Below are 72089 nucleotides of genomic sequence, written 5' to 3'. Positions count from 1 at the left end.
CTAAAATTTTTCACATTAAAAAAAAAAATTCCTCCGCGAAGTGCCGATGATTCCGAGGTCTTTTACATAATTTTTTTTACAAAAAATTATTTCCACATCATTTTGTCAAAAAAAAATCCTTAGCGATTCTGGATGAATTGGGGACTTCATGGTTATTTTCTATAAAAAGCTAAACTCTAGGTGTATAGAATTCTATCACAGTTTTTTTAAGATATTCCACATCATCAAATAAATGGTATCTATATGGTACTCTGGTCTTTGAAAGAGTTCTGAGGTCTTCTTCTTCCTAACGAAATCTGAACCTTTTTCAATAGGAAAAACTATTTCCAGAATGGCGGAATTCTATAAAACAAAATAATTTCAGAATGAACTGGAGTCTCCATAATTGTTCTCTATAAAAAAAAAATATCTCTAAGCTTTTTTACAAAAATGTCTTTCAATTCTTGAAAAAATATCGCTCGGATACTTTTTTTCTAGAAAATTAGTTTCCTGGAGTTTTTACAAATCTCAAGGCTTGAGGAATTTGTTGTTAGAAAGAAATCAATCCTCAGGATATATGAAAATTGCCCTGATTAGGGTATTGAGGACTTCGACATTTTTTATTTTTAGATAAAGGCCTCATTGGGAAACCGAAGTTATTGTTTTCTATGAAAGAAAGAAGCTTCTTGGGTAGTTGGAAAAAATTACCCTCTATTTTTTTTTCTATAGAAAAAATCCCCTCTGTGAGGAAATGATGTGTCTGTGGAGAACTGAGTCTTCGATATTTTTACTATAGAGGGTGAACTGAGGTCTTTAGAAAATGTATCCAGTGGCAAAAAGTTCATTCAGCTAGGCTCTTTGGTCTTTAAAAATTTGTCCTGAGTGGTCTTCGAGATTTGCTTTTAGTGAGGTACTAAGGTCTTCTTTATTCATTTCTATAGAAAAAATTACGTCAGTTAAGAGCTGAGGTATTCGCACTTGTATTCTATAGGAAAAACATTACCTCAGTTCGGAGCTGAACTCTTCTAGAGTTTTTTTTTATAAGAAAAGCTGTCAGTGGGGAGATGAGGTCTTCGGAAATTTTTAGGTCCTGAGACCTTTGGAAATTTGCTCAAAGCAAAAAATTACCTTAGTGAGATGCTAAGTTCTTCAAAATATGTTTCAATAGAAAAAAAAATGCTCGCAGTGGGGTACAGCGTTCTCTCGATTTTTTATTAAAAAAAATGTCCTCAGCGAGGTATTGAGATCATGGAAATGTTTTCATAAGAAAAAATTGGCTCAATAGGGAACTGAGGTCTTCGAAATTATTTTTCTTTAGGAAAAATACACTTATTGGAAAAAAATTCTATATTAAAATTAGAGTAAGGTAGATTGAGACCCATCGAGTTTTTTTTTTGGGAAAAACTCCCTTATATTTATAAAGGCTTCTATTTCATTAAAAAATGATTCCAATGGAGGTGGTGATTTTTTCTATAGAGCTACATTTTTTCTAGAAAAAAATGACCGGATCTTTGAAAATGTTACCTTATATTTAAATCAGCTTAGAAAATTTTTCTTAAAAAAAAAGACCTCCATGCTGAAGTGAAACCTTCGATTTCTCTACGAAAATCTGCGCAAGTTAATTAGATTTCTGCGAAAGTTTTCTTTAGAAAAAAATGTCTTGCAGAGAAACTGAAGACTGCCAGTTTTTTTATTGCTAAAAACTGTACCTTGAGGAGAATCATGGGTCTTTCAGATATTTTCCCCTCCCATTTTGATATTTAAAGAAATTTAGAAGTTTTCTTAGGTCCAATAGATTTTTTACTTCATTTCCCTCTCATTCATTTGTCTGTTTTATTTTATTATTATTCTTATTCTTCTGTTGTTCATAGTCCTCTACCGTATCCTCTTAAGTCCTTGTATAAATATTGGCAATTTCGAAATAGTAATTTTATTACCTACTTTTAGGCTCACAACAACTACAAATTAATTGGTCCCCCTTTTTAGAAAGCGGAAATAAAAACATAACAAAATTTAATTGCCTACAAAGAAGAAGAAGACCAAGAAATGGTAGTTGTCGTTGTTGTTCTTCTAAAAATTCCAAAATAGAATTTTCTAATTTTTTTCTGACCTTTTTTGCGTTTCACTCCTTCTTTAGAGTTTTTCTTTCACTCTCGGTTTGCTTCCGCCTGGTCCGAATGGCGAACAGTTCCAGCCACACAATTTGATAATCTTATTTTCAGCAATTCATTCGTTGTGCGGTTCGGTGCGGTGCGGTGTAATGTGGTGTGGTTGTGTAAAACTGCAATTAGAGGAAATCCAAAATGGAATAGAAGAATGGAGGAAATTGAACTTCCTGCAGCGGCAGCAGCAATACAACTAACTGTAAATGCATTTTTATTTGATGGAGAGAAGAGGGAGGACTAAGGGGCTGGAGGGGGAAGGAACGAAGGCAGCATGGGCATCAGCGACATGCAATGGCATTTCAACCAAATGAAAAATTGTGCAACGGATGCAGATTTGAAAAAAATAGAAAATACAAAGCAACAACCAAAAATACAACAGTCAAAGCGAACACACACATACAGCGACACAGATAGACAATTGTACATGCAAACACCTACAAACAGAATTTCTAGTTTATTTTTTTCCTTTGGATTATTTTCATTTTTATTCTATAGAAGAAAAATACAGGGCAAATGCACACTTTCACACACACACACACACACATAAAGCTGCACTCATAGATGCCAAAGAAAAATGTTATTGGGTCAATTTGTAAGGGAAAATGTTTCAAATATCTATGAACACGCAACCAGACACACACACACATACACACCCACACACTAAGATAGACAACACACATACATTGCCACCCATAATACAGCTGTCGAGCCAGAAAAATGCTCATTTACGCCTCTATACAGGGACATGCACACACACACATACACATACCAGAATAAAGACAGCCACACGCGACATGCACACACACACTCACACACAAATTCGCATTTGGATTGACTCACTCTCCAATAGCTCGCAAGATGAAGTAGAAAAAATCATAAAAAGGAAAAATAACCAAGGCAATTTTTTTTCTTCGAATTGCAGTTCCGTTAAATTGCAAATGAGGGAGGAAAGGGGAAGGGAAAGAAGGAGGATGAGCGGGAGTAGGAGTAGACTGATGCAAAACTAACCTCAACCACAGCGGCTAGTAATATAATCAAAGAACACACAATACGAAGGTGGCTGCGGAAAGTCACGGACAAATGAATAATTTTATTTAATTTCAAAAAGTCTCCACTATTGGAGACTTTCAAAAAAATTACCAATTTATGAAAAAAACTGTATAGGCAATATGTTTTGTAATATGATTAAGATGAAAAAATATATAATGCTATTAAATCTCCACTTCTGGAGAGTTTTTAAAATTCAAAAAAAAATCTCCACTTTTGGAGACTTGAATAAAAATAACAAATTTGTGGGAAAATTTAGCCGTAGTATGTGTGTAAAATTTTTTTTTTTAGTAAAATAATGCGATTTTTATAAGTCTCCACTTTTTGGAGAGTTTCAAGATTTTCGTAAAATTAACAAAAAATATATATTAATGGGAAAATGTAGAGGCATATCATATGACATTTGTATTAAATCTCCATTTTTAGAGAGTTTTTAGATTTCATAAAATTCAAAAAAGTCTCCACTTTTGGAGACTTGAATAAAAATCAGAAATCTTTGGGGACATTTAGCCGTAGTATGTGTGTAATATATTTTTTTACTAAAAGAAGGCGATTTTATAAGTCTCCACTTTTTGGAGAGATTTAAGGATTTCTTAAAATTAAAAAAATATATATATAAATGGAAATGGGAAAATTTAGATGTATATTATATTTTTATTAAATCTTCACATTTGGAGAGTTGTTAGATTTCCTAATATTTAGAAATAAGTCTCCCCTTTTGGAGACTTCAATAAAAATCACAAATTTTGGGGGAAAATCTAGCCATAATATGTTTGTATTATTTTGTTTACTAAAAAAACGATTTTTATAAAAGTCTACAAAAGTCTCCACTTTTGTAGACTTTTATAAAAAATATAAATTTGTGCAAACAAAATGCACAGGCAATATGTTTTGTAATATTGCTTACGATAAAAAATATATTTGTATTAAATCTCCACTTTTGGAGAGTTTTTTGATTTCCTAAAATTAAAAAAAAATCTCCATTTTTTGGAGACTTAAATAAAAATCACAAATTTTGGGAACATTTAGCCATAGTATGTGTGTAATATTTCTTTTTCCAAAAGAAAACGATTTTTGTAAGTCTCCACTTTTTGGAGAGATTAAAGATTTTCTTAAAATTAACAACCAAAATAAATAAAAATTGGAATGGAAAAATTTAGAGGCATATTATATTATATTTGTATTAAATCTTCCCTTCTGGTGAGTTTTTAGATTTCCTAAAATTTAAAAAAGTCTCCACTTTTTGGAGACTCGAATAAAAAATTACAAATTTGTGGGGAAAATTTAGCCCTAATATGTTTGTTATATTTTTTTACTAAAAGAAAACGATTATTATAATTTTGAAAAGTCTCCACTATTGGAGACTTTTATAAAAATTTGTAATTTATGAATAAAAATTAAAGGTAATATGTTTTGCACCATGACACCTATACAAAAAAATATATTTGTAATAAATCTACTTTTGGAGAATTTTAATATTTCTAAAAATTCAAAAAAGTCTCCCTTTTGGAGACTTGAATAAAAATCACAAATTTGTGGAAAAATTTAGCAGTAATATGTTTGTAATATTTTTTTTTACTAAAAGATACGACTTTTAAAAGTCTCCACTTTTTGGAGAGTTCAAGGAATTTCTTAAAATTAACCAAAAATAAATAAAAAATGTAAAGGGAATGTGTTTTGTAATATTGCTTACAATACAAAGAAATATATTTGTAATAAATCTCCACTTTGGGGAGTTTTAAATTTCCTAAAATTAAAAAAAAAATCTCCTATTTTTGGAGACTTGGATAAAAGTCACAAATTTCGTAGAGAAATTTAGCCGTAATATGTTTTTAATATATTTTATACTAAAAGAAAACGATTTTTATAATTTTAAAAAGTCTCCACTTTTTGGGGACTTGAATAAAAATTACAAATTTGTGTGAAAATTTAGCCAGAAATATGTTTGTAATATTTTTTTTTATTAAAAGAAAGCGATTTTTATAAGCCTCCACTTTTTGTATTTATATTTGGAAGTCTCCACTTTTGGAGATTTATGAAAATTTTACTATTTTTGGCCAAAAAGTTCCTAAAAATAGTTGTTTTTTAATTTTTTTCCTTAAAAACTAGTTCGTTAATAAAAAAATACTATTTTAGAAAGTCTCCACTTTTGTAGATTTTGGAAAATTTTATTATTCTTGACAAAAAAATCAAATATTTTTTTTTTAAATTCACTCAATACTAAATATTTGTATTTATAAAATTTGTTTTTATTTGATATACAATTATTGGAAGTCTCCACTTTTGGAGACTTTTCAAAACAATCAGTTTTTGACCAAAAAAATCTTAAAAATACTTTTTCTAATCAAATTATTTACATTTTACATTGAGCTGAATACCTGCCTAGAAAAAAATAGGTCCTCCTAGGTCCCTGGTTTTGAAAGGTCCCAAATTAACAACTCCTGTGATTATTTGATCAAAATTTGAACTCCAGACCAATTTCGAATTCTAACCTGCAAGAAACACCCTTTTTAAAATCAATATCAAATTAAGTATAAATGGGTTCCATCGAACGTATACATGCTGACGTTACTTATACGGTCTCCGTAACAAAATTATTTACGCAACGTATACATCGTGTCGTTACTTATACGCCTTCACTACAAAAATCGTTTTATTTACGCATTCCTTTTCCAAGAATAGCACTTATTCGACATCCACATTGCAAATATTTCCCTTCTCACTGGCATTAATATTTAACCTCTGTTAGCCTAACCGATCACATCGGAATTTAGTCCCGTTTGACTGTTTAACGCCTTCAAATTGACGCCTACATTCGCGTTTCCTGCAAAACCCAAAAGGTCACATAGCCTTTGGCCATTATGCAAATATTCGATATGGGCCACCACAAGTGTGCATTCCCACAGTGGCACATTGAAGCCTCGTTATTGGAATGTCGGAATGCCTGCCTGCCTGCATGGCAGTCAACAACAGCAGCAGCAGGAAAACGTGAAAAATTATAACCTTAACATGAGCTACACGATTACAACAAGAGCAGCAACAAAAACACAAGAACAGTAACAACAACTATCAAACACCAGTAACAAGAAATGAAGATGGAAAAGAAAGGCAAAATGGTTGACACACTTCCACACAACGACAATGGGAAAAATCATGTGAAATAGCTGTGAGGAGGAGGAAACAAACGGAATAAAAACATAACCCCAAAGAAGCTGCTACGAACCTCTACAATGCCTCTTCATAGTATTGTGCAAGGTTGTTGTGTAAAAACACCAACTCAAACACACGATATGAAGATCCAAGGAGAAGGCCTTGCAGGTTTTACTCCTCCTCCTCCTCTGTCCTGACAACGAAGTCTGTTCAAGTGCTGAGTATTCATTTCCTTTTCAATTTTAAGCGTTTTTTCGAAAACCCCGATGTTGTTATGGCAACAGCATTCAAACGCCGACATCGACAACAACAACAACAGCAACTGCCACAATCATAACCACTACAACATGATGTGTTTGAAAAGCACAAGAACCTCCCACGGCAAAACTATTCCTTCCTTACACTCGCTCTCTCTCTCTCTCCCGCACTCAATTTCTTCCTGCAAGGTTTGTAAATTTAATTTGAATGCACAGACAGACAGACACAAACATAAATATATATAAAAATATCTCTTAATTTTAATAAATAGAAATGTTTACCTTCTTCATCGTTTTTTGCCCTGCAAAATTTTCCATTAAAATGTAGTTTGAATTTTGTAATTAAAAGTTCGGCAAGGAGTTCGTATTCGAAAGAATGGAAGGAAGTTACAAAAAAGGGACCTTCAATGATTTCCGTACAAGAAATGAAAACAAAAACCGAAGACACCTTGAATGCATTGAAAGAACTTCACACTCCAGGCTGTGTGAAAACCCTTTCCACATATGATTTTGGGAGAATAATTGAAATGCGCTGCCGGGAGCGTATACATGCTGACGTTACTTATACGCCCGAAGGTACAACATTTATTTCTTTGATTTTAAGAGCATTTGGAGTTTCTACCGCAAAATAAAAACAATATAAACATTTTTGGAAGTTTTCTTTTATGAATAACAACAAAAGTCAATAATAATAATTTTTGTTGTAATACAAAAGCACATTTAAAGTTTTTAAACCATGGAAAAATCTTTGCAAAATTGAGAAAATGGATAAAGTTTTAATAACGTACTTAGAGGTTTAAATAAATTATTTTCAAAGAGGAGGATTTTTGAAAAGAACATTTTATTCAAGCAGCCATAAGAAGAGATTTGTTTATGGACATTTTTAAGCTCAAAACAATTGAGGGTTTTTATATAAAAACTTTTACCACTGTTGGTTTTCCAGGCTCAACTTGAATCGGAATTTCTATTTGGAATATTGTTCCAATAAGACATCATTCTCTAGGAATAAGAAGACCTCCAGCTCTCCTATAGAAGGAAGAATACCTGCAGCTCTTCCACAGGAAGAAGAATACTTGCAGCTCTTCCTCAGGAAGAAGAATTCCTATAGTTCTCCTCTAGTAAGAAGAAGACCTCCAGCTCTCCTATAGGAAGAAAAATGCTTCCAGCATTCCTATAGGAAGAAAATTGCATGCAGCTCTCCTAGAGGAAGAAGAATACCTGCAGCTCTTCTACAGGAAGAAGAATACCTGCAGCTCTTCCACAGGAAGAAGAATACCTACAGTTCTTCCACAGCTTTCCTATAGGAAGAAAAATACCTCCAGCATTCCTATAGGAAGAAAATTGCATGCAGCTCTCCCATAAGAAGAATAATACCTCTGCAACTCTTCCACAGTTCTGCTCTAGGAAGAACATTTTTCAGCAACATAGACTTTTATAGAATATTATGTATTATTATTTATTTATATGATTCTCCGGGAAAAAATAATTTAGTTACATTTAGGGATATACTTTCATAAGGTCTCAATCTCCTAAAGAATGGAGAATCATATACATGACGCTGGATTAGCAAATTTTAAAATTCATTTAAATTCTATTATAAATGGGGTTTCATGGAGCGTATACATGTTGTCGTTACTTATACGCCCTAGTAACAGAATTATTTAGGGGACGTATACACGCTGTCGTTACTTATACGCCTTAGCGTATATTGTTTTTTACGTATTTCTTTGACCAGGCTCAGACAAGCACTGATATTTTAATGATATATTTTTTCAAACAGTCATAAGTGTATATTTCTAAACGTAAAAGATAACAAATTTCTTAGCAACACCTGATGATCTGGAAAAAATATATTCTTTAAACATTTTATTATCTGATGGTGTTAAAAAATTTACGCTTGTTATTCTTTTGAAAAACAAATATTCGTATATTATTTTAAAAAAATCGCTTAACAATGTATTTTCTTTTTATCCTTCTTAAGCATAATCATCATCCCGTATGAATATAATAGTGTATTTGTGGACTCTTGCCTTTTGAAACACTCATATTTTTATTATTTCTTATCTATGGAAAGCCGCTGAATATATGAATTTTTATTCTAAGAAGCCAAATGTGTCGACAACAAAGAAGTAGTTGCCTTTTTATTCTGAAATGAGATATTTTATTATAGTTTTATTGTTCGAAGGATTTCTTTAAGTCTGATGGCAGCTTAATTCGAAATACAGTTGCCTCCGTATGAAATATCAGGTCTTGGCTTAACATAAGAACGAATTTTCTAGGATGACATTATAATTTTACGATATTTGGACCATGGGGCGTATACATAGTATCAATATGTATACGCACCCCTGAACCGTGACTAGAAGTTTGTATTTTCTAAATGAAATTGGACATCTGAGAGTCAATTTTTTTTAATATTTTTCCAATACCAGCAAACCAAGTAAATTCTGCCTTTTTATTTTGATATAGAATATTTTAATATATCGCTCTTTTGCTGCAAGACAGGCATAACTCATAAAACGTGATTTTCTTGTTAATGATGCACGATTGTTCGCTATAATATACCTCATGTGTGAAAATTCTTATATGTATCTCTCACACATTCTAATTGAGAAGCTGTAGAAGTTCTTCTGTCCCAGTAAATTGAAAACTTAAAACCTGTTTTGCAGCAAATGAGCGTTATATTAATTGCTTAATATTACATTGAGTCTGAAGGCAACATAAATCGAAATCCAGCCGTCACCATATAAAATATCAGGTTAGTGCTCAAAATAAATACGAAATTTCTAGGAAAATAGAAGCATTTACATTATTGGCCATTGGGGCGTATACATTGTGTCAGTATGTATAGGCACCGCTGGTCATATTCTTGAGTGATTTTTTAAAACCTCTTTTCAACAGAGACCAGCATTTTTATTTAAGAAAACCTGATCCGATGTTCATAGATGTTTTTAATAATACTTTTATGGAAGAAATACTAGTCCATGAGGCGTATACATAATGTCAATATATATACGCACCCCTCAACCGTATATTAAAAGCTAAAGTTAATAATAAAAAAATAATAATTTAATTAATTATTTGGGGTGATTAGAAATTTGTATTTTCTAAAAAAAATGTTTTCCAATGCCAATTTGAGAGTGGATTTTGGAAAAATATTATTCCAACATCATCAAACTAATGAAATTCTGCCTTTTTATTTTGGAAATGATATCTATTTTAATTTATGTTCATTGTTAAAAAAATTCTGTGAGTCTGAAGACAGCTTAAATCGAAATTTAGTCGTCACCATACAAAATAATAAGTTATTGGGCAAAATAACTACGAAATTTCTAGAGAAATAGAAGTATTTAAATTATTGGCCACTGGCGCGTATACATTGTGTCAGTATGTATACGCACCCATTAACCATACGAATACGGATTTTTTAAACAGAGATCAGAATTTTTGTTTAAAAAAAGTGGATGGATGATTTTAATAATATTTTTATTGAAGAAATAATAATGAGATGATCAAGGTTTATTAATAAGGTTTATTGATAGGTTAATTAATAAGGTTTTTACCCTCTTCTGGTTGGTAATTCGCGATTAAAAAGTTGACAGACTAAGGCCTCCTGGTAGATCATATTTAAAGATCATGGAGTGAATTTTTATAGAATTTTTTTACAAAGACATAAGCCAGGATTTTGAAAAGAACAACATTTCCAAGAGTTTTATAAAAAAAATATATTTTTTTCTAACACCATCGGAGCTTGAATTTTCATTGGAATATATATTTTTCAAGAAAATCAGAACAAAGGCATGTCCTCGTTAAAATTTTTTACGCAGATTAGGAAGCGTAGATTCTTTAACAATATTCGTTGCGAAGAACTTTCCAACGTGGACTTTAAAAATAACAATGCTGCGGATCTCTGCATAAATTAGGGTTTTTAATTAATCATCCTTTAGTTCAGGGTGCGTATAATGTAAAAATCTCTCTTAAACTCCTGATTTTTTTGGCATTTTAAAAACGAATGTTTAAATATCGTCTCTGTGGTATTTCTTTTAAAAATTTTAAATTTATAAACCCAAAAATTTATATTTTTATTTGTAAGCCACCATGGCTTGGTTTTTAGAACATCAGAGCTTTTTAAAAATGTTTTTACTTCGTAAGATTAGGAAAAGAGGATTTTTTAAGTATGTCTTTTGAAAAAGATCATTAGAGCGCGAATTTTTACAAGTGGCAATGCTGCAGAACTCTGCATAAATTAGGTTTTTTAATTAATCATCCTATGGTTCAGGGTGGGTATACGTATTGACACTATAAAGTAGCACTACTGCGGAACTCTGCATAACTTAGGCTTTTTAAATCATCAATCTTTAGTTCAGGGTGCGTATATGTATTGACACTATGTATACGCTCCATTGGCCAATAATGAACAAAACTTTCTTAAAATCCTGATTTTTTGGTCTTTTTTATTTAAATATATAAATATCGTCTCTGTGGTCTTTCTTTTATAAATTTATTATTTATAAACCCAAAAATTAATATTTTTATTTTTAAGCCATGTGTTGGTTTTTAGAACAGCTGAGTTTTTTAAAAATATTTTTTCGTATGATTAGGAAAAGAGGATTTTTTAAGAATGTCTTTTGAAAAAGATCATTAGAGCTTGAACTTTTAAGGATCTCCGCATAAATTACGTTATTTAAATCATAATTCTGTAGTTCATGGTGCGTATACGTCTTGACACTATGTATACGCTCCATTGGCCAATAATGTAAAAAAATCTCTTAAACCTCCTAATTTTTTGGCCTTTGAAAAAAGTATTTTTTTTCTGGTATTTCTTTTATAAATTTATTATTTAAAAAATCCAAAATTTATTTTTTGTATGTTTTAAATTATTTTTTTATATTTTCTTTAACACCTCCAACGCTAGAACATTTTTCAATTTCATATATGTAAGCGGAAACGGAAATGACAACACCTGCTGATGATAGCGTCCGTGTAGTCCACTTAACAAGATAAACATACAACCACCCACCCAAATGAATGAATGGATGACTGTCTGTCTGTCTGTGTGAATGTGTACTTTTAACCAATGGATATGGCAATTACAATTTTACACTTACACTAAAACAATAAAACACATTAAATGAACAAATACACACGCACACACGGACACATGGACATTTATATTTGAAATCATGATATAAATTGTTTGGTTGACTGGCTGGCTGGATGGCATGACGGTAGAACAACCATTAACAGGGGACCTATATAAGTATATAATTTTATTTTATTCTACTTTTTTTGTTATTTGTGTTGTATTCTCCTCTCTCCCTCTCTCCGGAGAGGGCGATGTGTGCGATGTCATGTTTTAAATCCTTGAAATCCTTTTAAATATACTCTCTAGACTTATATTGGTGTTGAGTGTGTGTGTGTGTGTGTGCGAATCGTTAGTCAGACAATAAAGCTCAGTTTATGGTCTCTTTTCCCCCAACCCTCTTTCGCTTCACTCTCCATCACTCTCTGCTGCGTAGTTTAGCAGCAATCGGCCATAATCGCCGCATGGTCATACAACATTGTTGTGCAGAGACATGGTGCTGGTCATCAGACTAAATGGATTAAGACAAAAATGTGTGAACAGCATAATTTACACACACGCACATTAAAGCCGACATACAAACGCACACTTACACATTTCATTATATAGTTATAGGTTGCAAAAAAGAGTGAACGGAATATTATACTTAAATAGAGACACACTGAGGCTTTAATGATCTGAAAAGGGTAATTGAATGGAAATCTCTGGAAATTGAACTTTCTATTAGTTCGGGATACGAAGTGGTCTTAATAGCAAAACCCAAGGCTGTTCACAGCATCATATCTCACACACACCGCAACAGAGCTTAGTCAGCTTACACACCACTGCCAAGAAATATACCAAACATTTTTACAAGCCCACTGATAACAGGACACTCGCACACACACTCACACCCAGGTATTCCCATTACAGTACCAGTGTGATTTTTTACAACTACTCCCCGTTTTGGGACACCCGCACATATGCGGCTAACAATGGTGATGATGAAGATTTCAACCAGGTCCGGTCCGTTCCGGTCGCTGTCTCATGCGTGGCGGCTAACTAAGTAACATGTCCAAAATTCGTTTTTATTTTTATTTTTTTACGATCTCTCCCTCTCTCCAAAATGACACACTGCTCTCCATGGGATATTATTTAACTACATGGTCATCTTTGGCGATAAATCTTGTACGCCTGTATGTGTGTGTACCATGGCGTTGTCCTTGGCCAAAACATCAGCCAGCCGACCAACATTGTCACTTAATCTTGCAATATTGTTAGCAAGGATATCTTGAGCTTGGGCGTTATAGAACAAAAGGCAAAGAACATTTTTATTTTACAACAACAACAACAATATTTTTATCTGGTAGCACATACTTTGGCTAGGAATATTTTATTGATTCTTCATTCATTCATTGCATAAAAATATATGGCTAAGCTTATGTATTTCTCAGTTGCCCGTTACCATATCCTTTGATATTCCTTATTCTTCTTCTTCAGCATAATAATCATAATCTTCATCATATATGAATATAAAAAAAGAGTATTTGCTCAAGTCTTGCCTTTTGAAATATTCATATTTTTTATTATTTCGTTCTTATCTATGGAAAGCCGCTGAATATATGAATTTTCTATACTATGAAACCAAATGTGCCTAGACCAGAGAAATAGTTTATTTTTTTAGGAAGGATACAAAGCCATAGTTTCATTGTTTCCATTTCCAATAGATTTCTTTGAGTCTGAAAAAAGCTTAAAACGAAACTCAATCGTCACATTATAAGAGATAATGTTTAAATCAACAAAAAGAATACATTTTCAATAAAAACCCCATACTGGACCATGGGGCGTATATATAGTGTCAGCACGTATACGCACCCATGAATCGCGAATAAAAAATCTATTTTTAAGACCATATGAGTGTGGTTTTTTTAAAAAAATATTTTTTCAAGTCATAAACAAGGCGAGGATTTAAAAAAAATATTTTTTCAAGTCATACACAAGGCGTGTATCCAACTGTGCCTAGACCAAAGAAATAGCTTCTTTTTTAGGAGGGATATAAAGCCATTGTTATGTTGTTGAAAAGATTTCTTTGAGCCTGAAGAGAGCTTAAATCGAAATTTTGTCCTGACATTACAAAAGATAATGTTTAAATCAACAAACAGAATACATTTGCAGTAAAAAACCCATACTGGACCATGGGGCGTATACATAGTGTCAGCACGTATACGCACCCATGAATCGCGAATAAAAATCTATTTTTAAGACCATATGAACGTGGATTTATCAAAAAATATTTTTTGAAGTCATACACAAGGCGAGGATTTAAAAAAAATATTTTTTCAAGTCATATACAAGACGTAAATCCAACTGTGCCTAGACCAAAGAAATAGTTTATTTTTTAGGAGGGATACAAAGCCATAGTCATAGTGTTGAAAATATTTCTTTTAGTCTGAAGAAAGTTTAGATCGAAATTTAGTCGTCACATTACAAGAAAACATTTTTAACTCAACAAAAAGAATGAATTTGTAGTGAAATTGACATATTGTTGAATATTGGACCGTGTGGCGTATACATAGTGCCCTGAATCGTCAACCAAACATATTATTTCATGTAGACAACAAGGCGTGGATTTTCTGAATCATACACAAGGCGTGGATTTATACCAGTAAGGAAAGTAGTAAATTCGGACGGGACCGACTATATGATACCCTTAACCACTTTTGGATATATTCAACAGATGAATCCTAACAGACGTCGCATTTTTTGAAGGACCAGTAAAATGAAATTGGATTCATAAACATGTCATTCTATACTATATTTTTCATTTGGTCAGATAAAGAGTTGTTTCTTACAATGGGATAAAAATTATGTAAATCAATTTAAAGCAAATGTCCGTCGGACACATGTATTATTGTGAACAAAGTACAGGTCGCATTTATGATCCGATTTGGATGAAATTTGGCATAAATCACTTATTTGGACCAAGGACGAACTCTACTGAAATTGGAAAAAATCGGTTCAGATTTAGATATAGCTTCCATATATATTTTCTTCCGATTTAATATAAATGGTGCACCAAAGTCCCTATATATCTCTCGATTTGCACGAAATTTGGCACAGCGCAATAAATTAGGTCTAGAATGATGTGTGTTAAGTTTCCTGAAAATCGGTTCAGATTTAGATATAGCTCCCATATATATTTTCGTCCGATTTAATGTACATGGTGCATCAAAGTCTTTATATATCTTTCGATTTGCACGAAATTTGGCACAGTGCAATTAATAAGGCCTAGAATTATGTTTGCTAAGTTTCCTGAAAATCGGTTCAGATTTAGATATAGCTCCCATATATATTTTCGTCCGATTTAATGTAAATGGTCCACCAAAGTCCCTATATATCTTTCGATTTGCTCGAAATTCGGCACAGTGCAATTAATAAGGCCTAGAATGATGTATGTTAAGTTTTCTGAAAATCGGTTCTGATTTAGATATAGCTCTCATATATATTTTCGTCCGATTTAAGGTAAAAGGTGTACCAAAGTCCCTTAATATCTTTCGGTTTGCACGAAATTCGGCTCAGCGTAATGAATTAGGTTTAGACTGAAGTCTGTTAAGTTCCCTGACCAAATTGCGAATTTAGTATCGGTTGCAGAATGACATGTTTATGAATCCAATTTCATTTTACTGGCCCTTTAAAATTGCGACGTTTGTTAGGATTCATCTGTTGAATATACCCAAAGTGGTGAAGGGTATCATGATAGCTGTGCCAAATTTCATCCAATTTACTAAATTCCTTACTGGTTTATACTTCTAAAAGGCGAAGATTACAAAAAAATATTTTTTTCAAGTCATATACAAGGCGTGGATTCATACAAAAAATATAGTTTTCCAGTGTATTTTTTGCATCACATATTTTCATATCTATCAAACCTATCCTATTTTGTTTAATTATTTGTACAAAACATTGAATTGACATTCTCTGGTTTCTTTATTATTTCTTTAAAATTGAAATGTGATCATAAATTTAATTGACTTGCCACAAATGAAAAGTAATTTTTAATATTCTCGACATATTTTTTTAAATTTCATATCCTTTCTTACAACACACATACCAATGGAAACATAAATTCCAAAATCTTTATTTACAAACTGTAGTCTTCCCTTCCACCCTCCTTCTATCCCACTCTTTACTCAAATATTATTAATAAAATATTCCGACAATATTCATTTGTTCTTTAAAAAAATACTTCTGAATAAATAACCACATATCAGAAAATTGAAAAGCAGAACATAATAAAAATTCTTACTTTCCAGAAGTCAGAAGAGTTGAGAAACTGAATAGAGAAAAGAGAATCCTTGCTATTTTTGGTTAGACAATCTAAACAACACACAAACACATTCACACACACACATATGGATCAGATATGATGTTGTTTTTATTTCCCAAAAAAGGATAACCAAATCAACAACTAAATATCACAACTAAGCAAATTTTTGAGAATGGAGAGTAGAAGTCAAAGGTAAACGGCATCATAAATAATAAATGAATGACAGGCAGGACAGGTTGGGAACACATGGTAGGTTAGGGTAAGCCATGCCAAAAAACCAGAGATAATAAGTCAGCAGGAACACAAAACATTAAAAATCATCAGGATAGAAACCAAAAAGGATGTTCTCCACAAAAAACCAAACTCCCGCAGAGAAAGGGGTTACCTGCAGAGCCACGAAGCACCCAACAAAATGACATTTTATTTTGACACATGTATAGTTCGTTAGTTAACCAACAAATGATAGCAACAGCAGCACCAGCAGGAGTTCAACACGACCATAAATATGTTTATGGCAAACGTATGTGTGTCATGAGGTTGTCTGTATGTGTGTGTGTGTTCGAAAATTAAAGATAAACTTTTTGAAATAGTCCAGTGTTTGTTTTCAAATAAAAAAAAATGGAACGAAGGAACATACATGAGAACCAAATATTTGTTATGTGTAAGGGAATGAAAAATGTTTAAAAAATAATAAAAGCATATTTTTAGGATTTCCCATGATTTTTAAGGAATGATTTTTTTGCAGACTTCAAGGAGTGGATTAGTAAAAATATTTTTAAAGCATACATCAAGGCATGGATTTATTAAATTATTTTTCAAAGCATATATCAGGGGTGGATTTTTTAAAATTATTTTTAAAGCATACTTCAAGGCATGGATTTATTAAATTATTTTTCAAAGCATCAGGGGTGGATTTTTTAAAAATATTTTTAAAGCATGTCTCAAGGCGTGGATTTATTAAATTATTTTTTCAAAGCATACATCAGGAGTGGATTTTTTAAAAATATTTTTAAAGCATACTTCAAGGCGTGGATTTATTAAATTATTTTTCAAAGCCGTGGATTTATATTTCAAAGCCTGCATAAAGGCCTGGATGTATTAAAAATTATTTTTTATTAAAATATTTTTAAAGCATAGATCATGGCGCGGATTTATTAAAAATATTTATAAGGCATACATCATGGCTAAAAAATTTTATTTTTTGCATAACAAATTAAGTATATAAAATCGAGCATGTATTTAATTTATATTCGAGATAACTTACAACACATAAGCTATGTCACTGATAATTGTTCATGGTGCCGTATACGTGTTGTCGTTACTTATACGCTCATATTAAAAAAATGTTTATTTCTATTATAAAATGTTCTGTATTATAAACCAGTAAGGAAAGTAGTAAAGTCGGACGGGGCCGACTATATGATACCCTTCACCACTTTGGGTATATTCAACCGATGAATCCTAACAGACGTCGCATTTTTAAAGGACCAGTAAATTGAAATTGGACCCATAAATATGTCATTCTGCAACCGATACAACATTTTTTCATTTGGACAGATAAAGGGTAGCTTCTTACAATGGGGCAAAATTATGTAAATCAATTTCAAGCAAATCTAAACCGATTTCATTGAAACTTGTCACAGGCTAAGTTATACTAATATCAGTATGTTTTGTGCATATCGACCACATTTTGAGTTCTTGGTGCATCATGTACTTAAAATCGGGAGAAAATATATATAAAGGAGCTCTAACCATATCTGAACCGATTTCAAAACTTTCCACACTTCAGTACGTCGTGCAAAATGTTGTGTAAATCGGCCTACCTTTGGGTCTTTGGTGAACCATTTACTTAAAATCGGACGAAGCTATATCCAAATCTGAACCGATTTTCACGAAACTCAACACACATAATTCTAGACCTAATTCATTACGCTATACCAAATTTCGTGCAAATCGAAACCATTGGTGCACCATTTACCTTAAATCGGGCGAAAATATATATGGGAGCTATATCTAAATCTGGCCCGATTTTGAGGAAACATAACAGACATCATTTTAGACCTAATTCTTTACGCTATACCAAATTTCGTGCAAATCGAAAGATATATAGGAACTTTGGTGAACCATTTACATTAAATCGGACGAAAATCTATATGGGAGCTATATCTAAATCTGGACCGATTTTCAGGAAACTTAACACACATCATTCCAGACCTTATTTAGTACACTATACCAAATTTCGTGCAAATCGAATGATATATAGGGACTTTCGTAAACCATTTACATTAAATCGGGCGAAAATATATATGGGAGCTATATCTAAATCTGAACCGATTTTCTGGAAACTTGACACACATAATTCTACACCTAATTCATTACGCTGTGCCAAATTTCGTGCAATTCGAAAGATATATAGGGACTGTGGTGCCCCGTTTACCTTAAATCGGGCGAAAATATATATGGGAGCTATATCTAAATCTGAACCGATTTTTCCGAAACTTGACATACATCATTCTAGACTTAATTCATTACGCTGTGCCAAATTTCGTGCAATTCGAAAGATATATAGGGACTTTGGTACACCATTTACATTAAATCGGACGAAAATATATATGGGCGCTATATCTAAATCAGGACCGATTTTGAGGAAACATAACAGACATCATTTTAGACCTTATACATTACGCTGTGCCAAATTTCGTGCCAATCGAATGATATATAGGGACTTTGGTGCACCATTTACCTTAAATCGGACGAAACTATATATGGGAGCTATATATAAATCTGAACCGATTTTCAGGAAACTTAACACACATCATTCCAAACCTTATTTAGTATACTATACCAAATTTCGTGCAAATCGACACTTATATAGAGAATTTGGTACACCATTTACAATAAATCAGACGAAAATATATATGGGAGCTATATCTAAATCTGGACCGATTTTCAGGAAACTCGGCAGACATCATTCTAGACCTTATTTAGTACACTATACCAAATTTCGTGCAAATCGAAAGATATATAGGGACTTTGGTATATCATTTACCTTAAATCGGACCAAAATATATATGGGAGCTATATCTAAATCTGAACCGATTTTCTCCAATTTCAATAGGGTTCGTCCTAGGGCCAAATAAGTGACATGTGCCAAATTTCATACAAATCGGATCATAAATGCGACCTTTATTTTGTTCACTAAACTACTTGGAGGAGGACGGACAGACAGATGGACATGCATAAATCGACTCAGAAGGTGATTCTATGCATATCCTCAAAAGGAACCATGTGTCTATATCGTTTCCTTTTGCCTGTTACACACATAGGCACAAAGACATAATACCCTGTACCACAGTGTGGTGAAGGGTATAAAAAGCCATGCCTGAAAATATATTTTTAAAATATTTGTAATAAATCATATATATTAGTATATAAAAAATAATTCAATAATACTGAGTATCTCCTTAATTTATGTTCGAGATAACTTACAACACATAACCTATGTCACTGATAATTGTCCATAGGGCCGTATACGTGTTGTCGTTACTTATACGCCCATTATAAAAAATGTTTATTTCTATTATAAAATGTTCTGTATTATAAAAAATACTAGCTTCTTCTTCTATTACTACAAAAAATTAAAATTCTATATCGCTATATATAAAAAATTACAGGAAATGTAATTTATTTAAAACGTCTGTTAAAGAAATAAACGGAAATGTCTAAAACATCATAAAACATAAACGTTTTGCTGTATAAAAAATATAGAAAAAATTCTTGCTCATCCATAAATAAATTTTCCAACACATTCAAACACACTTGTGAACCCTCACACACACCCACCCAGGTGTAAATGTGTGTTAAATATATGCATTTGTTCTCGTTATTTTTATTTTCTTGTTATTGTTGGTGCTGCTCATAAATGTCTACAATCTGGTTAAACTTCCGGTTTCCTTAATTCCTTCTCTGCCGTTTACTTTTTGTGTGCTCGCACTCTCTCAGTCTCCTCACTTTATGGTCGAGGATTAGTTGCAAGGTTCCATGGGTTATTTTTTATATAAAAAAAATGTAAAGGAAGAGAAAAATGTTTGTAACTGTATCCTGCACACCATATGCAATCAGGTGTTGGAGTATGTGAATGTGTTTAGATGTTATCACCACCATCTTCACCAGACCATAGCAATGTTAACACAATCCCACCACTGCTACCTGCAGGGTAAAAACAAACACTTTCCTGTAGGGCTAACCGCAACACAAACATTTCATTTCTGAGACCAAAAAAGTGGAAGAAGAAAAAAATAAATCTGAAATAAAGATGAAGTTACTTGAGAAACTCAGTTGGAATGTGGCCCACTTAAACATCACATTTGTTAGACACTTATGGTAAACCACAAAAAAAAATCTTAAGCTGGTCTATTAAGGAGGAAGGATATTTATTTCAGATAAATAAATTGCTGCTTCCTTCAGACTTCATTTATGGTATTTATATTTAAAAAAAATATTTATTAAATTACCATAGAAAAATTCTCAACAAGAAATTCACACATCTCTTTCCCCTTCCTCCTCTGCCTTATATCTGCATGCATTTCCCCACCTCAACATCCCATTTGCATGTATGTGTATGGTTGTGTCGCAATAGCTATGAACTTACCTCGAACATCTACTTGTCGTTAAATAACTCCTAAACACGTAAACCAGGTGATGCCGTTTTCTAACAACAACAACAAAAACAGCACCGGAAAAAGTTAAATACTTTACAACAACAACAAAAATAAAAAATAAATATTTCTTTCATTATCCAGTCTTTCGTAAAGTTCAACAAAGCCGGTGAAAGATTGTTACAAATACGTAGGTAGATGTATGTGTGTACTCGTATGTATGTATTTACATATTACACGTGTAGACATTACCCGCAATGAATATGTAAGTGAGCATGTGTGTGTGTATGTATGTGTAGTTGTGTGTGCCATGCAATTCTTGGTATTCAAACATTATTGTAACGTGACTTAAGTCAAACATGTAGCACACAAAAAAATGTTGCAACTTCAGCGAACAATAGAGACACCTAAGGGATATATATATTTATACACACACAGACACATACGTACACACATGTATGTGTGTGGTGGCATACAGATGTAACAAAATGCATAAAAAGTGATTTAATTGAATACACTGAAAGAAATAAGGGGCACAAACCAGTGATTTCAATAATTTACCAAAAGTGCTGCATACTTTTAGGCACATCAAATGGATGGTTAAAAAATATATTTTTCATATGGAAACTGTGAGTAGATTTTTTAAACAATATTTTTTCAGAAGACAAACTGTGTGTAGATTTTTAAAAAAATATATTTTTTTCAGAAGGAAAACAGTGACTAAATGTGTAAAAAAATATTTATCAGAAGATAAATTTCCCGTTTTTATTATGCTCGTATAAGTAACGACAACACGTATACGGCACCATAGATAAATATCAGTGGCATAGTTTGGGCGTAGATTTATTACAAATATAGTTTCTAGACTCAGAAAGTGGATTTATTAAAAATATTTTTAGAACAGCCATAAAGGCGTGGTTTTATTACAAAACATTTTTTAGAGCAGCCATCAAGGCGTGGATTTATTAATTATACCCGTCACCACACTGTGGTACATGATATTATGTCTTTGTGCATATGTTTGTAACAGGCAAAAATAATCGAGATAGACCCATGCTTCCTTTTGAGAATATGCATAAAATCACTTTTTGAGTCGATTTATGCATGTCCGTCTGTCCATGTTAAATTTTAAACAATGTAAAGATCGCATTTATTATTCGAATTGGATGAAATTTGGCAAAGCTTATTATATGGCTCAAGGACGAACTCTATTGAAATTGGGAAAAATCGGTTCAGATTTAGATATAGCCCCCATATATATTTTCGTGCGATTTTAGGTAAATAGTGCACCAAAGTCCCTATATATCATTCGATTTGCAAGAAATTTGGCATAGCCTACTGAATTCGTGCAAATTGGTACAGATTTAGATATAGCCCCCATATATTTTCGTCCGATTTAAGGTAAATGGTGTTCCAAAGTCCCTCTATATCTTTCGATTTGCACGAAAATATCTTGCGATTTGCACGAAATTTGGCATAGCGTACTGAATTAAGACTAGAATGATATGTGCTAAGTTTCGTGAAAATCGGTTCAGATTTAGAACTAGTTCCCATATATAGTTTTACCCGATTTAAGGTAAATAGTGCACCAAAGTCCCTCTATATCTTTCGATTTGCACAAAATTTGGCACAACGTAATGAATAAGGTCTAGAATGATGTGTGCAAAGTTTCGTGAAAATCGCTCCAGATTTAGAAATAGCTCCCATATATATTATCGTCCGATTTAAGGCAAATGGTGCACCGAAGTCCCTAAATATCTTGCTATTTGCATGTAGTTTGTCATAGCGTACTGAATTGTGTTTAGGATGATGTGTGGTATGTTTAGGATCGGTTCAGATTTCTATATAGCTTTCACACATCCTAATGTTTGTCCGATTAACATGAAATCTTAAACAATGTATCAATTTGAGACTTGAATGAAGTTATTGGGTTTTGTTGAAACTGGTGCAGATGTAGTCATAGCTTTCATATGTATTTCGAACGGGTGTCTGATTGAAATTAAATTTCCATAAATTTATCCTACTGTACGCAGACGACTCTAAATCTGCCCTAATGAACTGAAATTTATCAGAGGTTGCAGAAAGTCATGAGTGTGTCCCTTTGAGGGAACATTGACATGCAAATGTAAGGATACATATGAGAAATATACCCAAAGTGGTGAAGGGTATTATATTTATCCCGAAAGTACTGTTTTCCTTACTGGTTTTTTGTATATATATTTGGCCTTTAAGGCGTGGATTTATTCAAAAATATATTTTTATATATATTTGGGCGTGGATTTATTAAAATATATATTTTAGAACAGCCATCAAGGCGTGGATTTATTAAATTAATTTTTTAAAGTGGATTTATTAAAAATTATTTTTTAGAGCAGCCATCAAAGCGTGGAGTTATTAACAAATATTTTTTGGAATAGCCTTGATTTAAAAAAAAATATCGTTTTTCAAGATGCCTTGATGTTTGTTTAAAAATAATATTTTTCTTAAAATTTTCTTTACGTGCATTATTTTATATACTCATATTATATGCACGTATCTATACACACACCAACATAAATATATCCAACATTAAATGCATTTAACGTTTGTAATCATTTTTTCAAAAAATAACAAACAAAAAGCAGATGAGTTGTATTACATGCTACAGCTCTCCATTCTCTGCCCCTAACACACTCACTCACACTCCCACTCTCTCTCATTTATTCTATAATTCAAATTTGCTGTTCAAAATAAAATTCCAATAGAGGTTAACAAAGACTTCAGTGTAACACAATCACACACACACATACTCACACACCTCATCAACATCATCATCGTTGCCGTCGTCATCGTCAACCTGTTCACTCATTGTAACAATCTTCTTTACACATGTGTTTACGGTTATTTGTTGTTGTTGGTGCTCGTGTTTCGTACTGACGTGTATGGTGTGTGCTTTTGTTATTGTTACTCCTTGCCTTTTGTCATCTAACGGGTTTCGGTTTGTGTGTGTGTTCTTGTTTTTTTCGGGTGTTTTGTTACTATTTGCATATGAAAATGTTTACTTAACAATCTTCTTCGTGCATTCTCTCACTCTCTGCGCTCTTTGTCGTCTTTAATGTTGCAAGGTATTTAGGATTTCTTTATAGAGACAAATAAAACACAGCCTGACACACTCAAACACACACACACCCATTAACAAGGGCACGTAGTTTGTATGGCAAAAACACATGGAGGGAGGGGGGAAATAAAATGGATAACAAATCTACAACAAAAAAGAAGATGAAGCAGTATCTATGCAAAGAACAATATTTATATGCAGATGTCAGGGCTAAATGTATGCTTACATGTGAGGGTGTGTGTGTGTGTTGCTGAGGGTGTCGGTATGTAAATTGTGTAAAATGTCTCATCTTGATTTTCATTTAGTTTTTACTGTCTTTAATTTTCCCAAACATGCAGGCAACAAAAACAAATTCAACCACACCAATACGTGCCGCCCTGCATAACGACAGCAGTAAAGGTGTAACCAGCTGCCATTCCGCCCTGAATTGTCGGTACTGGCACTGATGCTGCTGCTTCTGCTTCTGGTGTTTTCTTAATATCTCATATGCATATGCATATGTAAATTTGTTTAAGGCTCCAACAGTTATTAGAGTTTGTTTAGTCAGTCCTTTTAGTAGTTCGTTTTTTGTTCGGATTCATTCTTTGTTGTAGTTGTAAGCTATTGTTCTTAGTAATGATTGTTGTTTTTGTTGCACAGGTACGAATAAATTATTGTAAATGGTGTACAATGGGTTGGAACTGGATGAAAATGTTTATTTTCCATAGGAAATCTTCAATTCAGCCCAGCTGAATTAAGGTTTCCATAGGAAATCTTCAATTCAGCCCAGCTGAACTAAGATTTCCATAGGAAATCTTCAATTCAGCCCAGCTGAATTAAGGTTTCCATAGGTAATCTTCAATTCAGCCCAGCTGAATTAAGGTTTCTATAAGAAAACTTCAATTCAGCCCAGCTGAATTAAGGTTTCCATAGGAAATCTTCAATTCAGCCCAGCTGAATTAAGGTTTCCATAGGAAATCTTCAATTCAGCCCAGCTGAATTAAGGTTTCCATAGGAAATCTTCAATTCAGCCCAGCTGAATTAAGGTTTCCACAGGAAATCTTCAATTCAGGCCAGCTGAATTAAGGTTTCCATAGGAAGTCTTCAATTCAGCCCGGCTTAATTAAGGTTTCCATAGGAAGTCTTCAATTCAGCCCGGCTGAATTAAGGTTTCCATAGGAAGTCTTCAATTCAGCCCAGCTGTATTAAGGTTTCCATAGGAAATCTTCAATTCAGCCCGGCTGAATTAAGGTTTCCATAGGAAATCTTCAATTCAGCCCGGCTGAATTAAGGTTTCCATAGGAAATCTTCAATTCAGCCCGGCTGAATTAAGGTTTCCATAGGAAATCTTCAATTCAGCCCGGCTGAATTAAGGTTTCCATAGGAAATCTTCACTTCAGCCCGGCTGAATTAAGGTTTCCATAGGAAATCTTCAATTCAGCCCGGCTGAATTAAGGTTTCCATAGGAAATCTTCAATTCAGCCGGGCTGAATTAAGGTTTCCATAGGAAATCTTCAATTCAGCTCAGCTGAATTAAGGTTTCTATAGGAAATCTTCAATTCAGCTCAGCTGAATTAAGTTTTACATAGGAAATCTTCAATTCAGCCCAGCTGAATTAATTTTCCATAGGAAATCTTCAATTCAACTTAGCTGAATACGGGTTTTATTGCAAAATCTTCAATTCAGCTGAGCTGAATTGGGGTTTTAGTAAGAAAAAAGGTCACTAATATGTTGTTAACTATTATTTTTATATAAAATGTAATAATATCATATATTGTGTTTTTTGATGAAAATCTACAATTCAGCCAAGCTGAATTTTTTTATTTTTTTTGTGTTTTTTTTCTGAAATCCTCCCTATTATCCTTTCCCTTACCCTCCATCTCTTCAGCTGTACTTGAATGAATTTATGTCCATTTATGTGGCCTTAATTGGAAAACTAACAAAAATCTTCATTACCATTTGACAAAGCAGATGTGTGTGTGTGGCTTTACAGGATACACTCACACACACACACACCAATGTGTGAGGGTGTGTGTGCGTATATAAATATGTTCTTCTTTTTTGTTCTTTAAAAAGAAATCTGCAACATTTTGTGGCAATTATTGAATTATTTAAAATTTAATTTAAAGATTTTTCTTACCAGATTATTATTTTGCCTCCGTTTGTGTGTGTAGGTGTGTGTGGTTTTGGAAACCTTGTCACAATCACAACTGGTTCTTAATTGAGAGCCTTTGTTTGTTTGTGTGTGTGTGTGTGTACAGGATGTATTACAGACTATTTATGGTGTAATAGTTTCTAATCTGTGAATAGAAAAGAGAAGAAAACAATTCAAATTAAATTGTTGCAATTATTTTGTTGTTGTTGCTGCTGTCCAATAATTACAAAGGGTCAGATTCTAAATACTTGAATAGATTCGGTTGCTGTTGTTGTTGCAAAAATAAAACAAATTGTTGTAATAAATATAGAAATAAAAATAAAATTACCCAGCCGTATTCTAAATAGCAATTACAAGACTATTTATGTTACAATACGCTACGATATTGAAATACAAGGCAGGGAAAAGGAATAGGGATGAAGAAAGGGAAAATTTCTGCCCCAAAAAAATTAAATTTTGAGGAAAAAAAAATAATGCCTCCTATTTTTCAAGGAAACCCTCCAAACAAAATAGGAAATTAACAAAAATACTCCCTCTCTCTCTGAATTGACATCTCTAACTGAGAGAGTCCAGGCCTTAACTGCAGCACTTAACTAATATTACAACTACATTGTTAAGCATTGACAAATGCTGGCAAAGGATTTTTTATTGATTCTGCTTCTTCTACCCCATTTTAATAAAAATAAATAGAGGCAATTACAAATCGAACATTAAAATAAATTACAAAATCAAAAAATTAAAGAATTTAATAAAATTCTATTAAAAATCTGCATTCAGCTTCAATTCAGCCCAGCTGAATTAAGGTTTCCAGAGGAAATCTGCAATTCAGCACAGCTGAATTAAAGTTTCCATAGGAAATCTTCAATTCAGCCCAGCTGAATTAAGGTTTCTTTAGGAAATCTTCAATTCAGCCCGGCTGAATTAAAGTTTCCATAGGAAATCTTCAATTCAGCCCGGCTAAATTAAAGTTTCCATAGGAAATCTTCAATTCAGCCTGGCTGAATTAAAGTTTCCATAGGAAATCTTCAATTCAGCCCAGCTGAATTAAGGTTTCCATAGGAAATCTTCAATTCAGCCCTGCTGAATTAAGGTTTACATAGGAAATCTTCAATTCAGCCCAGCTGAATTAAGGTTTCTTTAGGAAATCTTCAATCCAGCTCAGCTGAATTAAGGTTTCCCTAAGAAATCAGCAATTCAGCCCATCTGAATTAAGGTTTCCAAAGAAAATTTTCAATTCAGACCGGCTGAATTATGGTTTCCATAGGAAATCTTCAATTCAGCCCAGCTGAATTATGGTTTCCATAGGAAATCTTCAATTCAGCCCGGCTGAATTATGGTTTCCATAGGAAATCTTCAATTCAGCCCGGCTGAATTATGGTTTCCATAGGAAATCTTCAATTCAGCCCGGCTGAATTATGGTTTCCATAGGAAATCTTCAATTCGGCCTAACTGAATTATGGTTTCCATAGGAAATCTTCAATTCAGCCCGGCTGAATTATGGTTTTCATAGGAAATCTTCAATTCAGCCCGGCTGAATTATGGTTTTCATAGGAAATCTTAAATTCAGCCCGGCTGAATTGGGGTTTCCATAGGAAATCTTCAATTCAGCCCAGCTGAATTATGGTTTCCATAGGAAATCTTCAATTCAGCCCAGCTGAATTAAGATTTTCATATAAAATCTTCAATTCAACCCAGCTGAATTAAGGTTTTCAAAGGAAATCTTCAATTCAGCCCAGCTGAATTAAGTTATTGATACAAAATCTGCAATTCAGCTTGGCTGAATTAAGGTTTGGTTAGGAAATCTTGAATTCAGCTTCGCTAAATTGAAGTTTTTTTATGATTTAAACACTTCTTATTGAAAAGAATATCAATTTAGGTTATTATAATGCAACTTGTCCCCATTCAAAAGATGTCATATATTATCCCAAGTCACGTCTCACATACCGTTATGTGAATTGTTTTTTTTAGTTTCTTTTGATAACAACTTCATATCACGCGGACATCATAAATACCCCAAAGTTTTGTGTTCCAAAATAACAACAACAAAAAAAAGCGAAGAGACACAAAAAAGAAAACTTTTGGGGAAACTTATTTTCGGTCATCTACCGTTATTGTCTTTATAGTCATCACTTCGCCACACACACACCCATACATATTTATGACTTTCTTTGGCAACATTAAACGGTTCTATTGACCCTAGGTGGTGGCCAGAATGGTTATTGGCCAATATTGAATAATCTTCGAATTCAATATTGGCATATTGGCCGATGATAACTAAATATTATTATCCTTGGTAAGGAGGATTTGTAAAGAATATCTAATCCTGCTTGTTATTGTTATTTTAGTCAGCTGTGCAGATCCTCAGGTTCTTTGTTCGCCTTAAATGTTCTGCATAAATTTGCAAAACAATTCGGGCCCAAAATAGTTTTGGCCCAAATGCTTAAGGAAATTATTGAAATGTCTTTTGGTTTTGGTTTAGAGGATTTCATGGCTAACTAGCAACTTGGTCCCGAAGGAGAAGCAGGAGTATGAGAGAAAGTCACCATAAAAGGAAACCAATTTCCTTGCCATGCCAGGCAAGCAACAAAATAGTTTTCCCATTCATAAGCCATTCTAAATGAGCGGAACAGTAACTAAACCTCTCATGACCATTAAAATAATACAAGCAGCAGCAGCAAAAACAACAACAGTGACAACAAAGTGAACAGGTCCTTATTATTCCCAACCATAATTGTGAACTGCAATTCATGCCGAAACCAATACTCTTCCACCACACCCACAGGGTTCCCAGCAAAATGCCGTGATTATTTATTTAAAAGTCTCCTCAAAAGTGGATTTGTTGTGACAACTTTTTCACGGAAATCCTTTGAAGTTCTGTGTTCTGGGTTCAGCGGATTGTTTTTCTTTTTCTAAGTGGCGGGATTTGCAGTGGTCGCACGTAAAAGTCATTGCAAATATTATTATTTTGTATTTATTCGAACGAAAAGACTGGAATTAATAATAACAGAAAATGGTAATTTGCCACAAAGGACTGGGGATGGACTTAAGGTAAACACAATTAGCATAGAATAATAATTAGGTAATTGAAGGGAAGGCGAATTGGAAAATTTCCCATGGAAACCTTAATTCAGCCAGGTTGAATTCAATATTTCATATAGAAATCTTAATTCAGCTAAGCCGAATTGAATATTTCCTATGGAAACCTTAATTCAGCTAACCTGAATTGAAGACTTCCTATGGAAACCTTAATTCAGCTGGGCTGAATTGAAGATTTCCTATGGAAACCTTAATTCAGCTGGGCTGAATTGAAGATTTCCTATGGAAACCTTAATTCAGCTGGGCTGAATTGAAGATTTCCTATGGAAACCTTAATTCAGCTGGGCTGAATTCAAGATTTCCTATGGATACCTTAATTCAGCTGGGCTGAATGCAAGATTTCCTATGGATACCTTAATTCAGCTGGGCTGGATTGGAAACCTTAATTCAGCCCAGCTGAATTGAAGATTTCTTATGGAAACCTTAATTCAGCCAGACTGAATTGAAGATTTTTATGGAGACCTTAATTCAGCTGGGCTGAATTGAAGATTTCCTATGGAAACCTTAATTCAGCTGGGCTGAAAACTTGCTATGGAAAACTTAATTAAGCTGGGCTGAATTGAAGATTTCCCATGGAAACCTTAATTCAGCTGGACTGGATTGAAGATTTTCCATAGAAACCTTAATTCAGCTGGGCTGGATTGAAGATTTCCCATGGAAACCTTAATTCAGCTTGGCTGAATTGAAGATTTCCTATGGAAACCTTAATTCAGCTTGGCTGAATTGAAGATTTCCTATGGAAACCTTAATTCAGCTTGGCTGAATTGAAGATTTCCTATGGAAACCTTAATTCAGCTTGGATGAATTGAAGATTTCCTATGGAAACCTTAATCCAGCTGGGCTGAATTGTAGATTTCCTATTGAAACCTTAATTCAGCTGGGCTGAATTGAAGACCTTAATTCGGCTGGGCTGAATTGAAGATTTGGTAGTTAAACCTTAATTCAGCTAAGCTGAATTGAAGATTTCCAATGGAAACCTTAATTCAGCTTAGCTGAATTGCTATTTTTCCATGAAAAATTTAATTCAGCTTAGCTGAATTTAAATTTTTGTACTCATATGTAAACTTTATTTAACCCAGTTTGCATTCATGACACATTTGACCTATCTATGTGTGTGTTTTTGTGTCCCATCAATTCATCACCTCCATTGACGACTATCTGGTGATAAAAAAATAGAACTCTCTGCTTATTTCAATTACAGTTCTCATTCTATTTCGTTTCGCTCATCTTTTTTTAACATTTTCAAATTATAATAAATAAATATAATGCGTTAATAGAACTGCTCTACTCTATGGCTGCTGATGATGACGATGAGGAGGTGGCGGATGTGTTTGACAAGTTCCGTGCACAACATCATGAATGGCATCAAATACCGTTCCGGGAACCTTTTGAATGGCACAAAAAAGTGAGTGCACACACCAACAGACACACACACACAGATGCATCATAGAAAATAATAATAAATATAGAAAATAAAAACAGCAACAACAACTCCTCGGGATAAACAACTCTCAGTGCGACACCATTGACAAACAGCCAGGCGGCTGGCAGGCAGGCAATGAATGCCAGTCAACATCCATTTCAGAAATACAGAGGGACAAACACACACAACCACACGCACCCATACACACACATAAAAAAGGTATTACAAAATGTAATCGTGAAATGACATCATTTTATCCTTTTACGGCCGCTGTTGTCCCCCTTGCCGCTTAAATAAATAATGCCACTGATGCGCGCCACCTAAATAACAAACTCGGCTTGCAAAGGATATTTTTCTCGTTGGCAATTCAACTATTCACCTGCTGGGATTAAAAATTCTAATAAAGAAAATGACGATGAGGATGATGATGATGATAAAAATGACAAAATATGGGAGAAAAATAAAATGATCGCACAGGAGTGGAGTTTTTGCTTGGCTGAATTGAAGTTTTTCCATCAGAAGCACTAATTCAGCTAAGCTGAATTGAAGATTTCGTATAGAAACTGTAATTCAGCTAAGCTGAATTGAAGATTTCCAATAGAAACCGCAATTTAGCTAAGCTGAATTGAAGATTTGCAATAGAAGTGATAATTCAGCTAAATAGAGTTAAATATTTTCAAGCCTAAAGCTAATTCAGCTGGGCTGAATTGAAGATTTCCTATCGGAACCTTAATTCAGTTGGGCTGAATTGAAGATTTCCTATAGAAACCTTAATTCAGCTGGGCTGAACTGAAGATTCGCCATAGAAACCTTAATTCAGCTGGGCTGAATTGAAGATTTCATATGGAAACCTTAATTTCGCTGGACTGTATTGCAGATTTCCTACAAGAAGCCCAACTCAGCTCACCCGAATTGAAGATTTCCTTCACGAAGCCCATTCTAGCTCAGCTGAATTGAAGATTTCCTACGGAAACCTTAATTCAGCTAAGCTGAATTGAAGATTTCCTACGGAAACCTTAATTCAGCTAAGCTGAATTGAAGATTTCCTATAGAAACCTTAATTCAGCTAAGCTGAATTGAAGATTTCCTATAGAAACCTTAATTCAGCTAAGCTGAATTGAAGATTTCCTATAGAAACCTTAATTCAGCTTAGCTGAATTGAAGATTTCCTATAGAAACCTTAATTCAGCTTAGCTGAATTGAAGATTTCCTATATAAACCTTAATTCAGATAAGCTGAATTGAAGATTTCCTATAGAAACCTTAATTCAGCTAAGCTGAATTGAAGATTTCCTATAGAAACCTTAATTCAGCTAAGCTGAATTGAAGATTTCCTATAGAAACCTTAATTCAGCTAAGCTGAATTGAAGATTTCCTATAGGAACTTTAATTCAGCTAAGCTGAATTGAAGATTTCCTATCGAAACCTTAATTCAGCCGGGCTGAATTGAAGAATTCCTATATAATTTATGTACTGATCTAACCCACTGAGTTTATATTTTCAAAATTGAAATTTGATACCCTCTGCCTACCAACCCCTACCCTTTACCTAACATTTTTAACTCTAGTAAAAATATTATTCAACAATAAAAATGAATCCGTAACAGTATCAGTCATTCCGCCATCCATCCATTCATTCATTTCTCGTTTACTTTGTCCTTTGCTGAATTATGGTGGCAACGGAAATGAATGAAGTATTCGTTCGGCGCACTCCAAATATTAGAAACTAGCATTTTTGGTGGGGAGGGGTAAGTGGGATTGGCGCATTACTGTTATGCACGAACACCGAAAATAACAATTGTCGAAATTAAATTGCATTCTGTTGTTATTAATAAATACAAAAATAGAATGCAATAACTCAGCTGGGCCACAAAAATACACTTTTTTGGAAATCTAATATCTTTTGAAAATGAAATTTAATTTAAGTTTAATTAAATTTTAAAAACAAGATCCATTTTTGGTGTACAAATAAATTCAGCTGAAACTCAAATTCAGCTGAGCCGAATTGAGGATATCCTACAGAAACTCTTATTCAGCTAAGCGGAATTGAAGATTTCCTATGGAAAGTCTTATTCAGCTAAGCTGAATTGAAGATTTTCTATGGAAACCCTTATTTAGCTAAGCTGAATTGAAGATTTCCTATGAAAACTCTTATTCAGCTAAGCTGAATTGAAGATTTTCCAAAGAAATCTTAATTCAGCTAAACTACATTGTCGATTTCTTATAGAAATTCTGATTCAGCTAACTCAAAAATTTATTTAAATATTCTCCACCCTACTGTATTTATTTTTATTTTAATAAAAAAATCTTCCATTGCTCTTGCTGTAGTTTTTAATGGCTCTTGTGCCACTATTAATACTCCCAAAGCAAATCATCAACTTAATAGGAGAGAGTAGATGGTGTGCCACTTTACTTACACTCTCTAACACACACTCACATAGTCACCTTGTGAATTATGGGTTCTCCTCCTACCCCCTATTTATTAACACATGTAAATATGTATGAATAAAGCTACTTGGCAATAAGAAAAACATTGTGAAAACATGATTGTTTATGAAATATTAAGATATGTGCGTATAAAACTGTCCCACAGGGAGCAACAATAAAAAAAAGTTGAGCTGAATTACATGTCCAACAAGAAATCTTCAATTCAGCTGAGCTGAATTAAGGATCCGATCAAAAATCTTCAATTCAGCCCAGCTGATGTAAGGTTTCCATAGGAAATCTTCAATTCAGCCCTGCTGAATTAAGGTTTCTGTAGGAAATCTTCAATTCAGCCCAGCTGAATTAAGGTTTCCATAGGAAATCTTCAATTCAGCCCAGCTGAATTAAGGTTTCTATAGGAAATCTTCAATTCAGCCCAGCTGAATTAAGGTTTCTATAAGAAATCTTCAATTCAGCCCAGCTGAATTAAGATTTCTATAAGAAATCTTCAATTCAGCACAGCTGAATTAAGGTTTCTATAAGAAATCTTCAATTCAGCACAGCTGAATTAAGGTTTCTATAAGAAATCTTCAATTCAGCACAGCTGAATTAAGGTTTCTATAGAAAATCTTCAATTCAGCCCAGCTGAAATAAGGTTTCTATAGGAAATCTTCAATTCAGCCCAGCTGAATTAAGGTTTGTATAGGAATTTTTCAATTCAGGCCAGCTGAATTAAGGTTTCTATAGGAAATCTTCAATTCAGCCCAGCTGAATTAAGGTTTCTATAGGAAATTTTCAATTCAGCCCAGCTGAATTAAGTTTTCTATAGGAAATCTTCAATTTAGTCCAGCTGAATTAAGGTTTCTATAGGAAATCTTCAATTCAGCCCAGCTGAGTTAAGGTTTCTATAGGAAATCTTCAATTCAGCCCAGCTGAGTTAAGATTCAGATAGGTTATCTGCAATTCAGCCCAGCTGAATTAAGGTTTCTATAGGAAATCTTCAATTCAGCCAAGCTGAATTAAGATTCCGATAGGTTATCTGCAATTCAGCTTAGCTGAATTAGCTTTTTGTTGGGAAATTTTCAATTCAGCTTTGCTGAATTTGCGTTCTGTTAAGAAATCATCAATTCAGCTTAGCTGAATTAGTGAAACTTCAATCCCTTTTGCCTAAATTGCCTGTTTCTGTTGCATATTCTGTTTTGTTTAGCGTAATTTAATAACTTCGGGGTAACCTGACCTCTTCACCTTTCAGCATTTATGAATCGTTTAAGCTGTTTACACTTTTGATGGCATATTGACATTCAACTTTCAACCTCTGCCCCCTAAAGGATCTCAGATGACAAACTAGTCACAATCACCATCATCATCATTCCCTTTACACTTCCCCTTTCCTTTTCGCTTTCCCCTCCCCCTTTCATTAATAGTTCCCTAGAATAGAAAGAGGAAAAAAACACTGCCACTAACTAATGAACGAACTATCAAATAGTCGGTGTGGTTGAATGCATCACTGAATAAATGACTAGATGACAGACAGGCAGACGGAATGACTGCCTGCCTGGATGGCTGATTGGCTTTCTGTTGACATGACTACAAGCCTGAATGATTCTAAGAGGCTTAAGACCCCCCATTAAGAAGCAAACAGTAACTAAACTCTTTGGAAATGTCGGTCCACAAAAAAGGCGGAAGTCTCATTTCCCAATCATAATGAATGAAGCGAATCGAGTCGAGTCGAAATGCCACAAAGACCGACAAAAGTAAAAGTGAAAATGCTAACAAAGAAGAAAAAGAAGAAGCAGCAGAAGACAATGGAAATGAAAGTCGGGAAAAAAAGCGGGCACATGGCTTGGATGCGAATGAATTGTTAAAACAAAGCCCTCGACAAAACAAATTTTGTAAGAAGTGAAATAAAGAAATGATTGATGGTGGCAAGAGAGGGGGAGGGTAGGGGGAAGGGGGGCTTTCCATAGGCCTAGCAGGGCTAGAAATGCGTTAAACGTTGCAAAATATTGTCTTCTTCTTTGCCTCGACAATTTTGTATTGGCTGAACAAAACGTTTTTCTTTTTTGCTTTACCTCTGCTTTGTTCCGCTCTTTTATATTCAAATAGAAAAAAAATCGTAGGGGCATTGGTAGCGCTAAAACTTGGAATTTCTAAGTTTTCATGTGCCACCCGCATGTGTATGGCAAAAAATTATTGGCCCTTTTGCATTTTCAATTCAGTTTCGAAGAGACTTTAAAGGCATTTAAACCTATGGCTAGCTAGCTTACGGATCGAAAAATAATAGAAAATTCTGAGAAAAGAAAAAAACAAACAAAAATATTTAAAGCTCCTCCAAAAAGGAGCCAAAAACCAAGTGCTGCCAAAAAATAAAAAAAATTGAAAAATAAAAATTAATAAAAAAATATTTCAAAATATTTATTTTGTGTGAACAAAATGTGTTTACGAAAATATCGATTAACGAATTAAGCAAAGTTTTTTCCTTAAAAAGGGGAAATATAAAATATTTCTCTATTGTGTTATATATGTGTGTTTGTGTGTGAATTCAGCAATCAACACTGCCAAGGATATAAGGATATAAAGTTTAAACTAAAAAAGGTGTGTCCAGAAAAAGTATTTTTTCAAATAATTATTATGTAATATAGAATTTTTTCCGATATTGTGACAGCGTAGAAAATATGCACGCACAAAAAGAACATTCGAAAAATTTGTTGTGTCTTTTGGGTGTGGTCTATTCTGTTCACATGTTGAGTATAGGTGGAAAAACAAACTGAGATTAAAAACGGAAAATAAGAGAAATTAAAAATAAAAAATGAACCAAATTGGCGGAATTTTTTATTATGCATACTCATTGCATAGAAAAACTCCCTACAAAAAATTGTCAATATTGACGCTAGTTTTGGATAGCCCCCAATAGAGCAATACACTCCATTATTTAATATTTTAGGGTGATTCGGAAACGTTTTTCTATCGAATTGGCCCAAATATGATAGTAGGAATTTTCATTTAGTAGAAAATCTTCCTACCAAAAATTATAAATATAACCGCAAGTTTCGGGGTATGGGGACTACATTCCAAACTTCAGTATTTTGTGTTTTTTTTCACGTTTTTCAACCGAATTATGTTTCTGGTTCTCACGGGCATGGCAAATTCTCGCAGCAAAAATTATCAATGTATTTTTAAATTTTAGTATATCCCCCATAACACGATCCCGTATCTTGCAGGCTTTATCGGCACTTTTCCCACCGATGTGGCTGTAATTCGGTATAAATGATTGTTGAAGGCTCATATACTTTCATTCCAGAAAAGTTCGACTATGGGTTCATGTTTTTGACATGGCCTCCATATAAGGGTAGCGCCATACTGCCAGGTTTTTAAGGTTCTTGTCGCATTTTCCTATTCTGGATTTTTTCTGGTGGATGTAATTTGACATTCGGGGATATTGGAGGATAGAATATATTCCTGAAAATTGCCTATATAGGTCCAAGTTCTTATATAGCCCCGTCCCATTTTCGTATTTTTATTTAATTTTTAGCAGCATTTTCCTCACAAGTTATTGAAATGTGAGCCTGTTTTGATATATCCTACATACAAATGACTTCATATTTTATACTTTTAGCCGAATTTTGCAGTAGGCTAGCAATCCACCTTTTTGGAGATCGTAAAAAAACTTTTTTTTTGAAAAAAAATATTTTTTTCAGTCATTGTAAGTTGTCAATAGAATGCCTGGTGAAAAAAATTCATTTCAGAAAATTTTCAAAATACGGATACGTTTTAAAATAGTTCTGTTCACACATACACATTTATTTATTTATTTATTTATTTTTTTTTTTTTTTTTGTATAAAAAAAAACTATTAAAAACAATTTACAATGACAAATTCCCCAAAATAAAGGTCTCTCACAGCTTTATTACCATAGTTTTGCTTCGATCTGCATCTTATAAGTAACCGCCGAATAATTAAACCCCATAATATAAACGTTACTTTACTCTCCACTCCTACAAAAACTGTCTCTCCCTCTCTCTTTCCAAAGTGCTTAAATTTCTTCGTATAATCATCCCAATAATAACAATCTTTATTTACATATACTCTCATACAACTTCTCTATTCTCCCAAGAGTACATTATTATTTTCTCCTTTAATCATATCTTAGCTTTTAAGTAATGATATACTCTCATATATATGAGCTGAGTTAGGGGAGTACAGTTTCGGCTGTTTGTAATTGTTTCATTGAGAATAGCTTGGCTACACTCCACGTAATATGTTATTCTCCTAAACAACGGGAACAATGTTTATCTAGTGAGCAATGACATGTGGTTCTTTAATAGGTATTATGTGATATTTATACTTCAAACATACACACATAAAGTAAATAACAAACAGTAACCCAGTTTATGTCAAATAAGCCGTTACGTACTCTCCTGTGTGTACGTGCTGCATTATGAAGTTAGATTTCTAGCACTACTAGTCAATTAGATTCTCTCGCTCTCTTTATTTAATTAATGAATTAATGTGATAGCTCTCTTTCCTTTGCCAAGATAATGAAATACTTAAACAATGAGAGTTTTATTTAGTAGGACGGTTTTCATAAGTAGAAAATTGGAATAGTTTTTATTAGATCAGAGATATTTAATACAGAGAATAATAAGGTATTTTTAATACATTTTAAATAATTTATTGTAACTATTTTATAATATTAAAAAAATAAATAAGTTTTAAAAGGAATTGAATGTAAATAAATATTAATTTTTAAACAAATATTTGGCCAAAAATGGTTAGAAAAGGAAAATCAACCGATCCTCATCATTCCATGGGCAGACCCCTTTATGTGTAAAATTTCAGATTATAATTGTGGCTTCTAGAGAGGGGAAGAAAACAGCCCGAATAAAGTGATTACCAAAAAACAATAATAATCATCTTTGACCCGTCAAACATACAAAATTTCGTAGCGATTGGTACATAACTGTGGCGATTGGTACATAACTGGACAGAAAGACAGACACAGATGTCTAGAAAAACTTATCATATAAAAAAGGAATCTTACAAAGAATATACCATATTAGCTAATTCCCCCGATTTCCCACACAAAGGAAAATATTCAAAAAAATGTTGGTACGAAAAAGGTAGCATTTTAAACTCACTTGGTTATAGGTGCTTAAGTCTTAACATTCAGCTAATACAAAAAGTCAATAATAGGGGTCCCTCGAAGGTAGGGGTCAATATATGAAACCCACATTTTATGGATACTTTTATTTTTTTTATAAAAAAAAATTAAATATCCGCGTACTGGACAAAATATATGTTTTGCATTCAAGCCTTGTTGTCTTCCTTCGATTTTTTTTTCTGAAGCCAAGAACACAAACGATATCTTAGAAAATATTTTTACAAAATTCAGAACTTCATGAAACTAAATTTCTTAAAAAATCATTCCAGTAATGATGATATTCTTAAAAACCAACATTCTGCGACTAAAAAAAATATTCTTTAAATATTCCACGATTTGTTATAACATAAAATGTATGAATTATTTCAAGCAGTTGTTATAAATAGCAAAAAAATATTCTTTAATATATTCATGCATTGTTATAGTTGGAAATAAATTCTTAGAAAGCAAAAAATAAAAAACCAAAGTCCTGCTATTTGTTACGAAATTAGCCCTTTTTATGACTTGAAAAAGATTATAAGAACCTAAATTTTTTTTAAAGAAAATTCAATTTTTGCTATGATTCTAGTTAGCGTATACGTGTTGGCATTACGTATTCGCTCCCTTAACTAATGAGAAAATTATTGTCGAATAGCACAAATCTACCAAAGTTATTTTAGAGTCTGTTTTACTAGGACGATCGACAGATTTCATTCGCTTTCATTTGAATAAAAATCAAATTGGATGTTCCTAATCCCTTTCTAGACGAAAATCGAGCGGAACAAAAATTTACCTGATCCAGTTGATTAGAATTTGAGTAACTAGAATTCGTTCGAATAGAATTTCGTTCGTCTTAGCGAAACAGGCGGTTGTATCATATTTTAATTATATCACAACTGGAACTTCTTTGCCGAATACCAACAAATTATTGGGTCTTAAGTGTTTTTATTGCACAATAAAAAATAATAATTATTATTTGGTATATATTTGGTAGATTTGGTAAATAAATAAATGTTTCGGAAAATAATTCTCCTTTCAAGGGTAAGGTTGCGTATACGCACTGACAACACCTATACGCAAACTGGGAAATATTTCATTATATGGCAATACTATATTAATTTTTCACATTTCTAAATATTCAGACAAACCTTTCTAAAGTATATTTTCTATAAGTATTAGGACACTCCACTATTTCCTTCAACATTATTAACATAAACTTTTACATTTTATATTCCCAGAGATTTATTGTGATGTTTTCCTATTTTAATTATTTTTTATTCCCCTTTTTCTCACTCCAATCCCATTTTTTTAAGAATTATAATTTTAATATTTTATTTATTTGTTAATTCCCTTTCACATCCATTTTTTTCATCCAATTAGCAAAAGCTTATTTTCTATTTTCACTCCCTGTTATCTTCCGAGATTATCCCCTTGTTAAAAAAATACAAATTTAAATGTTCAATTCTAGAAGCGATTACATTTCCCACCCGCAATTAAAGAAAACCTCGGGAAATGCGCGTAAAATATTTGATAACCAAATGTCAATGAACTGAAAAAAAATCCAAGCCAAATTCCAAAATGTTTGCAATTGTAAAAAAAATCCTAGCCCCTGAATCTAAATTCCCTTTTTTCTCTCTCCATTGACTTTTTTCTCACGCACGCCAATAATCTCCCACCACTAGAGAGCTAACAAATAAATATTTAACCAACGAAATTTAAATATTAAATCCCCTTGGTTATTCTTTTTGGGACGCAATCAAAAAACACCGTCAACCCAAAAATCAAAATTTTTGGAGGGTCGTCTTGGAATAACAAGAGATTTTTCTAATTTTTTGTGTGTGTATGTGTTTATACTTAGACCTCCTCCTTCTCCTAAATGGAAATTGTCTGCCATTGTGGGGAAAATACATACATTAAGCTTTTTTTGTAAAACCCCAAAGAAAACAAAAAAAACCTTAAGATATGAAAACCACCTCGAAAATACTTGTATTGAATTTTTAATGACCCACTTTTGTTCAATGTGTTTTCTGTTTTTACTTTTCTTTATTTTTTGTTTTCATTTTCGGTTTTTTTAGTGTCTGAGTCTTTTGGTTTTTTTCTCGTGCTGTTTGGGGATTTATTCTTGGTGGCTTTTTGTTTAGCATTTGTAGTTGCTTTTCAATTGTTTTCTTTTTTTCTTTTCATTCTTTATTCTGTTTTGTGGTGTTATGAAGCCCATTATTGGTTTGCACTAATTTCGAAGCCAAAGGCAGAATTTAACAGAGACCACCAAACACCAAGGGAGAAACCAAGCAACCCAACAACAATAACAAGTCAAAACAAAAGACCCAACAACAATGACAAAAATATTGCAAAAATAATCAGCGAGATAGACAAATAAAATAAAACAACAACAAAAGCAAAGAAAAGCCAAAAAGGCATGGAGTCTACCTCTCAGTCAAAAATTCAACAACAAAAACAACAACACCAACAAAAAGAAATGCGTAACAGGCGGTTTTATTTTTTTTCTGCCTAAATAAACACAACAGAAATAAACAACGGGGATCCCTAAGCTCCCTTTGCTCTCACACACACTCTCTCTCTCTCTCTCTCTCTCATGCTCATGCTTGCATTCCCCATCACACAAATTAGGCTCACACTCTCATCACTTTTAAGGTTTCTAACCATGTGAGTGGGGAGATTATAAATTTATCTTACACACAAGAGAACAGCCATTTGAGGAGGTCAGTTCTTTCTCTCTCTCTCCCCACACACAGAGACACAGAACAAGGCCTTGCTTAGGAGAGTGGGTTAGGGTTAACGGTATAGGCATTGTTTGATAAATTTGTTGTTATTTGCTTTGTTGTTGTTTCTTTTTATTCGTGTTGTTGGGGCCGAATCAAAATGAAATTGTCGGCTAAATGAGAGACAATTGATTGTTTGGTAAATAAAATTAATATCACCTTGTGCTCTGTGTGCTTGATTGTTATTCTGTGGCCATGTGTAGTAAATGGGAGAGTGTTTGTGTGTGCGTGTGTTTTGTTGGGGGAGAATGTTTACCTTCAAATTTGTTGCATGCCAAAGCAACAGTGATTTGTCTTGGCTGAGGGTTTTTCTTGTGTTGTGTGTTTTATTTCAATTGTTGTATTTGTGTGTGTCCAAGCCTACGTGTGCGTGTTAAAGGTACATGGGTGCGTATGACGAATGGCTCTGTGTGTGCATGCCCATGGTGCGTATCAAAAAAAACAAAGAAATTAATGTGTCTATGGAAAGAAAACTGATTGTTTTTTTCTGCTTCTTCTACAGTCTATTAATAAAATACAAAATACCAAATGATAAATAGCTTTAACCACACAAAAATTAAATGCAAAAAATAACAGAAGGTATTTAATATTCAGCACTTCAGGGTTCAAGGCGAAATTAAATGTGAATGGAATTGTTGTTCTTACGAAGTGTAGATCTTTTGTCTTATTCCTTTTTTTGCAAGCTAATTGATTAATGGATATGATATGAGCCAGACAATTTTTTTATTTGGGCGCACTCTTGAATTTCTGCTGAATTTCTTGTAGGTGTTGTTAATTGATAAATGAATTGTAAAAATGGATTTTTGTTTGTGAAAAAAGTAGACAGAAATATTGTATTTGTTTCTTAAGTAGACTTGTCGGTATGCAAAATTTTGTTTCAATCGGAGAACATTGATTGTATATTGCTCCATTTATATAAAATCGGAAGAATATATGTATTCCAAAAAAAAACTTCGCATATATCAATCTGGGCCTAATTCAGTACCCTGTGCAAAATTTAGTCTTAATCGGACCAATATTGGCAGTATGGTGCTCCATTAACATAAAATCGGGCGAAACTATATATGGGAGCTATATCTAAATCTGGACCGATTTCAACAAAACTTCGCATACGTCGATCTGGACCTGCTTCAGTACGCTGTGCAAAATGTTGTATCAATCGGAACAACATTGGGAATTAGGTGCACCATTTACATAAAATCGGACGTGACTATATATGGTAGCTATATCAAAATCTGAACCGATCTGAACAAAAATTGGCATATAAAAATCTGGGCCTAATTCAGTACTCTGTGCAAAATTTTGTCTCAATCGGACCAATATTGGTAGTATAATCCTCCATTTACCTAAAGTCGAACGAAACTATATATGGAAGCTTTATCTAAATCTGAACCGATTTCAACAAAAATTGGCATATATCAATCTGGGCCTAATTCAGTACTCTGTGCAAAATTGTGTCCCAATCGAACCAATATTGTGTGTTTGATGCACCATTTACAAAAAATCGGACGATACTATATATGGGAGCTATATATAAATCTGAAACGATTTTCTCCAATTTCAATATAGGTTTGTTCAAATAATTGACCTGTGCCAAATTTCATCAAAATTAGATCATAAATGCGATCTGTACTTTGTTAAGAAAAATACATGGACGGACGGACATGGATAAACCGACTTAGACAGTGATTCTATGGATATTCTCAAAAGGAACCATGGGTCTATCTCGATTCCTTTCGCCTGTTACAAACATATGCACAAAGATATAATACCCTGTACCACAGTGTGATTAAGGGTATAAAAACCCAAGCCTTATGTATGATTTAAAAAAAAATATATTTTTTTTAAATTCCACGCTATGGGCAGGATGACGTATGAGTGTCGACATATATCATACGCAATCAGTGCCATGCCTTTGTTATGCGATTTAAAAAAGCCCACGACTCAGATATAAATCAGGAAAAACTCCACGTTATGTACAGCGTGACGTATGAGTATCGACATATTTCATACGCAGTCAGTCTCTTTTATTTGTGAATACAATAATGGGTTCAAATGGTTTGAAAAAATATTTATTTAAAAAATCCACGTCATTTTGGTCCTTAAAACCATTTCTTTGGCAAGTCATGGCTATGTTGTTCCTTGAAAAAATGTTCTCTAAAAATTCTGCAGGATTTTAAAAAAATATTCTCTTAAAATTTAGCTTTCTAGGGTCTATTTTGGGTCTGAAAAATATTAAGATTTGCATTTTATACTATGAGAAATTGAAAAAAATCTATTTCACATATGTATGAATATTTGTGCCTATATTAAATATTTAATCAAAGTCATGGCGTATTTAATTTCTGTAAATTATCATCATCTTTAAATTTTACGCTAAAACAAAGCAAGCAGGCAAACAAATGTCCTTGACATGAATGTATTTCCACAACTGACGAATGTCAAAGAGATTTTTCGTATGTGTGTATGTATGCATGTGCTTTGTCACCTTCAAACAATTCTAAAATTCAAAATCAAAATGTTGAGAATTGTTGATGTTGCAGACAGTCGAATGAAAATACGAAACTTAGCAGATAGCCTTCCCATGGACTCAGCACTTGACTTGACACACTTCTGTCAAAACAAACAGAAAGGCAGAAGAAAATTTCAAAAAAGTAGAAAAAAAAAACAATGTTTTAATGTCTGCAGCAAGTGTTTGACCAAAAAAGCAACAACAAAAAAAGAAAAGGTCAGTGAAATTAAAATGGCAGGCCATTTAGACAGCCAGTCCAGCACAATCAGCGCCAGTGAGTCCGCAAAGCAAAAAAACTGAATCGCCCTTTTAAGCCCCCTAATACTACGACGTCATTGATAGGCAATTGTAAAATTATTTGAAATGTTTCAGCACGACCAGTATCACCAACCCCGTAATACAAGTGTAAATAAATATCGTCTAACATATGTCATGCTCGTCGCCATTCATGTCTATTCATGCTTGTTAATGGAATTAAATGTGAAAGCAGTCAAAATATCAAACCCAAAATAAAAACCATTTAAATGATTTTCAATGCTAAATTCAAGGATGTTTTTTACAGAACACCAAAAAATATTTAAATGCTAACATTTGTGAATAAAATTTGAATATTTAAGCGAATAAATAAAATTGTTGGGCTATGGTGCGTATAACTACTGTCAGCATGTATACGCACCCGACGACCATAAATAAATAAATTTAATATTTTAAAGAGCAATTTTTCACAGACAATTGTGGGAAAAGAAATTCTTCTTAAGAAACTTTGAGGCTCGAAATAATATTTATAGAAATTTTTTTAGACCCGTGTGGCCAATTGTAATTTCTATAGACATTTTTTGAGACAATGGGGCTCAATATAATTTCTATAGACATTTTTGAGACCCCTGTGGCTCAATATAATTTCTATAGACATTTTTTTTTCAGTGCCCTTGGGCTCAATATAATTTCTATAGAAATTTTTTGCAACCCCTGGGGCTCAATAGAATTTCTATAGAAATTTTTGAGACCCCTGGGGCTCAATAGATATTCATTAGAATGTTTTTGAGGCCCGTAGGGCTCAATATAATTTTTATAGAAATAGAATTTCTATTGAAATTTTTTGGACTCCTAGGGCTGAACTGACCCTTAGGGCTGAATAGAATTTTTATGGAATTTTTTTTAAGTCTCCTGGGGCTCAATATAGATATTTTTTTATTTTTAAAAAATATTTTTAAAACTCCACGCCTTGTATGACTTAAAAAATATATTTTTAAAAATCCACGCCTTGTATGACTTAAAAAAATATTTATTTTTTATTTTTTACAGAACACCAAAAAATATTTAACTGCTAACATTTGTGAATAAAATTAGAATATTTAAGAGAATAAATAAAATTGTTGGGCTATGGTGCGTATAACTACTGTCAGCATGTATACGCACCCGACGACCATAAATAAATAAATTTAATAATTCAAAGAGGATTTTTTACAGACAAAGTTTGGGATAAAACTTCTTTTGAGACCCTTAGGACACAATAACATTTCTACAAAAATGTTTTTGAGACTCTTGGATCTCAATATAATTTCTATAGAATTTTTTGAGACCTTTTGAGCTTAATAGAATTTCTAGAGGAACTTTTTGAAACCCCTGTGGCTTAATAGAATTTCTATAGACATTTTTTGAGACCCCTAAAAATTTCTATGGGCATTTTTTTGAGACCTTTACGGCTCAATAGAATTTCTATGGGCACTTTTTGATACCCTGGGACTCAAAAGAATTTCTATGAGCACGTTTTGATACCCTGGGATTCAATAGAATTTTTTATAGAATTGTTGGCTCCTTGAAAATGTTTTTTACTACACGCCGTGTTTTAAACTTGAATATATATATTTCAAAAATTTCTTCCTTAAAATTTATATCTAATAACTAATTGAACAGGAAATAAATTAATTTCCTTAATACCTTCCCCTCCAAAAAAAATCTAATCTCTCTCCTATTGTTATTCAAAATTCCATTCTGTGTGTGCATCTGTTTAATGTCACCTCTCAAATCCCGCATTAAAATTTAAATGCTCATTTTTGAATTTTGGCATTTTGATAATTTGTTATTTGGCCATTTGTCCGTTCGTCCCGACCAACAACAACAACATTTTTACAAAATACTCTCCATTTAAGTAAATATAATTAATTTTTGTAAAGCTGTCCCGCAAAAATATGCCATTAAGTGGATAACAAAAATAAGCAATTATTGTTTGTCGGAATGTCTATGGATCCAGGAGGGATGCAGGCAGGGTCGCTAGACCACAAATTTACTCATGTCGACCATGAACGATTTTCTATTTTGTTGTTGGTGGTGGTGGTGATGACCACAAAAACCGCAAAATTCATTTTCCATTTAGTTATTCGGTCGGTTGGGTTGGCAAGTGGTTTGGTGCGGCACAACTTCGAAAATTACTAATTGAATTTGAATCATATCTCGTTGATGGTGGTTAGTTGTAGATTTTTTTATTATCCTTGTTGAATTGCAGATGTTTTGGGTTTTTTGGTTAAGGTGGCAGGAATATAAAATTGGGTATTTGGGAATCTGAGGAAAAATTTTGTTACTACTTGAAAAAAATTAAAAAAGTCACACGACTTATGGAACCCAAAAATTGCCCTAGAAAATGTAGGTTTCATTCTAAAGGTATCGGTTGCGTATACGTATTGGCAATACTTATACGACACAGCTCACCGTTTCCATTTAAGCCCTACTGGATTTATAGTTGCTGAACAATTTCAAGCTTTTTTTTGTAATTGGCTACTTAAAAAATATTTTTTTTTTCAAAAAATTATTTTTTATAAGCACTAATTTTCAAAAATTCCCCATTAATATTCCCCTACCTCATTTAACCACCTGTTTTCAATTGCAAGTGTAATATCTATCTATGAATGAGTTTGTGTGTGTGTTCGTGCGTTGGGTGTTTGTGTGTGCGTTGTGGCTAAAGACAGATTAATACAATTTAATTGGTTAGCCAATTGATAAACCATAATCTCAAATGTCGTGAGGTAAAATCCAATAAAAAAAACGCAAAAAATTAAGTGTCAATTTGAACTGATTTCAAATTGAAAATGTTGTTAGCAGTCAGACACACTACTTGGTATTTGATGTGCGTGTGTGTGAGAGAGAATAACAAATTTATTATTTAAGCAAATTAATAATAAATATTTTGCTTTAAATATTTATTGCAGTAATATTTAAATATTATTTTTGTTAACTCAGGGCGTATGAGTATTGTCAAAACGTATACGACGGATTTTAAATATATTCTTAATTGTTCAATGGTCGTATGAGTTTTGTCAGCACGTATACTTTCAAAATATTCTTTAAAAATGTAAAAATATTCTTTAAAAATCCGCGCCTTTTGGTCTGTGGATCCTTGTAAAAATATTCTTTAAAAATCCACGCCTTTTGTTCTGTGGATCCTTGTAAAAATATTCTTTAAAAATCCGCGCCTTTTGGTCTGTGGATCCTTGTAAAAATATTCTTTAAAAATCCGCGCCTTTTGGTCTGTGGATCCTTGTAAAAATATTCTTTAAAAATCCACGCCTTTTGGTCTGTGGATCCTTGTAAAAATATTCTTAAAAAACACGCATTTTTCCTCTTCTAAATATTGTTTACAAATCACACCTCTGTAAATATTATGTCAATATTTGAGATTTCCTCAATACAAAAAATCTGGGGAAATTTTTAGTAAAGAAAGTAATTCGAAAATAGTTGCAATGATTTTTATAAAAATATTCCCATTAGCCCATTGGGCGTGTGAGTGTTGCCAGCACGTATACGTCGATTTTTAAAATGATACTATGACATCAAAATCTGAAAATATGGTGAGTGGATTTTTAAAAAACAAACTTTAAAAATCCAAAAAATTGTTTAAAAATCCACGCCTTTTGGTCGGAGGATATAAAATTCTTTAAAAACCCACGCCTTTTGGTTGGAGGATGGTGTTTATAAAATTCTTTAAAAATCCACGCCTTTTGGTCTGTGGATCCTTGTAAAAATATTCTTTAAAAATCCACGCCTTTTGGTCTGTGGATCCTTGTAAAAATATTCTTTAAAAATCCACGCCTTTTGGTCTGTGGATCCTTGTAAAAATATTCTTTAAAAATCCACGCCTTTTGGTCTGTGGATCCTTGTAAAAATATTCTTTAAAAATCCACGCCTTTTGGTCTGTGGATCCTTGTAAAAATATTCTTTAAAAATCCACGCCTTTTGGTCTGTGGATCCTCGTAAAAATATTCTTTAAAAATCCACGCCTTTTGGTCTGTAGATCCTTGTGAAAATATTCTTTAAAAATCCACGCCTTTTGGTCTGTGGATCCTCGTAAAAATATTCTTTAAAAATCCACGCCTTTTGTTCTGTGGATCCTTATAAATATTCTTTAAAAATCCACGCCTTTTGGCCTGTGGATCCTTGTGAAAATATTTTTTAAATGTCCAATACATTTGATCTGGGGAAAACTTAGTATAAATAGTAACTTGAAAATAGTTCCAATAGTCATTACAAAAATATTCTGCTATCCCATTGGACGTATGAGTGTTGTCAACACGTATACGCCGAATTTTAAAATCATAATATGACATCAAAATATAGTATTTTCTTTATACGACGGTGAAAGAATCTGTGAAATCAAAATTGGAGATTTCCTCAATACGTTTGATATAAAAAAATTATCTTGGGCAATTTTTAGTAAAAATAGTAATTCGAAAAAAATTGCAATGGTCCTTAAAAAATATTCTCATTGGGCGTATGAGTGTTGTCAGCACGTATACGCAGAACTTTGAAAAGGAAAATATGGCATCAAAATATAGAATTTTTATTAGATTTTCTCAATAAAATTGTTAGAACGGATAGCATAGAGAAATATTAGACAAAATATTCAATTCATACAACGATTTATTCGAATATTCTCACTTGCCCATTGGGCGTATGATAGTTGTCAGCACGTATACGTTGCATTTCAAACAATTTGGTATTGACAGTAAAGATTTTATTCTATGAGTTCTAAGAGTTCGGAAGAAGTTTTCTATAGACATTTACTAGAAAAAGCTCATGTCCTTTCTCAGGGTTCAGTTTGTTTGTTTTTTTTTTATTCTATCCTTCACACACAATATACAGGTTCATCCTTTCAATAGTGAAGAAAGTCATCCTTGTCAGCCCTTTTTGATTCGAACGGATAGTCTTTCCTCTACACAAGAGACCCACTACAAGATATTTAAACTTTAGTATACCATTATCCATTTAAATTATTTACGTTACATCTTAGAGATCGGAAGATGTATTCTATAAACTTTTACAGGTGAAGAATTCATATACCATCTCAGGGTACAGCTTTTTCCATTTGATCGGATATTTTATCCTTTACACAAGAAATCCTCAACGAGACATTACTATACGTGAACAAAAATATTGTAGCCAAAATAATACCAGTTAGACGAAATTCCGATTATTTGTAAATCATTCGTCACTTAAAATATTTCCTTTCTGCAATAGAGCTTTATAGAGATTCCAAAGACTCTTGTAGTCGAAGTGCTCACTAAAAGTTCGGGGTGTAGTTTCTCTTTTGAAAGGATTCATGAGGATTGGAGGGAATAATTCTGCTGGTTTGATAGCGATTTCAATTCTGATTTTATTTTGTAAAATTTTACTGTAACTACTTAAACTAATCTAACTTAGCCTAATCTGCGCCACACCATACTTTTCAATTCTCACAGAGCACATGTACGGTTATTTAGGTACCTAAAATACACTTATTTTGAAAATTGTAGCCTTCTGCGTATACGTACTGTCACTATGTATACGCCCCAAAGAACCGTTTTAATTAAAATCTCTATTCTCTTTGAATTGCAGAACTTTTTTGTGAAACAAAATGGCTGACAATGAAACACTGCCCGCAGCAACAACAACCACAGGGACATATTATTCCTATACCATACCGGGTATGGATATCAGTAGTGGTTCGATGTTATTTACCCTTGTAAGTCAGTTTATGGGTGTGATAACACCCAGTGAATTGCCATTAGGTGAGTTTGGCGGAATTCTCAACTACGAATTTACAATATAATGATGAGAAATTTCTTCTTCAAATACAGGACAAGTCCGCCAATTATTACATTCAAATCTCACGCTATTTGAATTTGGGCTGAATGTAAGTATAAAGAAACTTTTGGGAATATTGATAATTGAATTTGTTTGTCCCTTAGGCCATCAAAGTTGAATCGGGTTTCATTGCGTTGATGAGCATATTTATGATTTTGGCTGTGGTACCCATATTGGCCACCTGCTGTTGGTGCTGTTGCAGTCGCCAGCCGGGCGAAGATGAAGAATTTGCCCGCAATGCTGCCCGCATGAACGAATCCTTGGAGGATAGTTTAATGTGTCGTAAAAGTGCCTCACTAACCACATTGTGGATAGTTTTCATATTGTTAAGGTAAGTTTAACAACCGCAAACAACGGGATATAAATGGGGTCATAAAAAACTGCATCCTGTTGATCCAATTTTCTCGTTCTCTCGCATTCTCTCATCAAATTTCTTTTTGTTTTTCCCCCTTTTCCAGCTTAAGCGACTTGTGCATATTTTATGCCAACAGCCGTTTGGCCAGCACCGTTGAAATGACACCCGAAATGATCAAATCCACCGTCCATGACATGGAGGTATTCCTGAAGGACACCCATCTACAAATCAAACATAAACTTGATAATGGCTTTCATGTTTCGGTGGAAAAAGTTGTCAAAGATTTGGAAGGTTAGCAGTGCATTTCGTTTATAGCCATTTTCCCATTGCATGTCTTGGCCATCACCATCATCTTCATATGGCCCATAAATTTTCCTTATGACCATGTTTTCGTTCTTCTTCTTCTTATGTTATATTACACTTTAAACATGTTTTCTTGCCATTATTCATTTATTGGTATTTTTTCGGTTTTATATCCTTTTTTGTTATCGTTGTTAGATGTGGATGTCTTACTCGGTGAACCAATTCAAGCGGAAATTTCAGCACATACTGGCATTGAGTTGGCCTATGATTCGTTGGCAACCTTAAGCTTGGGTAAGTAACGAAAAAAAGAAAACTTTTTATTTTCATGCCGTAAAAATTATTTTACGTACAAAGAACATTGGTCAGAAGGTAAAGGACGGATATTTAACAGATTTAATGAATTCCGAAGATCCTTTCAAAGTCCTAATTTGTTTTTTGTAGGGTTCTGAAAGCTGGTTCTTGACATTATCAGCTGTCTTCAGGATAGCATTTGCAAACCTGGCTCCAGGTTGTCATTTCTAAGCCGACAGTTCCTAAGATTTAGCACCAGCGTTCATCCTGGCCTCTCTTATCGCCACCACTAAATGTTTCCATCGCCTCTATCTCTTCAGGCTTCATATTAGTGGTCAACCAGTTACCTTTTCCCTGTTTATGTTTTCGATGTCGAGTAAAGTCAATCTTCTCTGGCCTTTTTTATTCGATAAGATATTCTATCTTCTACACAAGACAACCACAGCAAGGCATTTACATTGTATACTCTGCTTCAGAATCTATATTCCATTCTATTTATGCAAATTGTTTATAAATTTGAAAGGTTTTCATTTCTCAGCCGATAATTCCTAAGTCCAACCACCCTCTATTGCCAACATCACAAAATGACTTCCACAGGCTTATCGCCATCAATCGCCGTTTGCCAGCTTTCCCTTTCATTGTCAAAGAAAATCATTTTTTCAGCCCATTTTTATTTGATCGGATAGTCTATCCTTTACACAAGAGACCCACAGCAAGGCATTCACAGCAATGATGTTATCGAACTAGTGACACCAATTAGACAAAGTTCCGTTTATTTGTATGTCATTAAGTACTAAAAATATCTGCGCTATATCTTCAAGTTTAAAAGAGGTCTTCCATAGACTTTTATAGGTGAAGAGCTCATGTACCACCTCCGGGTACAGTTTTTTTATTTTATCGGATATTCTATCCTTTACACAAGAGACCCATATAATAAGTGGACTGTATAGTTAAAGAAGATCCCTGGTTAAATAAGAAACACACACAATATTTATGATGCAATATATGATGACAAAACAAAAACATTTTTTTATGATCTGTCAAATTTGAATATTTCTCATGGTTGGCAACATTGCACGCCGAATTTGAGTAGAAAGCATGATGCAACAATAAGGTGATGTATCAATACAAAAATCTTTGTTTTTGTCTCGATTATCTGTCAAATTTTTCCTTGTAATATTTCAAATGGTTGGCAACACTGCACATCGAATTCATGCAAAAATTAGCCAGTTTGACAGTTAATCGAAACATCAGCTGCGCTAAATGGACTACCTATTCATTGTGCCATGGTTAAAACCAAGATGCTAGTTAACCTTATAAATAGATCTTGGTTAGTCATCTTATATGTGACAAATCAGTGTTGTATTCGTAACTACCAATCACAATAATAAGAGGCAAATTTATTATTCACAATAAGAAGGTGATGTGTTTTGTTACGTCAAAACATCTGTTTTTTATGCGACCATCTGTCAAATTTATCTAGTAATATTTCTCATGGTTGGCAACATTGCACATCGAATTCAAGCAGCAAGATCTACGAATAAGGTAACCCAACTAGCGAAAGTCAGCTGTTAATTCTCAAGTCTAATGTTAAAAATTTTGACTTTTTTTACGTTTTTATAACGACAGTCAATTCACAATAATGAATTTTGACAGCAAACTTGAGAAGCAGCTGATATGCAGCTGGTCTCCCTGGATGACCTTATTAATAGACCTTGTCAAGTGAAAACTATGCACTTTGACAGTTAATCGGTTAGTCAGCTGCGCTAAATGGAGTACCTACTTATTGTGTCATTTATTTATTAAGCAAAGATCAGCTGTTTCTTAAGTTTTGTACCAAAATCATCTATTGTGAATTGAATGAAAATGTAATCTACAAAATAAAAATTGAAATAGAACTGTTTTATTTAGGGTCTATAACATTTTTTCGCAATTGTTTATTTATTTATTTTTTAAAGTCCACACCACTGTTCCGGTGCTTTAGTAAAACCGCCATAAATTATCATTTAACAAAACCTACATAACATTGAAAAGAGCTAACGTATCGTATAGCAATTATTATCCATGTTTTCCAAATAACATTTGTTTCCAATACAAAAACAAAAACAATTACAACAAATTATTTGACCCACTTATCGAACAAAACAGATTCAGAAAGAGAAAATAACCTGCAAACATTTTCTCTCGCACATAACCTTCAAAATAATATAACGACGATATACTTATTCGAACATTATTTATTATGCCATGGCTGTGCCAGGAAGGTTAGGTTATAAAAGAAAAAATATGCGGGCTTAGTTAAACAGTAGTGCAGAGGTTAAATGGTACGAGATAATGGTAAAATAAATTAAAAAAAATTCTAACAGGTTTGACAGGTTTTTATGAGAAGTTGTTTACATTATCATTTAATAAAACAAATCATTTATATTGTCTTTCTCATTACAACTTGTCAACAATTTTAGAATGTCATTTCTGTTCACTATTATCTCGGAGCATTTAACCTCATAAATTTTTGAAATGTCATTTTCAATTCTGTTTACTATTATCTCGTGGCATTCAATATACGTACTACGTTTTAACTAACTAAATGATAATGATGTAAACATAACCTTAGTTTATGAAATCAGCCTCGAAGGACCAAATGCTGAAAACCCTAACCTCACATTTCGATTGTTATTTCAATTCTGATTTAATTCCAAAACATTTTTACTTAAGAACTACTTAAACTAATATAACTTAGCCTAATTTTAGACGACACTCTCTAATTAGTTTCATATTTATATCTAACACTATATTGTGTCCTGATATTTAAAAGTTTGTTAAGGACTTCAGGCTTCACATTTAAGTTGGCTTTTTTTATTGCAAAAGAATAGATGAGAACGGCATCCAAAATAAAGTTTGACTCTGTTATTCCTTTATAAATTGATATTTTATACAAAGGCAACTTAATAGGGCAGGTCTGAATCCTCGCATGAGTTTTCCCTTTAGGAAGGCATATTCCTTTTTTTATTTCTGCTGTCGTCCTTATAATCGTTTCTATTTTAAAACTCAATATCCTGTCACATTATTATTATTATTTTTACCCTTTTTCTTCTCTACAGCAAATGCCGAACTTATCTATCGTGTCCTAATGTTACAAGAGACCGTTGGCCGAGCACTAAAAATATCCCAAGAGGCATCGGCCCGCATGGAAGAACTACAAATACAATTGTCTGTGCTGCAACGTCAATGTACATATCGTGACCGACCATTATGCGATACGCTGCGTATACGAAGTTTCGAAGAGAATGGTATTATTGATGCACTCAAAACGGTAAGAAAATACGATAAATAAACAGAAAATAAAATGATAGAAAATATAAGATATGATTGGATTATTTTTATACAAACAATTTGAAGAGTGACACATATAATTATTTTTATTAGAAGATGTCATTATTTATTGAAGCAATATTTTTTTAAACATTTCACAGCTGATTTTCGACTCTTGGGTGACATTAAAGAATTTTGGTATGCTTCGTGGCACAAAAAATAGGTACTCCTAAGATCTATTAATAAGGTCACCCAGCTAGCGAAAGTCAGCTGTTTTTTCTCAAGTCGAATGTCAAAAATTTAAACTTTATTTACGTTTTCATAATGGAAGTCAATTCGCAATAACGGCGTCAAAACCCTATTACGACTCTGACATTCCATTACCATTTGACATTTGAAAAAAAAAAATAACTAAGGCCTATGAAAAAGGTCATCCAGAAAGATCAGCTGCTTCTCACATTTACTGTCAAAATGCATTATTGTGAATTGTCTCCATTTTACGAAAATGCAAATAAAGTGCAATTTGCAAGTTGGCTGTCAAAATTCATTATTGTGAATTGACATGCATTATGAAAACGTAAACAAAGTCCAAATTTTTTGATCTTAGACTTTGGAAAAGCTCACAGCTGACTTTCGCTTCCTGTTTGACCTTATTTATAGATCTTGGTTAGTCATCTTAAATGTGTCAAGTCAGTGTTGTATTCCTTATTATCAATCACAATAATAAAAATCAACGAATTATTCACAATAAACATTTTATAATGGCATTAGAAGTGTAATTCGATGATCTTTTGCAGAACCTATAAGAATCTTCTACTTTTTGATTACAATGTCAGATCAATAAATTCCATATTTATTTACAAAATTAATATCGTTCTTTATTACTCGTTTCAGTTACAAGAGGATCAAACGATATTTCGCATGCGCTACCTGGGTGAAATAGAATTTGGTGCTACGGTCAAGAATTTAACATCTGAAGTTGGAATGTCACGTTCGATATTCAGTAATTTTCCGCAACAAGTTAAAATGGATACGGCCTATGAACGGAATTGTAAGTAAAAAACGTAGATTATTTTAATACATTTACAAAAATTTGAGGAGGGAATTCCAATGCTGATTACTAATAAATCATACGGCCATATTTAAAAGTGTGGGATCTACCTCTAGGACACAAAAATATAAAAAATGTGACCGCCCCGGTCAAGTTGGCCGAGATGTAGTAGAATAATGACAAACGCATATCGATAACGAAATGCGATAAAATACAACCATGTATTGAAATAATCGATGTATATGAGATAGAGTATATAATGTATCGCGTCACTTGAAAAGAGACCGGCAAAACGAATCAACGCCCACAAATATATTACAATATTTCATTATCGCGTACATTCTTCGCCATTTTTTTGGGATTGGACATTTCACAAATTTTATTTTTCATAATGCCTTGAGTGTGAAAGCTTAAAAAGCTCAGATAACACCAAAACACAAGCTGACCAATCCTTAACTACGTAGGGCTCTTGTCAAATGATTAGAAATGACACATCTGCGGTTCGAAAGCCCCAAGACTTATTACTGATAAGTCTATCCATCCTCCAGATGTAACATTTTGGTCACTAGGCTTACCTTTTCAAATGAATGGATTGCGCTATGGCCTGACAATACTTACATTTAACAAAGACAATGCTACGTATCACTCCAAGGAGAAATCTTCTATGTGAAAAATTTCCGAACTACCTGGGAATACAACGATAATTCCTCCGAATAAAAGAAGTATATATTTCATTATCGCATACATTATACATCATTTTTTGGGATTGGGCATTCCACAAACCGTATTTTGCATAAAGCCTTGGATCAATAACAACTTCGTGCCCTTGCTGAATGAGAGAAATCCAAGAAAATCCAAGAGTTATATTTGATAGTCGCTGCATTCTCAAGGTGTTATATTTTGGTCAGTGGACCTTAGTTAGACCGGAGTTGGATTTATCTGGACAATGTTTACTTTGAACAAGACAATGCTAGGAGCCAAAACCATTGCTCTTTTAATAGAAATTTTCGAACAATGCCGGGGAAGGTAACGATATATCCTCGGAATAAAGAAGTATATATCTCATTATCGCATACAATCGATATAATTTATAAACATACTTTCGAGAGCTACTGTAGAAGTGCTGATTTATTATCTGTTAGAAAACATTTCCCTAATGACAATTATCGTAAGCTATTGAGAGTGAAAGGTATATTCAAATATGAGTATTTAATTTCTTTTAGTAAGTTAACTGAGACTGTACTTCTGTACTTAAACTGATGTTCCTCTTCTCATACTGATGTTCTTATACTTAGGAGGTGAAGTTAGAAGTGCTAAAATATCTTGATATGCTTACCTCTATTAAAAACGTGGAGATCTCAGAGGGGTTATCGCAAAAGTCCTTCCTTTTGTAGAATGTTACTCCAATAAAAGTAAAGACAGGATTTCTTCAGTGTCACATGAGGCATGTTTGAGTTAGATTATGGAATGTCATCTAGGCTTCAGGTCGATTTATTAAATCTCCAATAAAAGAGAATAGAGAGTGTCTTCATTACTAGATGTGGTATATTTGAGTAAGAATATGAAATGTCATCTAGGTTTCAGAATGATTTTGTAAATCTTAAAATATTTGTAGTTCTTAGGGAATACATATGTAGATGATTGATGGGCTAAATCCACTAAATCGCTTTCGAAAATAATATCGATTTAATACACTCTTCAATTCATTATTCCCTTTTTTAACCTCAAACCACTCCATAATTCATTTCAATTTTCTCTCTTTCTCTCTCCACAGACACCTTGCAACAATTGGAAACGATACGCCATCGTACCACAACAAATGCTCAAATGTTAACCTCAACCATAAATGTTCTACTCGGTCGGCTGGAAGGTGTCTGGGATTCCGTCAAGCCACAATATGAAAAACTGCAAGATTGGTCAAATGTCTATTGGACCACTGGATGGGTGGCAGCCATGGCCGTTGTTTGGATACTCATATTTATGCTGATGGCCTACTGTTGTTTTCTATGCGAATCCAATGTTAAAGCCGGCGTTTTACTTTTCATAGCGGTTGTTATCATCTGCCTCAGCTGTATTGGTCTAACCATCTATGGAGTGCTGTCGCTGGCCATCGGTGGTAATGCCGAAGTGTTTTTGTGTAAACCGTTGTATGATGCAGGTGTCAGTGTTGTCAATCGCATGGATACAACAGGCAATATGATGATGATCCCGTATGACTACAACAGTAATAGCAACAACATCAATAACATGAACAGCAACAATGCCTATGATATGCTGGGTAAGTTATTCGATAAGCCCGGTTATGTTTATGAACATGAACCGGAGGTGGGCATTATTGGTGAGCTATTGCGTCCGGATGGGGTGAATCGACCAATTGTTAATGTTAGTTTATCATCGGCAATAAGGTAGGTGGTTTTAGATTGTTGTTGTAAAGTAGTTGGATTGACAAGTAAGCTAGAAAGCCCAAAAAGCTTGAGTGGAAATGCCAGAAAAACAGCTAAGCTTTAAAAAATTTTTAAAATAAATCGGAATATATCACCCAGAATTTTCGCCTGTGAAAATAAATTTAGAGCCAAGACTTCCGAGCTTTTTTCTATATAGAAATTATGAAGCTTTGAGATCAAATTTTCATATAGAAACTATGGAGCTTTGGCTCCAAATTTTCTATATAGAAACTATGGAGCTTTGGCTCCAAATTTTCTATATAGAAACTATGGAGCTTTGGCTCCAAATTTTCTATATAGAAACTATGGAGCTTTGGCTCCAAATTTTCTATATAGAAACTATGGAGCTTTGGCTCCAAATTTTCTATATAGAAACTATGGAGCTTTGGCTCCAAATTTTCTATATAGAAACTATGGAGCTTTGGCTCCAAATTTTCTATATAGAAATTATGGAGCTTTGGCTCCAAATGGCTCTAAATTTTCGGTATAGAAACTATGGAGCTTTGGCTCCAAATTTTCTATGTAGAAACTATGGAGCTTTGGCTCCAAATTTTCTATGTAGAAACTATGGAGCTTTGGCTCCAAATTTTCTAAAAAGGAACTATGGAGCTTTAAATTTTCTATATAGGAACTATGGAGCTTTGGCTCCAAATTTTCTATATAGAAACTATGGAGCTTTGGCACCAAATTTTCTATATAGAAACTATGGAGCTTTGGCTTCAAATTTTCTATATAGAAACTATGGAGCTTTGGCTCCAAATTTTCTAAAAAGGAACTATGGAGCTTTAAATTTTCTATATAGGAAATGTTTGGCTCCAAATTTTCTATATAGAAACTATGGAGCTTTGGCTCCAAATTTTCTATATAGAAACTATGGAGCTTTGGCTCCAAATTTTCTATATAGAAACTATGGAGCTTTGGCTCTAAATTTTCGGTATAGAAACTATGGAGCTTTTACTCCAATTTTTTTTAATTTTGTATCCATTCTTTAAATTTAAATTTATTTCCCATTACTCCACCCTTTTCTTCTTTTGGTTGTTAAAAGGTTTTATATTCTCCCCCCGTACCATTAGAGTTACGAATACCAACCAATTAGCCAAGATACTGTACGTGTTTCCTTATTTTTTGCAAATGAATTGGCACAATAAAAGAGATAACCATACAATGAACCCCCTTTCGAAATTACCTTATCTGAATGTGGCCCCTCTTCCAACCCACCTTTTCACATTGCTCTGCTAAGCATTATTCAGCTATTGAATATACCGATGTCGAAACTCCTTTCAATTTAACCTCTGAATACCTTGTAATGACAAATTGAGAAAATAATTAAAATTGGAAACAATGTCACCTTGAACAAACACCAGGGACATATGTCCTTTGGCCAGATGTTATCTTCTGTTCACCCCCAACCCCCTGAAATGGAAAACGAACACCCTTTTTTCGTGGTAATGCTATGATATACCCTTTCCAGACCCCCGATAACTGTCTCCACCTCTTCAATACCACTAATGATTCCAAAAAAATATTTTTTTTCTAACTACCAAAAAAATTACAACAACAACATGGTCAACTTGATGACTAAATGCCATTGCAACAACAACAAAAACACAAATTCTGACATAAATGTTCCATCATCATCTTCTATGATTTGTTACTTTGTCTCTCTGTATCTGTGTGTGTCTTATTGAATTTCATGGCATTCATTCGGGTTTCAATTGCTCTCGTTCACACACACACATACAATTCTTCTTCACATCTCCTCTCCCTCAGAGGTTGTGAAAAAAACGAAGCATCGTACAATGTCTTCCAATTGGATGCATTCGTTAATACAACGGCAATTTCCAATTTGAAACAATTCCCCAAAGTCACGCAAGCCATCGATTCAATAGATGTATCGGAGCGCACCCTGCTGTCACTGACACAGACGATACAAAGTATCCTGGAGAGTATGCTGCAGACATCGTCATTTAATTTGACCACATATCGTACCAGCATTGGATCACCAACACCGGAAAAAGATTTGGCGACATTCATAGATCAAATGCAGCGGGTGGCATTGCAGGTGAGTAAATGGGCGGAATGGAGAGGGAAGGTACTCTGTTGTATGGTAAAATAAATTGTAAAGATAATTGATGAGGATTCATTATATCGAATAGAAAATGGAATACTCCAAAATACGAAGGGGGTTTAACGGAGGTTTGGAAATTATTAAATATCAGAATTTAAAAATTTTGATTTGATAACCAATAAAAAATAATTTTCAAAGAACAATCGGTCGTGGATTTTTTATATCCGTATTTAACTAAATTATCTCCACCTTACACAAGAGACTCGAAGCAAGACATTCACTTTCTTTATTGTAATAAAATCCATTTTCACTGACGTGAACCAACGAACGATTGAACTAAAAGGAGCCAAATGACCTAGTTGCTTTAGGTGAGAAAACTGACAACGATCGAACCGCTTCATGAACGAAGTTTCCCGACTACAATAATGTGAACAGTGATTTGGACCTCCGAAAAAATGTTTTTTTTTTTTTGCAAAAATCACCTACAAACAGTGGAAAAAGTTGAACCCGAACATATCACATGTGACAATAGAAAAAAAAACGTATCTAAAATGAACTGTATACAAAAATGGATCCGTGTGTAACTAAATTATCTCCAACTTACAGAAGAGACTCGCAGCAAGACATTCGCCTTCTTTATTGTAATAAAATCCCTGTTCACTAACGTTAACCAACGAACGATTAAACTGAATTTGGAACTAAAGGAACCTAGTTCCTTTTGATGTGAGAACTGAAAACGATCGAACCGATGATTTGGACCTCCGAAAAATGAGGTTCTCAAAAACCTCCCACAAATTGTGGAGAAAATTAATTAAATGCAAACATACCACATGTGGCAAAACAAAAATCTTAAGTGGACTGAACACAAAAAATAGATCCCTGTTTAACTAAATTATCTCAAACTTACACAAGAGACCCGCAGCAAGACATTCGCCTTCTTTATTGTAATAAAATCCATGTTCACTAACGTGAACCAACGAACGATTGAACTAATATGAACTATGGAACCAAATGACCTAGTTTCATTTTATGGGAGAACTGAATCGAACCGCTTCATGAACGAAATTCCCCAGCTCCAACAATGCGAACTGTGATGAGGACCTACAAAAAACTTTGTTGTTCTCAAAACATCAATAGAAAAAATCTTATCTTAAGTGGACGGATACAAAAATAGATCAGTTTTTAACTAATTATCTCCACCTTACACAGGAGATCCCACAGCAAGACATTCTCTTGTATTCAAAAATCCATGCCCGTTGAGCGAACAACGTCAAGGAAGTTATGTGGTTTTTTCTTCGAAGTACCAGATTTTATTATTATTCGGCTCGAAGGACCAAGTGTAAAATTGAGATATCCAGCTCGAAGGACCAAATGTTGAAGTCAGAATTTACAACCCAGTCACAATTTACAAAAGAAACTACATATGTGAGATCTACAAACAGAAGGGATAATGCTATGCAGTCAATATATCGAGGAGGACGTCTGGGTAAAGTGGCCTCTACTGACGAAGTTTGATAAGGGATTAAAATGCAGTAGAAAACAAGATAGAATGAAGAACTTTCTTATCCATAGCACCACCTGCAAGGAAAATCAAAGCTAAAGAAATGCATATTTGCTGCTTCTGTCTAGATCACAGAACGTACCAAAGATGTCTCAGACTTGCTACTGCACCCAAACGAGTTTTTCGAGAGCGAATGGCGATTGAAGATATATGAAAATAAATAATTGAAACGATGCTTAAGCTATAGGCATGATATGGCGGAACTAGAAGCATGGTATATGAAGCTTGATTGTACCCTGAAGGTAGCTGAAGACTTCAATGTTTGCCCCAAAGAAATTTGCCAGTTGACCAGTTCGAATTGAAGGCACCTCAGGTGCAAATTGAAGGCATCTCATCAGTAAGCGACTGAATATAATTTACTCTTAATTTTCCTGTAGATGTCAAGTGAAAAATGGAGCTAGGACGTAACCTGAAAAATATTTGTCTTAAAGAAATGTTGCAGTCAATAAACAATCAGTTACAACGGGATATAAGAGTAAAGTATGAAGAGACTGAGCATAAATGTCGTGATCTGAAAAAAAACAGGTACATGAACTCATATCCATGAAATGAAAAAAACCTCAGTTAATAAACTCAAGTCCAATTTGGTGACATCTGAAGGGAAACCGCTTACAGCAATTCTTGAATGTTTAAGAAAGGCTACTATCCAAAAGTTTTGATTCTTCCGAGGAGCTGAGACCAAGCGTGATGAGTTGGCCAGGCAAATGGTTAGTAAGGAGCATCAAAGGATAAATAGGAGACTATATATACAGGTCGAGTTGAGGTTGCGATGAAAAAGAGTGTGTTCAGATGGATGCAGAAGGAGTAGTTCAATGAAAGTAGACCTTGCCGAGATAGTAGAAGAACCCATGAAGAGTTTGGTAATCTAATCTAACTCAAACATGGCAATTGCAATAGTAAAAATTGAAAACCTTGGAAGACGAAGCTAAAGAAACTTCTGAAGGTTAAGCTTCTTCGGAAAATATCTCGTCAATCAGCTAAGCATGGACGTGATGATTTAGGCGGGTAAATGGTCGCCAGTGTTAATAAGGAGCAACAGAAGGTACATGGAAGACCACAAAAAAGAACTTTAAAATTCCCAGAAAGAAATTCGAGCTAATGGTGCGATGAATAATGTGACATAAAATATATGTGTCAAAGGTGGTCAGATGCTGTTAATTATGAATATTCCGATCAGTATCTGTTGGAATTTAACTTCTCTCCATCGACAAACAATGCTGACCACCAATAAATCAAACACACGGACGATACAGTGTGCATAAAATCTTAATATAAAAGCAAGTTTACAGATATACACTGGAAAATGGTTTCTTTTATTAAGATTTCCTTGTGTTTTCGGTATTTTCTTTTATTCAAGTAACCATGCTTATATTGTAACTTATCAATGTAGGGTTCTCTAATTAACCTAAAATATATGTGTTTGCCAAGCTAAAAATATTCAACAGGATCAGTCTGCATTGCTTTTGGGATTATGATTTCCTTGTGTTGGCCGGCTCAGCCGACCCCTCCTCAGCTTATATTCCTCCTGTTCAATATTTTCATACTTTCTAAGAAGACATTAAGAATGACAACATTATTCCAGCTACATGGAACATTCACAATGTCCACATAGATTTCATGTAATTGACCTGGTTACCCAGGTAAATCGAAACCGAAGCAACCTCAACCATTTCCGTATAGGCCAAAACGCATTTGAGATAACAAAGCTCTCTATACGACAATATTTACGGCATAAACAATTTAATTCCCATGTGGTGTTGTTGGACAATGTAGCCTTCTCCTCCTAACCTCTAACACTCCACATCTATGAAGGGTTACACTAGTTATTACCTATTTTTTTGCTGTTGTGTTTGGGTTCCATCTGTCTCTCGGCAACCCGGAGAGGTGTAATGCGACTCCAGTATCTGGAATGCAATTGAATGGCTTGCAAAACAAAACTACAACAGCAAGAGCAACAACTTACAATCATCATTCCAATCTCTGGGAGACTCATATGAACTCATCGAAAATAGTAAACTAATTGGTTGGAGGGTTGATGGGTTGGGCAGCCAAGAGCCAGACATTAGTTGCAAATGAAACAATGTGATTCTTTTTGTGTTCAGACTAGCCAGCCCGAAGTGTGACAGCTGGCCAGGAACAAAAAAATCAGTACTCAACTTGTTTTTAAAACCCCTTCTTCTATTGGGTCCACACATGCATAAGTGTTAGAATTTTTTGTTTTTAATTTCAGTTATTCTCTTCTTCTATTTGCTATTGTGTATTTTCTTTTTTCGATTAAAAACTTGTACAAACTTGTTACCATTTATTATCTGCAGATACAAGACGTGGCAACATCCTCACGTATGACAACACTTGGCAGTCGTTCGAAACGTTTGCAATCGTCCATACTGCAGCCACTGGAGCAGTTGCAAAATGAAATACTTTATCATTTGACAGCATTGGAATTGCAAAGGGACCCCTGGGCTAAACAGGTCAATCAGACACTGAATCATTTGCGCAACATACAGGAATACCTGGAGAAGACGGCCGGCGAGATATGTGACAATCAGACACGAATCTATACCGAAAGGTAAACAAAGAAAATAATTCAAATTGGACTTGATTTATTTTCTCGCGCTCTTTCAGACTGAAAACCTATTTGGCCAGCGACAAGGCCACAATGTCTTCACAATTGGGTGATACCACGGCCAAGTGTCGTCCCTTCTTTGATATCTTTGATGCAAATCGTATATTTCTTTGCCGAAATATGATCGATTTCATCAATGCCCTGTGGTTCTTCCCCTTTTTGACATTGCTACTGTGGTCCGTTGCCACGCCCGTGGGTTTAAATCTGATTACGCTGCAGCGTAAATTGACCACGCTGAAACAGATACGCATGCGTGGTGGCGCTGAACGTGGCCGAAGGCGGGAACGTGATTCGAGTACGTCGCGGGAACGTAGCACAAGTAGTGGTCGAAGGAAACCGGCACCATTGTAAGTAAAAAAAATTACCCAAGGTTTGATTCTTTCAAAATATTAATAATTATTTCCATATCAGGCGTCGAACAGCCACCGAAGAAACTCTAGACATAGATGACATTGATGCGGTGGGTCAGCAAACCCCTGTACGCAGTCGTAGTCAACCGTAAGTTTTTTAGGGAACTTCAAATTCCTTGAGATTTTAATAATTCATTTTCATTACAGTAGACGCCCTGAACCAGAACAGGAAGATAATTGGCGTTCATCTGGCCCGATACGTGCCCCATCCCGTGATCGCAGTTCATATGAACGGGAACAGCCACGTGCCAAACCACCCATGTAAGTAGTAAGGCATTTAGGAAATCTGTGTGCGTTGTTCTGAAACGAACTAGTTCAAATGAACCATTCCGCAAAAGGAACGATCGGTACTAGTTGCGGTTCTTTAGTTTCTTTTGATCCAATCGTTCGCCTAGATCTTATAGTTCATTACGTGAAAGAAAGATTGCACTAATAGGAACTGTGGAACTAAATGACCAAGTTGCTTTTAATGAAGAACCAAAACGATCGAACCGCTTCATGAAGGAAATTGTCTAATTCTGCAATGCGAATTGTTAATTGTTCCTTCAAAATTGTTTACAAAAATCTCCAACAATTCCTATTGGGTCTATTCTCACATCTACAGCAGTCCAATATTTCCCAACCGTATTTTGCTTCTTAGATCGGCTAGCACTTCTAACAAATGTTCGGTGTAAATCAGGCATTAGCTCATCGATTTACAAATCGAATCGATTTAAAAGGCATATTCTAAAGGCGCTTTAAGAATTAATATTCCTTTAAATTTCCCCAGGCGCCGCCAAGGTACCGAAGAATTCAATTTGGACGATGAAGGCCAGCCGGCCTCATATGGCCGCGAAAGAAGTCGAGAACCGAGAGCACCAAGTCGACAGCAGCAGCAGGAACGTTCACAAGGTCCGAAATTCAAGCCTGCCTTGTAAGTAAATAATACAAAAATTTGAGGCCCTGTTATACCCTATTAATAATAGTTTATAAAAATTGTTTGGATATTTTTGGTGTTCAATAAATTGATGTTCTGTTGGTATTGGTATTTTTATGGAACTGTATTTTTGTTTTTTTTATGTTGTAGATAGATTGTCGTCCCTTCAATACTGCTCTATCATGATATGTGGGATGTAATGTCTTATCAAAAATGCTCTATTGAAGTGCAGTCTGATAGTTCCGTAATACATTTTACACCAACACTACAACGTACAATTTTGCATTCCGCCACTCCAACTCAAGAATTCCAGTGTAGCTGAAACCAGAATCCTTTCAATTCTGTCGCCTTCTGCCCTAACATATATGACTATATTCGTATCAATATAGTCATCTATGTTATCATCAATAATCCCGCATTTTAGAGCAAATCTGTCTGTCAAAAGCTACAAAGGTGCATAAAAGCAGGTACCAGCATCTTCTGTGTCTTTCCATGTCTATATCGCATCGTAAAAGGAATCCACTTGGAAGCTTTCTCCAACGCCCTATTTTGCAATCCATCACTGCGGTCTGATAGTTCAGTAAATTCGTTTACAGCAAATCGTGTATCATAAGCAACGAAAGTAAACCTGGAGTTTTGATACCGGCATCTTTTGAATACTTCAACGTCGATATTTAAACGAATATCATCCTCCACAGTTTTATTTTGAAGTCCGTCACTCCTACTCAAGAATTCCAGTGCAGCTGAGACCAGGACCCTTCCTTTTCATGAATGACTCTATTCGTCTGCCATCTGATAGTTCCATAATAGCTTTTACAGCACATCGTATGTCATAAGCTGTTTGTTTGGTACCGGCATCTTCTGAGTCCGATATCTAAACGAAGAGCATTCTCCACCGCCCTATTTTTCAGTCCATCACACAAGAATACTAAGGAATTCCAATGCACTTGAAACCAGGACTCTGACAATTCGGTTGCCTTCCCCATATAAATGCCGTCTGATAGTTCCGTCTTAACTAAATGTTAGATCACTCAGGCCAGTTACCCTTCGCTTCCACTTCCCATTCCGTTCCATCGTTCATGAGATGTCAAACCAAACTGAATAGCCAAGGCAATTTTCGGTCGGATAATCTGTCGATATTTCAATAGCTTTACTTTGAGAGTTTGCCGTCACGCATTTATGATAGCTGAAGTCCTTTTTTTGCTCTATTCGGAATAAAATCCGTCACTCCCACTCAAGAATATCAGTCGTGTCATTGTTCGGTTCTGACAAAATGTTAGTGCATTGAAGCCTACATAATAACCAGTTGCCCTTCACTTCCACTTCCTAAGCCGCTTCATCTTATGACATGGGATATCAAACCAAACTGGAAAGGCATTGGCAATTACCGGTCGTATAATCTGTCGATATATCAATAGCTTTACTTCGAGCGTTTGCCCGCCATGCATCTTCAACAATCTATTATAGTTGAAGTCCATTTTTGCTCTAGTTGGGATAAAATCTATATGCTTGATGAAATCAAATTTTTGTCCTTCAACCATGATATTAAGACCAATTTGTAGGATCGACCGGTATTAAAACTCGGCAAAATATGTCGTCTCGATATCATTAAAGCCGATCACTTTTCGTCGTTTAACTGTAGACCTCATATGGTAAAATACCTATATAAAAACACCGGATAATCATTCAGCTGTGTCTCATCCTGTACTAGAAAGTGAACCTGTAAACTAATCATGATTGGGCAGTTTGTCACGCTAAAAAGGGCAGTATATATGTACCCGTTACCAATATTTTTCTTTTTATTTAATTTTACGTGTTGAGATTTTTTTGTTTTTTTTTTCATTTGTTTAATTTGTTTGTGTATTATCTATTTTCTAAATATTATTAAATGTGTTGTTATATGTATGCATGTTAAATATATATTAGACGAAGACAAGGCACCGAAGAATTTAATTTAAACGATGAAGATACGGGCACATATTCACGTGAACGTAGCCAACCTAGGGCACCCAGCAGTAGTAGACAACAACAGCCACGTATACAAGCCCCAAGCAAATTCATACCAGTCTTGTAAGTTTCGGAAAAACTGTTTATTCGGAAAATGTATTGCCAGTCCATGAAGTAGATGCACAAATGGGGGAGACACATACAAGGAGTCCAGGCATGCTTCTTTATGTGGTTTTGTAAAATGTAAAGAAAAACAAAAGGATAATGGCGCCCAATTTCAAATTTGACTCTGCCATTCCTTTATAAACTGGTATTTAATACAATTCAACTTAAAGAAGCTTGCCTGAAATCTTTGTATAGGTCCCCACGCCTTAAGCCTTCCAGCGTTTTATGTTAATTATTATTTTTGTTAAATGTTTACCCTTTTTGCAAAACTATAAGGCGAAGACAGGGTACTGAAGAATTTAATTTAGATGATGATAATACGGGTACATATTCCCAGCAACGTAATCAATCTAGAGAACCTAGCAGTAGTCGACTACAACCAAGGGCACCACCTCCAACCAGCGCCAAATCAGTACCGGTCTTGTAAGTTTTTTTTAATTCCGAAAAAAAATGTAGAAGTGCTAGTGGTAAATTATTTAAAAATATTTTTTTTTAATTATAATCTCCATCCCGCAATATTTTTATTTCGAAAAAAAACCTCACCGAATATTTTAGACGAAGACAAGGTACTGAAGAATTTAATTTAGATGATGATGGGCCGGACGGCTCATCTACCCAGCAACGTAATCAATCACGTGCACCCAGCAATAGTAGGCAACAACGTCCTGTACCACCACCAAAAAGTGCCAAATCAGTACCTGTCTTGTAAGTTTTTTTGGAATATTTTCAAGAAAATGAGTAAAGGCTAGAGTAAAGAAAGTAGCAAATTTTTTACGCTTTGCTTCTATGTTTCCTTATGTGGTCCGTTTTTTTAATTTTATTATAAAAACCTCAGACGAAGACAGGGTACCGAAGAATTTAATATGGATAACGACGATATGGCCCCATATGAACGTGAACGTAGCCAGCCCAGAGGCATGGCTAGTAGCAGTAGGCCACAACAACGGGCCCAGTCACAGCAAACGTCTAAACCTGTAATGTGAGTTTATGTGATATGATTTTTCTTATTTTTAATTAAATTAATTTCCCAAAAACCAAAATTATCTTACTGTTCCAATATATAATGAGAGAACCAAAACGTGGCTGTGTGGGTGGATTTTTAATTGTAATGTATGGCTTGTTGTATGTGTTGTGTTCAAAATTCCCCCTTTTGTGACTAATTAATCTCTTTTTCCTATTTACAGTTTTTGATATAATGCTCTCCTGACACTCACTCTTCTCTTAGTACTCAATACCCTTTGTTGGAAATGTTTGAGAACCTGTTGTTATTCTGTTTTTGTTTTAAATCCCATTAACTTGTCAAAAGTTTTGTATTTTTTAAATTACTAAGTTTTTTGACAGTTCAAAGTGACAATCAGCTGTTCTTCTTGTGCTATAATTACACCAAGGAGCGATCAGCTGTTTCTCTTGTGCTATGTTTACATTAAAGGTGTTGTAAAATAAATTGAATAATTTAAATTGTCATTTACTTATGCTACATCTACATCAAACTAATTTTTATGTAAAAATATATTGTTCCAGAACCTTCAAGTAATTTTTTAATTTTTTCTAATACATTTCAATGGAATGGAATAGAAGCAATATACATTTTCCTGTGCAAATAAAAATTGTAAAACTGATTTTAGATTTACGGAACCCATTCGATCTACAATGTCAAAATCCAATAGAATTTTTGTCAAATTAAACGGCATGTACATTAGAAGCTTCTGACGGGTTAACCTACATTGTGAAGATTTATTTGACATATATGTAATGGAATTGACAATTAAAACCCACTACGATCCTCCTCTATGAAGTCCCATATGTTTTTTTAGTATTCACTTGACGTATTTGCTATGGAATTGACATTCTAAATCGAATGAATTTGGTAGTCTAAATGCTCTCTAAGTTTTGTCAAATAAATGACATATCAAGCCATAACACATTTGATGTAAACATAGCGTATTTAATGACTCAATCAAGGCCTATTAATAAGGTCTCCAAGTAAGCGAAAGACAGTTGTTTAATGGCTGTAGTTTAATGCCAAAAATTTGGACCATGTTTACGTTTTCATAATGGAAGTCTATTCACAATAATGGATTTTGACAACAAACTTGAGGATCAGCTGATATGCAGCTGGTCTACCTTGAGGTCCTCCAGAAAGATCAGCCGCATATCAGCTGCTTGTCAAGTTTGCTGTCAAAATTCATAATTGTGAATAGAGTTCCATTATGAACATGAAAACATCCTCCAAATTTTGACATTAAACTAGAGCCTTCAAAGTCAACATTTTTGACATTAGACTTGAGAAAAATAAAACAGCTGACTTTAGCTTGATGGGTTACCTTATTAATAGATCATGGACATATTGAATCGATTTTGTATCTATAGTTTTCTCCCTCTCTCAAGTTCAAATTTTCCACAGTTCTCCCAAGAATTTCTCTATTTAAAAAATTTCGCATTGAATCCTAAATAAATTATTATTATTAGGCGCCGTCGAGGTACTGAAGAATTTAATTTAGACGATGAAGATAATAATTGGCGTTCGCCACAAGACACTCGAGGTCGCAGTGAACCCCGCCGTGGTGATATGCGTTCACAGAGATCTATGACACCGGTTCTTTCGGTCCGACCCGATGTACAACCGGCACAGCCGATGCCACGTACGCCACCGCGACTGAAATCTCGAGTCTCGTTGACCACAAGGGCCGTGGCAAATATCGTGAAAAATCGCAGTCAAGCTGCTGCTGGCCGGCAAGGATTGTAAGTAATTTATTTTTTAATATTTCAATTTAATAATATTAAACAAGAGATTATATAGGATATGTTTACATCAAATCAGTTTTAATAGAATACGGCATTTAGATTGTCAATTTCATTGATTATATATCAAGAAATTTTTAGATTTTTGGAAAATCAGAAATTTAGCCAACAGTGTGAATAAAATTTTAAGGGAATATTTTACAGGGTTGTATTTTATAGAACTTATACTAGGTTTACATCAAATGTTTTTTAATAAAACACGTCATTTAGATTGTCAATTTCATTGATTATATGTCAAATAAATGATGCATTTTCGCAAAACGGGTAATTAAACGCCGAATGTGAATGACATTTAAGGGAATAGGTTACAGAGTTGTATTTTATTCAACTTATATTATGTTTACATCGAATGTGTTTTAGTAATGATGTTTTTTTAATGAGATTTAATAAAGGATAATAAAATGAATGATAGTTTATATCTAAAGTAAGTTTAAAATAAACATAACCTTACAATTTCTTTTGAGTACGTTTACATTATACCTATTATTACGATATAGATTTGTATGTAAATACATTTATAGACACACATAAAAATATATATTTTATTTTAAATGACAATATTAATTAATATTTTCACTAAAGAACTCTTTTTTGTTAATTATTGTAAGAATGAGTATTTGGCATTTATTACAAACAATTGACAGCATAAATGACTTGATTTATTAATACAAATTTAATGTATACAAGTTTACCGTAAAGAAGTGATATAATTACATCAAACCTTCTTTAATAAAACCCTTCATTTAGAATTTCATCTCACCTGATCAAAGAAGAAGAACTGAATACCAGCTGATTAAGTCACTGTAGTCTTTTTGTTAGAAGTTTTAATAAAAAATAGACATATTATGATAATAATAGAAATATTTTTATTATTTCATTTGCAGGAGACGTCGAGATACTGAAGATTTCGAAATCGATGATGATAATACATATAGTACTGCCACCAGACAAGCCGTAGAAGCGTAAGTCTTGGAAAATTAAACAATCTTAAAATTCTGTCATTAATTATGCCCCCTCTCTTTTCAGAGCTCGAAGAACACCGCCACGATCGGCTCCACCACCACCGCCACCACCCGCAAACAGGTTCTCTCGTTATTAAAAACAAAACATTTTTGCTTTGAATTTTGGTTTTTGTTAGAATCCGGCCAAAAATTGACCAACAAGAAAAACAACATCACAGTAACGAATATCCCTACATATCTCATTATTTATCTTCTTTCTCTTTCTTTTCAACTCCACAAAAAAAACCGACAACAAAAACCACAACAATATCTAGATTTAGTGATGTTCGCAGTGTACGCTGGACCTCTAAAAATGATGATATTGTTTTCGAAGATTGTGACTCAGCGAATCCCATGTATATGATTCATGATCTTGACGAATAAAGGACACAATTTCCATCTATCTATACAACAACAAATAAAGAACATAAACAACAAGACATAATTATTTATTTATTTCAGAGTTGCATTTGATAGATATCTCAAGGAGATATATTGGGTCAAATGAATAATTATGTATTGCTGGTGTTCTTTTCAAAATGCCCACATGCACGATTTTACCACAAAAATATTCACTTTTTTAAGAGGTTTACCTTTTTTTGTAAGCATAACCAAAAACAAAAAACTGAATTCTAGTTTTATTTATATTTAAGTCAAAAATAATAGAATGTAACTTTAAAGAAAATTGAAATTATTTACGGATTTTTTTTTTGCTAGCAATTAAGAGTATAATAACTATATATTATTAAATAAATTAAATCGATAAAAATGTGTGGTTTTTTATTTACATTGTGTAAAAGCTACTAGTTTTTATAAAAATCCACAAATTAACGACGTTTTCATTGTGCCCGTTAACAACAAAGCCAAGCCTTTTATTGTAAAGCAGTTGTAATATATAAAGAAAATAAAAAAATTTACGGAATTTATTACTAGAGTTAGGAGAATAATAATTGATAATAATAAATCAATTTAAAAAACTATCTGTTTTTTATTTAAATAGAGTGAAAACTACTGGTTTTTATATAAATCCGTCAAATTGCAACGTTTTCATTGTGCCCGTTAACAACTAAGCCAAGCTTTGTATTATAACGCCGTTGCATAAAGAAAACAAAATATTTACGGATTTTTTTGCTAGTTTTGAAGGCTATAATAATTTAATAATAATATCAAATTAAAAAAGTAGGTATTTTTATTTAAATTGTGTGAAAACTACTAGTTTTTATAAAATTCCACAAAATAATGACGTCTTCATTGTGCCCGTTAACAACTAATCCAAGCTTTGTACTGTAACGCCGTTGCAATTTCGTGTAGGCAACATATCCATGCTATCAATGCACAGTGAGTGCGAGAATGCTTCTTCTTTTCATACACACAACAAAAACCCCTCAACCAAATCTGTCACAAACTCGGAACAAGAGATTATAAACAACTAGAAAAAAGACGGTATAATAATAAAATTATACAAAAT

At 33.8% G+C, this 72089-nt stretch overlaps 1 protein-coding gene and 1 long non-coding RNA gene across 2 annotated transcripts; both read left to right on the top strand.

The window, feature by feature from the left end:
- Positions 1–49139: 49139 nt before the first annotated feature.
- On the top strand, positions 49140–71023 carry LOC133335720 (prominin-1-A). The gene is made up of 22 exons (XM_061544020.1): positions 49140–49293; positions 49363–49418; positions 49474–49700; positions 49828–50015; positions 50223–50318; positions 53420–53631; positions 54525–54681; positions 56456–57086; positions 58896–59187; positions 63070–63323; positions 63380–63727; positions 63792–63878; positions 63938–64051; positions 64560–64703; positions 66633–66776; positions 67095–67241; positions 67374–67523; positions 67654–67797; positions 69288–69560; positions 70505–70582; positions 70647–70703; positions 70897–71023. Exons 1-22 carry the CDS (start codon positions 49140–49142, stop codon positions 71003–71005), a joined length of 4062 nt encoding a protein of 1353 aa, XP_061400004.1. The 3' UTR covers positions 71006–71023.
- Positions 63847–64607, top strand: LOC133335735 (uncharacterized). Its single transcript, XR_009754531.1, has 3 exons — positions 63847–63878; positions 63938–64051; positions 64560–64607. It is a non-coding gene; the product is annotated as an uncharacterized LOC133335735 (long non-coding RNA).
- Positions 71024–72089: the final 1066 nt, after the last annotated feature.

The sequence above is a fragment of the Musca vetustissima genome, unplaced genomic scaffold (assembly GCF_032173495.1).
Source record: "Musca vetustissima isolate MV318-11 ecotype Yass unplaced genomic scaffold, APGP_CSIRO_Mvet_v1 utg7804, whole genome shotgun sequence".
Classification (NCBI taxonomy): Eukaryota; Metazoa; Arthropoda; class Insecta; order Diptera; family Muscidae; genus Musca; species Musca vetustissima.
The sequence above is the reverse complement of the archived record's forward strand: the minus strand, read 5'-3'. Positions and strand labels throughout refer to the sequence as shown.

Excerpts from the sequence above, each read along its gene's own strand:
- LOC133335720 (XM_061544020.1), top strand. The coding sequence starts at position 49,140 with ATGGCTGACAATGAAACACTGCCCGCAGCAACAACAACCACAGGGACA. Across the intron at positions 50,016-50,222 it reads AGTTGTCAAAGATTTGGAAG|ATGTGGATGTCTTACTCGGT; the intron begins GTTAGCAGTGCA and ends TATCGTTGTTAG. Across the intron at positions 63,324-63,379 it reads ACACGAATCTATACCGAAAG|ACTGAAAACCTATTTGGCCA; the intron begins GTAAACAAAGAA and ends GCGCTCTTTCAG.